The sequence below is a fragment of the Osmia bicornis genome, chromosome 8, assembly GCF_907164935.1.
Source record: "Osmia bicornis bicornis chromosome 8, iOsmBic2.1, whole genome shotgun sequence".
NCBI classification, from domain to species: domain Eukaryota; kingdom Metazoa; phylum Arthropoda; class Insecta; order Hymenoptera; family Megachilidae; genus Osmia; species Osmia bicornis.
Window position 1 is genome coordinate 840,472 of NC_060223.1, and position 72,089 is coordinate 912,560.

At 39.0% G+C, this 72,089-nt stretch overlaps 4 protein-coding genes across 4 annotated transcripts; 3 read left to right on the forward strand and 1 right to left on the reverse strand.

Moving 5' to 3' along the window:
- The first annotated feature begins 7,447 nt into the window (after positions 1–7,447).
- On the forward strand, positions 7,448–11,266 carry LOC114881895 (uncharacterized protein K02A2.6-like). Its single transcript, XM_029198778.2, has one exon. The coding sequence runs from the start codon at positions 7,448–7,450 to the stop codon at positions 11,264–11,266; it is 3,819 nt and encodes a 1,272-aa protein (XP_029054611.2).
- Positions 11,267–20,919: 9,653 nt separating this feature from the next.
- LOC123988076 lies at positions 20,920–33,713 on the forward strand. Its single transcript, XM_046286855.1, has 5 exons — positions 20,920–20,939; positions 21,000–21,075; positions 32,706–32,752; positions 33,168–33,338; positions 33,701–33,713. Exons 1-5 carry the CDS (start codon positions 20,920–20,922, stop codon positions 33,711–33,713), a joined length of 327 nt encoding a protein of 108 aa, XP_046142811.1.
- A 5,316-nt stretch (positions 33,714–39,029) lies between these two features.
- On the forward strand, positions 39,030–58,937 carry LOC114882055 (transcription factor Adf-1-like). Its single transcript, XM_046286856.1, has 3 exons — positions 39,030–39,090; positions 57,025–57,135; positions 58,186–58,937. Exons 1-3 carry the CDS (start codon positions 39,030–39,032, stop codon positions 58,935–58,937), a joined length of 924 nt encoding a protein of 307 aa, XP_046142812.1.
- A 5,417-nt stretch (positions 58,938–64,354) lies between these two features.
- On the reverse strand, positions 64,355–65,830 carry LOC123988077. Its single transcript, XM_046286857.1, has one exon. The coding sequence runs from the start codon at positions 65,828–65,830 to the stop codon at positions 64,355–64,357; it is 1,476 nt and encodes a 491-aa protein (XP_046142813.1).
- Positions 65,831–72,089: the final 6,259 nt, after the last annotated feature.

Genomic DNA, 72,089 nt, shown 5'->3' on the forward strand with positions numbered 1-72,089 from the left:
AATTTGTTGAAGTAGTGGCACGTTTCCTGTTTCGAGAGCTCTATCTAACTTTCTTAGTTTTTCATAACTGTGACATAAGGCATTAATCAACCTCTTGACACTTCGAACTTTAGGAAAGTGCGGAAACAAAATATGAACCGCAAGCAATAAAGATCCACAAGTTTTAGGATTCAAGTAACAAGCATGCGAATGTCCGCCTTGAATATTTGCGTAATACTTTGCTCTGCATGATCCAAACTGTTGAATTAAGTGTGGTATAGTTTTGATTTCCGCACATTGAAATATGGCTTGCAGCAATTGCTGATACCGATCGAGTATCGCGTAGTCATTGATTTTGCAGAATTCTGCACATTCCCAACATATTTTACGCTTCTTTTTGAATGTAGACTTAGTTAACGATAAAACGTTAGTAACTTGTCCATATTCGTTTATTACTAAACTTGTCTGTTTTAAAATGTTAGACGGAACATGGAAATCATATGCTGTGTCAGCAAAATATGCTTCCGTTGTAGAAGTATGTCTAGAAGCGCCACATAACACACTTCGTTTATCATGTGTGCTCTCACAAGGCAGTGTAGATAACTGTGACAAATGCAATTCTGCCTTTTTTCGTACAGAATTCCAAACTGTACGCATGTGACTTATATAGTTCTGTCTAATGGCCAAACACCATTTAAATATGCATTCAGATCTTATCCTTGCAGTTACAGGTGTTGCGCTTACGAAATGCTTGCTTATATTAACAATATAAGTTTCTGCTGTTTTCTGTAAAACAACACTATTGCCGCAGATGCGAAATCTTCGATACTTTTTAAGTATTTTATCCTTATGATCAATTGAACTGAACTCGTTCGTATTATAGTTGGAAAACGTATTTTCCATACCGACAACTGTGCTTCTATTTGCTATATACATATTGTTACTATTCTGGTTAATGTTATTTTTTCGCTTTTGATAATATGCCTTCAACTTAGCTTGTAATGTACTTTTATGTTCGCTACAACATTTCCGAAAGCAATGTGTACGAACGCAATGTAACATTTTTTGTCCTTTGTCATAAGTGTTGTCAGCGGGCTGTGAAAGACTTGTCATATTCTTAATAAGTACTGTTTTAAAGTTCTTGTTTATTTGTACAACAGGATTAGGTGGTAGAGAAAAATTACATCGTGTTTGAGATTGAGAAATAGTAGAAATAGTTTCATCTATCCTTATTTTATGATAAAACGTGTCGTTACTCATATTATGAAATGAATTATAGAAATTTGTATGTAGCGTACAGTAGTTACGTTTTTCAAGAATTCTCACTTTCTGATCAAGTGCGGGAAGAACGTCTTTGTCGTCTTCCTGATTGTTGCACTCAGAGATATGTAGTTTCATTGTTACCAAATGTTTGCGGCAAAGAGGCTGAATGTTTGTAACTATAATAGTATTCGGCGAGAACGGCTGAATTTTTACACCATTCTCCGTAGAAGGAAACAGCGGTGGAATGTTTGTTGTAAAATTGTCGCTATATAAGCAGACAAGGGCCGTTTCATCTTAAAACTGTCGCTACAAGCAGACATCGGCCTTTTTCTTTCAGAATTGTCGCTACAAGCAGACATTGGCCTTTTTCTGTCAGAATTGTCGCTACAAGCAGACATTGGCCTTTTTCTTTCAGAATTGTCGCTACAAGCAGACATTGGCCTTTTTCTTTCAGAATTGTCGCTACAAGCAGACATTGGCCTTTTTCTTTCAGCATTGTCGCTACAAGCAGACATTGGCCTTTTTCTTTCATAATTGTCGCTACAAGCAGACATTGGCCTTTTTCTTTCATAATTGTCGCTACAAGCAGACATTGACCTTTTTATTTCGAAATTGTCGCTAAAAGCAGACAGTGGCCGACCACTTACCAAATTGTTACTATTAACCGACATCGGTTGATTCCTGACTACCTTACCATTCGATGCAAACGGTTGTATATTCTTGTTAAAGTTATGTTTACTTGCATCAGTAATTACAATATCCGGTGAAAGTTTCGTTGTTGCATATGATGCCGATCGTGATATTGAGTGACGCCATAACTGAGTTTCCTGCGATTTATATCTTCTGGCTTGTATAAGTTGGAAAGGCAGTATTTGCACTTCATTACCCTGTACTTGGGGAAAATGTGTAATTCTCCCTGTAATAAGCATTTGTAATAAATGTGGACGCATATCTGCAAAATTATACCATACCTTATTTGGTAAAATATTAAAAAGTAATGACGTTGCAAATGATATGGCGAATACACCACAATCACTGCCATTCGGCTGTTGTTGAACTGGTGGAAATTGTACTGTTTCATTATTAATATTATAAAAGGGAAATAATTTTTGAAGAAAAATTTTGTAATCCGGATGTAATCTTCCCTTATTTAAAGAATCGAATATAAATACTGAGTCCTTATTGTAATATGAACATACCCAATGACCATCAATATTTGATGTACCACTAAATAAAATTTGGATATGCTTTAATCCTTCTGATCTAGGATTTATTCTTTCGGGACACTGTAACTTCCATGTTTCCTGTTGACGGAAATCACTATACTTCTGCACAAGATAATGAAAGATGTCCATATGCGTGTCTTCTAACCATTCACCTCGCCTGATAATATTCTGCAAACGATCTGTTAACTGTGGCATATTAGGCATTCAGTAAATGTACTCGTAATGTGTATAATCGTAAGAGCTTTCTTATATTATTTTATTCAATGTAAGTAATTGAAGGAAAAGTAAAAGAAATAATGAAAAGAATAAAAAAAGATAAGAACGAAATAATAAGTAAGAAAAGAAATAGAATAAAAGAAGTAGAAAATAATTAAAATAAATATTATGTGAAACACTTACTAAGTTATAAAAAATAGCAAAAGAAACCAATCGCTCTAGAAGTGTTCGGATAGATGTTCGCGAACGAACTGCTACCATGCACTGGATTACATATGCGCATTAGTGAAATTTACGGCAACAAGAGAGTGTCGTTCGTTGGCATAAAGAAAGGAAGTACAGTAATACTCGGATAAATGCGACCGTAAGAGAATAGATGTAATAACGAGAGGAAGCGAGATAGACGGTATAGATATACGTCGAGCAACCACGGTCGAGCTACGACACTTCAAAGGGATGCCACGAGTAAAACAAATGAGCATCCAGTAAAGAAAATTTCATTTGTAATAATTTTCATCCACCCTCAATGAAAATTGCACCAACAGATTGCTCTGAATTTTCCAATTAAAATAAGTCGAAACACGACATAAATCGGTTTAATGTTACTTTAATTGTCTAGTAATGATTGATTTCATCAATTTAAATTGATTAATAACAAAAGTAGTCCGATTTACTTCCTGTTTGGTCTTATTTTCATCAGAAAAATATCACAAATCTATTGATAAAAGTTTTAAAGCAAAAAAATTATAAATAAAAAAGTTTCATCGTTGCATTAGTATTGTTTTACAGACATATAGTCGATTGTTTTCGCTCCGTCTTCTTTTTCACTCCCCGTCCTTTTTTACGTTCGAAGCAGTCGGGAAACTTCAAATAATGTCGGAATTAGACGATATTCGTGCATCTATACGACGCAACGGCGAAAATTGTTTCTGTGTGCGATCATAGACTGTGCCCCACCAACTCTTTTCCTTTAGAAGACACAGATTTTGTTCATTTTCAATCCAAACGAGCTACTGTTCAGATGTAAGTACCAAACAAGCAATATTTCATTTTATAATATACATTAATTTCATTTTTAATGGTTGGTGGTTTGGTTGGGTGTAGTTCTGAAAACCAATTACTCCACATTTTTTTTATTTTTTAAAACACAGTATTCTTACGTTTCTGAATACACTGATTACGAATATCATAGCAAAAAATGTGCGACTATTGGGCCATCGTAAGGCGGCCGGAACTGCTTACGCGAAAATATAACAAATTCTTTCAACAATATTATTATTTCCAATACATTGGAAATAAGATAAAACGTTCGAAAGTAAGAAACAAACTGTAGAGGGAAATCACACACGTTATAAAAAATCTCCCTAGACCTAGTGAGCTACGCGAGTTAATTCTGGTCCCTCGTGAAGTGCAGTATACATGGATGAATGTACATCAGAAGTGCTACCAACTTCTGATACAATCGTTACAATTACAAATGTTTTCTGCCGTATCTATAACGTTTCGAATTTTATTTCTTACGACTTAATAATTACCAAGTTTGCCATACCGCAATGAAATCGCTATTGGGAGGATCGTATATTCTGCCATGTTTCATTTTGCGATGCCTCCGAATAGGTTGAAATGTATTTAGTAAACCAATTTAACGATGAAGTAGATTGTAGTAATAGGTGTGGAATACTGGTATAAATGAAATGGAAATTATTTTACACTTGTTAGTGCATTTCGAAGTCGGTTTTTTTTAGTTGAAAAATATTTTATTTAACAGTTTTTAGTGGTATGTTTAATATTTGTAGGATGTCGTAAGGAAATAAAAGAAAACAATGTGAATAATGTTTCTTAGTTTTATTGTTAGTTAAATATGATATAAAATTTAAAAAATGATAATATAAAAATGAAAAAAAATAAACAAAATTAGAATATACATAAAAAACTAAAATGAAATGGAACTATAAATAAGACATACAAATGAAAATAAAATATAAATATATAAATATAAAAAGTAAAACAAAAAGAAAGTATAAATAATGTATGAAAATGAAAATAAAAAAAATGAAAATAAAATAGATATGTTAAATTAAAATAAAAGACAAAGTATAAAATTAAAATAAGGTAAAAAAATATTTGTTTTGGCCGCCCCTATAGCCCCTCCCGCCCCTCCCGTCCCGCGGCCATCTTCCGCGGTAGATGCGGCGCTTCAGGCCAGCAGCCGTTCCTCTTTCTGTAACGTAAAATTGTACATGTTAATATATCTCACTCATTTTATAATCAATTTTGCTTATTACTTAAAACGCAAATGTGTTAATTATTTTCTGGATTACACGTGTACAACTCACTTCGCGGCGGCCTCACATGCGCCTCTGTTTGCAGCGCTCCTTGCTCCGGTCGCTGCGGCAGCTGTTGCTGCTGCTGCTGCGGCGTTTCTTGCTGCGGCGGTTGCTGCTGCTGCTGCAGCGGGTGTTGTTGCTGCAGCTGTTGCTGCAGCAGCTCTACTTGTTGATCGCGCTGTTGCTGCTGGGATTGCATGTGCTGCAGCTGTCGCTGCAGCTCCAGCAATGCATTCATTATTTGCTGTTCTGAAAGAAAAAGGAGATATGTAACATGCATGTTTCTTAATCATGCAGTATATTAATTTTTCACAGGAATTGTAATTATACTTACGATCATTTGTTTCTTCCGCAATGTCTTTCATATTTCTGTGAGAAAAAAAGAAGTTTCATGAATGAAAAGAAAATAATCCGTTCTCATTTCTGGATGAAGTTCCGAAAAGTAATCACCCCCTATTTCTTTAAAATACAGTCTAGTTACTTCTTTTATACTCTGATTGCGAATATCCTAGCCAATGCTATCGAAATGTGTTTACGAGCTGTGAACGGTTACATCGAAGCTTTGAATATATGATATTGAATAAATATGATAGTGAAATTTGGCGACTACTTCATTTTCATGGTAAATACCGAAATTAAATTTTGTTACGTTTTTCTCAGTGAATACAACTGCTTCTCATAAACGTAAGTAGTACTACCGGAAAATAACAAATCCTAATATCCTGAAGTAATTGAATAAACGGATCTATCTACGTTTATCTTGTCGCGTCGCCGCCACAAGAATTTGGAAATAATAATGTTGTTGAAAGAATTTGTTATATTTTCGCGTAAGCAGTTCCGGCCGCCTTACCATGGCCTAATAGTCGCACATTTTTTTCTATGATATTCGTAATCAGTGTATCCAGAAATGTAAGAATACTGTGTTTCAAAAAATAAAAAAAATGTGGGGTGATTAGTTTTCAGAACTACACCCGACTAAACCACCAACCATTAAAAATGAAATTAATGTGTATTATAAAATGAAATATTGCTTGTTTGGTACTTACGTCTGAACAGTAGCTCGATCGGATTGAAAATGAACAAAATCTGTGTCTTCTAAAAGAAGAGGGTTGGTGGGGCACAGTCTATGAATGCACACAGAAACAATTTTCGCCGTTGCGTCGTATAGATGCACGAATATCGTCTAATTCCGACATTATTTGACGTTTCCCGACTGCTTCGAACGTAAAAAAGGACAGAAAGTGAAAAAGAAGACGGAGCGAAAACAATCGACTATATGTCTGAAAAACAATACTAATGCAACGATGAAACTTTTTTATTTATAATTATTTTGCTTTAAAACTTTTATCAATAGATTTGTGATATTTTTCTGATGAAAATAAGACCAAACAGGAAGTAAATCGGACTACTTTTGTTATTAATCAATTTAAATTGATGAAATCAGTCATTACTAGACAATTAAAGTAACATTAAACCGATTTATGTTAAAAAATATTTTTACACTGTATATGTAATTTCTCAGCAATACTCCTAAAGTTATGGCAAGCAACGAAAAGAGGTTATGGTTACAAAAAGTATTTTGCATGTGTAATAATAAGATGATCTTGCGTCATGATACACGTGTAAAGTAAATAGAGGGACTGTTCATTATTTTCATACGGTATGATCAGAGTTGGATATTGTTTGAAATAATCTTGTGATAATTTGTGGTGTAAATTAACATTTATATTATTTAAAGTAAAATCAATTGTTACTGCTCTTCTGTTCCCATGAAATAAAGAAGATTACTTATAAAGATTATACTTTCTAAGTAAGTGAAGAAAATATTTTATTCAAAATAATTTGAAAAAGTGTTGTCATTTCTGTCGCAATTGTGATGATTACCCAGCATCGTTAAACACATATGTAGATGCATAAGCGACCGATGTACTACCGTTTTGAATTTTGTACGCGCCGCCTTGACGCGGCTGATGCCGCGCGCCGTCACAATACGATCTTAATGTGTTAGAGTATCGCACGCCATGATGTTAAACAAACGCGAATATCAGTAACGGCGCATGTGCGTAACGTAACCCACAGCGCTAACAGCGCCTCTAGCAGCAAAAATGTGTAATCCACGCTGACGTAGGCATAACGTAGGTGCTAATGAAACTGATCGAAATTTATCGATGTTATGGAAAGATGTTGATACATGGATGTGTGGGTGCGTGCGCAAGCAGGGGCAAGCAAGATGGCGTGAGTGGTAGTAGGTTGTAATTAGAACAGAATGAAAGCACATGTACAACATTATACAATTGATAATAAAGTTACGTTTTATAATTAAATAAACTACAACATGGTGACAGCGGTAAAACAAATGAATATTAGTAAATATAAAGTAAGACTGATAATAGGATTGAATTGATAACACAGGATTATAAAGGTATAACCTAAATGATGGCGTCTCATGGAAACAATGAGTTGGAACCATTTCGCATGGAAGGAAATGCGGCGGCAAATTGGAAAAGGTTTAAGAGGCAATTTGACAATTATATTACAGCATTTTATGATTCAGTAGCGGAAAAGCGAAAGATAGCGATTTTACTCCATGCGGGTGGTGAGGAAATTAATGAAATATATGCATCATTTGCATTGGAATCGCCAGAGTTGCAAGTTGTAATTGGACATTTTGACGAGTATTTTCTGCCACAGACAAATGTCACATATGAGAGGTTTGTGTTTCTCAATAGAAAACAACAGCAGGAAGAGTCACATGAACAGTTTATGGTGGCATTAAAGAATTTAAGCAAAACGTGTCAGTTTGGTGCGTTAAAGGAGGAACTAATTAAAGACATATTTGTTAGCGGCATTTCAGATAAGGGTCTACAGGAAAAACTGCTCCGAACAGAAATGTTGGACATCAAAAAAGCTATGGAAATTTGTCGTACCCGTGCGGTGGTAGCGGAACATGTGAAAACAATGCATATTAAAGAAGAGGCAATGGAAATGACAGTTGATACTGTTAAAAAGAGGGCACCGGGCAAGAAAATTACTTGCAGATACTGTGGATATACTCATGAATGGGGACGATGCCCAGCTTATGGTAAAGTTTGTAGTCATTGTCAAAAAAGGAATCATTTTGCGAAAGTGTGCAGCAAAAATAAAAAAGAGGTTAACTGTGTGGAAACAGCAGAAGGTGAGGATGAGATAGAAATCTTAGAAGTTGAAATAGGGTCGATTAATGATAAAGAGACAACAGACTGGTATAAAGTGATATTACATATTAATGGAAGGCCCATAGCATACAAAGTAGACTCGGGGGCAGCCTGCAATATCATGAGTCTTCAGCAATACTTGAGCTTGGGATTCACCAAAGAACAATTAGAACAGACGAAGGTGGTAGTTAAATCCTTTACCAAGGATATCGTTGAAATTATGGGCAAATGTTCGTTAAGATGTCAATTCAAAGACGTTAAGAGCAACTTCAATTTCTTTATAACGAAAGAACACTATGAGAATATCCTAGGGTTAGAGGCATCGGAGCGGTTAGGATTAATTAAAAGAGTGGATATCTTAGAAAAAAATAACTTTGTACCAAAGAAGTATAATGACCTGTTTGATGGATCAGTGGGCCTGGTACAACAGTGTTGCAAGATAAGATTGGATAAGAGCATTAAGCCGGTGGTTGCTCCGGCTCGTAGGATACCGTATACCCTGTTCTCGTCGGTAAAAGAGGAACTAGATCGAATGGAAGCGAAGGGTATAATTAAAAGGATAACAGAGCCTACGGAATGGGTCAGTCAGATGGTTGTGGTAATGAAAAAAGACAAAACACTTAGAATATGCTTAGATCCGAGGCCATTGAATAGGGCTATTAAGCGGGAACATTATATGTTTCCAAAGTTCGAGGAAATTGTAGCAAGGCTAAAAAATGCAAAAGTTTTTTGTAAATTGGATGCGCAGTCGGGATTTTGGATGGTTCCATTAGACGAAGGAAGCTCGAAATTGTGTACATTTCAGACTCACTGGGGCAGATACTCGTTTAACAGACTTCCGTTTGGGTTGAAGAGCGCACCTGAAATCTGTCACAGAATTATTGCGCAAACAGTGGAAGGTATTCGAAACGTAGCATCCTATCAGGATGATTTGCTAATATGGGCTGAATCAGAGGAAGAGCTAAAAGAAATCTTGATGGAAGTATTGCAAACTGCTAGACGGAAAGGAATTTTTAATCCAGGAAAATGTATATTTAATGCTAGTAAGGTGGAGTTTTTGGGTCACAATATCAGTCCAACGAGAATATCAGTAGCGAATGAAAAAATAAAAGCGGTGGAAGGGCTGAAGAAACCTACTGATAAGAAATCGCTCCAGCGAATACTGGGTTTGTTTAATTACGTGGCGAAATTTATTCCAAACTACAGTGAGCTCACAGCATCACTGAGGGAGCTCCTAAAGGATGATGTTATATTTATATGGCTCCCAATTCATGATGAGGTATTCAATAAACTTAAAAAAATAATAACCAGTGAACCAGTACTGGGACTCTATGACGAGGAAAAAGAAATTGAAATAAGTGTGGATGCGAGCTCTACGGCGGTGGGGGCTGTATTATTACAAGAAAGAAAACCGGTAGCCTATGCATCTAGGGCTTTAACGGAAGTACAGACAAGATATTCACAAATTGAGAAAGAATTATTAGCGGTTTGTTTTGGTATGGAAAAATTTGAACTATATATCTTTGGAAAGAAGCAGGTGCAAGTTGAAACGGATCATAAACCGTTACTAGGCCTGATAAAAAAGCCCCTTCACGTTGTACCGACAAGACTACAAAGAATGCTGTTGAGATTACAACCATATTGTTTTAATTTAAGCTATACACCAGGAAAACAGATGCAGATAGCTGATACCCTCTCTAGGGATGTTATACATGAGGAGCATAATAATGAGATGAATGACTTAGAAGAGGAAAGAGAATTACAGATTGCTTTATTGATCAATGAGTTACCAATGAATAAGGAAGACTGGAAGTTATTTTATGAGGAGTCGAGAAAGGATAGGACGATACAATACTTAAAGACTTATATAAAAGAGGGATGGCCAAAATATTACAAGGATATAGTGGAGGAATGTAAACCCTTTGCGGAATTTAAAGATGAAATGAATGAAAGCAGAAATGTGGTTTTTCGAGGAAACAGGGTGTTGGTACCGCGAAGTTTAAAAGGAAGAATGTTGAAGATATTACATACGGGGCACCCAGGTATAAGCAGAATGATTAGCAAGGCTGACTTGGGCATGTTTTGGATTGGCATCAATCAGGATATAAGAAGGTTTGTACAATCCTGTGAAACCTGTCTGAAGTACAGGCCCAGCAATGTCAGGTCAGAATTGAAGAGTAAGGAGATTCCGTTACTACCGTGGATGGAGGTGGCGTGTGATCTTTTTGAACTCAGAAGCAAGAATTATTTGGTACTGGTTGATGCACTGAGCAATTTTATTGAGGTGATTACATTATCAAGTTTAACCAGTGAAGCGGTTATAGCTGCTATTAAGTCAGTTTTTGCAAGGTATGGAATTCCACAGATTCTCTACACTGATGGAGCATTATATTTTGACTCCGAAAAGTTTAAGAAATTTACTAGAGAATGGACCTTCAAACATGTTAAGTCGAGTCCGCATTATCCACGATCAAATGGTCTAGCGGAGAACGCAGTCAAGTCAACAAAGATGCTGTTTAAGAAGGCATTGGATGCAGGAGAAGATATCTTTCTGGCATTGCTAAATTTTAGGAATACACCAAGAGGTAAGGTGCACTCACCAGCGTCTAATCTGATGTCACGAAATCTCAGAACAAATATCCCGTGCACATTTGAGTACCTGAAACCAAGGATAACATGTGTCCAAGACAGACAGATCCTCATTCAGTTGAGAGAGCAATCAAAGGTGTACTATGATCGACAGGCAAGAAAAAGGCATGAGCTAACAGCAGGGAGAGAAGTGATGTTCAAGAAGCTACCGCAGGCAGAATGGATCCCAGGGACGATTGTTGAGAAAGCGGGTACACCGCGCTCATATATAGTCAAGGAAGAGAATGGAAAGAAATTTGTCAGAAATGAGTTTCATTTGATGCCGAGAGGAGTAAGAGAAGAAGGACAACAGGATAAAATGGAAGAAATAAAGGAGGAGGCCAGTCAAATAGAAATGTCGGGACAAAAAGAAATAGTACAAAGGCCAAAGAGGGAGATACGCTTGCCAGTTCGGTATCGAGAGGACAATTAAGTTGTAGAACGAGGCTCAGTGAAATTATGGTTAAAATTCAAGTTTAAGTTAGAGTAAGTCTAGGGTTAGGTTCAATTCAAAAGTTTTAAACGTAGATTAGGTTAAGTTCAAATGTTGAATTTCAAAGTATAAGTTTATTCTCAGATTATTTTGTGTTATAAAAAGGGGAGGTGTTATGGAAAGATGTTGATACATGGATGTGTGGGTGCGTGCGCAAGCAGGGGCAAGCAAGATGGCGTGAGTGGTAGTAAGTTGTAATTAGAACAGAATGAAAGCACATGTACAACATTATACAATTGATAATAAAGTTACGTTTTATAATTAAATAAACTACAACAATCGATAAAAAAATAATTAATATCTCATAAATAAATGCACCAATTGAGGTGTTATTAGGCTCAAAAGAAAGAGAAAGACGAGCCGACACAGATTGTGTTATTAGAATGAAGTTCAATTGCGTACTTTTCCTGTAATACCAAATTATTTTTTGCACAACGCTCAAAACGCTCTGCTTCGGGATAATATACTCGGTAGAGTCTTGCTGTCGCCGGCGGACCAGCCTTCGGCCTAAACTACTTGGCGTGGAGACTCTACCGAGTCTCCTGATATACTGACCCCTTCAAACAGATCAATGTACATATAATAACAGTATCGTCATTACTATATCTACATTAGATATGTAATATAGATTTAATAACAATATCATTATTACTATATCTACATTAGATATGTAATATAGATTTAATAACAATGTCATTATTACTATATCTACATTAGATATAGTGTAATATACTGATCCCTCCCCACAGATCAATGTACATTTGATAACAACATCGTTGATACTATATCTATATTGGATATAATGTAATATACTAATCGCTCCCCACAGATCAATGTACATATAATAACAGTATCGTTATTACTATATCTACATTAGATATATTAACAATGATATTGTTAGTAAATGTATATTACATATCTTCATTAGATATAATGAAATATACTGATCCCATCTCACAGATCAATGCACAGATTGTAACATTATCGTCAACACTAATACTACATTGGATATGTAATAATCACTTAATAACCATATCATTATTACTATGTCTACATTGGATCTAATGTAATATAATGATCCCTTCCCACAGATCAATGTACATTTTATAATTGTAATTTAATATACTGATTTAATCTCACAGATCAATGTAGATTTAATAACAATATCATTATTCTTATATCTACATTGGATCTAATGTAATATACTGATTCCTCCCCACAGATCAATGTACATATAACAACAGTATCGTTATTACTATATCTACATTAGATACGTAATATACAATTGATAACAATATCATTATTACTATATCTACATCAGATGTAATTTAATATACTGATTTAATCCCACAGACCAATATACATTTAATAACAATATCATTATTACTATATCTACATTGGATCTAATGTAATATACTGATTCCTTGCCACAGATCAATGTACATTTGATGACAAGATCATTATTACTATATCTGTAAATGCCACTTCCAGCGCAGCTGTGCAGAAGAAGAACAAGAAGAAGAAATATTTTGGAATATGTGCGTGACGCCCCTTTCCTTCAGGTATATCTGCAAATATCTCGGGAAGGGTGCGAGCTATGGCAAAATGTTTGGTGACCTTTTTTGTAGGAAATTAATTTTGCTACTATTTATGTTGTATGCCATTTTTTGATCAGATGCCTAGTTTTCGAGATATATCGAGATATTTCAAAGCTCCGACGCCGTACAAACATTATAAAGATGAAGAAACACCGTGGCCCCTTTCTTTGAGGTAACTCTGCACTATTCGAAGCTGTGAATGCCACTTCCAGCGCAGCTGTGCAGAAGAAGAACAAGAAGAAGAAGAAATATCTCGGAATATGTGCGTGACGCCCCTTTCCTTCATGTAAATCTGTAAATGTCTCGGAAACGGTGCGAGCTATTGGAAAATGTTGAGAGATCTCTTTTGTAGGAAATTAAATTTCCTACTACTAACGGTCTATGACATTTTTTGATCAGATGCGTAGTTTTCGAGATATATCGAGATATTTAAATGTTCCGAAGCCGCACCAACATTATAAAGGCAAATATCTCGGAAACGGTGCGAGCTATGGCAAAATGTTGAGAGACCTTTTTTGTAGAAAATTAAATTTCCTACTATTTATGTTCTATGACATTTTTTGGTCAGATCGGTAGTTTTCGAGATATATCCAGATATTTCAAAGTTCCGACGCCGTACTAACATTATAAAGATGTCATAAAGATGAGACGTAATGTAATATACATTTAATAACAATATAATTTTTACTATATCGACATCAGATAGGTTACATACATTTAATATCAATGTCATTATTACTATATCTACAAGAGGTATAATGTAATATACATTTAATAAGAATACCATTATTGGCATATCTGCAAGAGACATGTAATATTCATTCAATAACAATGTCATTATTACTATATCTACATGAGATATAATGTAATATACATTTAATAAGAATATCATTATTGGCATATCTACATTAGCTTCGTAATATGTATTTAATAACAATGTCATTAATACTGTTACGGCCACGGGTCCGGAGCGGCTCGGACGCACGCTACCGTGAGAACGGAAGAGGTATGTAGAAAGATTAGATGAATCGATTTGAATTTACGTCTCGTTTCGGGAGGGTCTGCCGAATCATCAAAGGGACCTGGTAGACGAATACACGTCCCTACAGGGTTTGTGATTCGGTAAGGGCAAGGAAAGTCGAAATGAAAGTATATCAAGTAGCGGATTGTTAAATTCTATTCAAAATCCCCATACACCTCCGAGGCTTGCTCACACCAGTGGTATTTCGGAGCAGGTATTATGTTATTCTGTATATTAGTATATTCGTTGATATGAAGGTTCAGGATATCGTCCGGAATCTCGTGGTGATTGTTCACCTTGATAGCGTCGTCGGTATTGAGCTCGGGGAGGGGAGACGGTTCCTGTGAAGCGGGACCTGGATCTCCGACTTCGTCTCCCGATTCGGTCGTTAGGTCGATAAGTTCCGGTGACGGAGGGCCCTGACGGATGGTCGGGGCCTCAGACAACGGCGAGGGTTGGCGGATGAGCTTGGAGGCGGAGCGTTCAACTCTTTTATCAGTTCGCGAACGCGACGTTTATAGGCGTCTCGAGCTCGGTGTTTAACTCCTCCGCGACGTTTCCTTTTATTGGGGCGCTTAGTGCGCTTAAACTACAAAGACCGCAACGTGTAATAGAATAAATCGTAAGTAAAATGAACTAGTCATAAATCATCTAGTTACTTACTCGATTCTTACTCATCGCACAATATAGCGCAGTAGTGGTGTTGTACAGACGACGGTGCGACTCCTACGTGCGCTACCAGCTCCAGGGTGGAAAGCCGGCGCGACTCCTGTGAGCGCTGCCAGACAGGTGCTAGAGGCCGGTGCGACTCCGGCGAGCGCAGCCAGGTTAGACTGTAAAAGCCGACGCGACTCTTTTGAGCGCTGCCAGGCGGATGGAAGAGTATAGAAATCGAATAAGAATCAAGTAGTGGATATGATAAAATAATAATTGAAGTACGTCGGGCCTTATTGTAGAGCACCGCAAGTAATCGGAATCGATTTAGAGGAGGGTAGTAGTCGCGAATAATTTAGGGTGTGCGAGATTCCGTACGTAGGATTGGAGGTGGAGATGTATGGTCGGAATAAAATCCACAGAGTACAATAATGGATAGTTAATATAATATAACGACTTACATATAGTTATAAGATGGTGAGACTCGTGAAGAACTGCGGTAGATCACGCTTTAGGGTTAAAGACTCGTAGAGAACTACTGTAGATTACTTTTTAGGCTTGATGTGCACAAGATGAACGGCTCTGGTAAAACTACTGAGAGTGGGCCCTGGGCCCTCTATTTGTATTAAAAGGGATGCTGAGGTAAGTAACTGATGGGCTTATCGGCCGTCAGCGTTCTCAGAGCTGGTCATCTTCTGATGCTAACTCATCAGCTATAGATACTGCACACGAGTTTATTAGTGGCAGACGTTACTTGAGGAGCATGGGAGCGGATGTTGATTATGAATAAGAAAATTCTAGATGCTCTTCTCAGGGTTCTCTATCTACAGTGGTTCCCTTTACAAAGGTGAGTATAATGCGGCAGAGCTACCCAATATCAGTAAGTGTATATGTATATATATATATAATGTTATATCAAAGGTGAGTATACGTGTATATACGTGTAAAGCGTGGTTAATAATAGAGAAATGTAAGTATAATATAACGATTAATATATGGGTGAGTGGAAAAAAAAGGTTTGTACTCGGGGGGGGGGTTATTAGTATGCAACACCTCCCTCCCCGGGAGAAATAAATTTTGGGCACTATGTCCAAAATTTATTTCCCATATGAGAAGAAAATGTAGTTCTAGTTGCTTTAAAGTCGCACACTCACTCCGAACAATATATTTTCAATTTCTGTAGATTGATTGGTGTTGATGAGGGACCAGCGTCTTCTGGATCGGGCTCACTGGGCTCACTATGTTTTGTTGCTGTTGCTGTTGTGGTTGCTGCCGCCGTTGGATCCCGTGATGGACTGCGACCCAGGTGGATAAGGAGATGCGTGATGGATGAGAATATTGCACCTAGTATATGGAGACTACAGCCATGTACCGAGTGTAACGTGTATCCGTTTAGCAAGGTGTCTATTAATGCTTTAAGAAATTTGAAGATAATGAAAAGTGCGAGAATTGCAGCGCTTATTGATCCAAATTCAGTGAATCCATTCCATATCTTGCCAATTGCAGATTTTGCTACCCTTTCTATAGAATGCTCGTCGAGCAGGTCGACGAATGAGATGGAGCTTGATGATATACCCGAGTTGGTGACTCCTCGTGCGATTTCATGGATGACGGCAGGTTTTTCAGCAGGAAACATAATGTGATCACGTAGACGTTGTAGTTCTGATTGCGAATAAATGCCGCTAGTAGCTAGCGACGTTGGCGTTAAATAATTCCAATTTAATTGAGAAATTGGTTTTGTTTTCTGCGGAGCTGCGGTGATCAGTGGGGATGGTGTTAATTTAACCCACTGTTCTTCTACCTTGTAGATCGTTGGTAGCAATGGGTTGCATTGACGTTTGGTGCCAAATCTCTTCAGAATTCTTGTTTTTGGTGCCAGGAAGTAGGTTTCATTGTTGTGTATCGCTGGTAGTTCATTGTAGCATTCCTCAGTCTTCCTTACTTTGACGTTTGCGGGGATGCATTGGAGGATGTGGATGACTTCGCCGGCGTTAACAGCTATGTAGCCGGGTTTCTTTGTAACTATGTACGCGAATTCTTCCGGGACAAGAGTGACTAACGAAAGCGCATTTCTTAAAATTTGGTTCTCGGCTTCACATTTTTGTAGAACGATGCTGCGGTACAATGACGTGAGCTGGTTCCTTATGTGTTTTTCAACGTAGATAAATTTTGAATTTATGTACGTAAAGATGTCTAGATTGTCAACAGGTGTTGGTTTCCGCCTGATTATGGGGTTGCCTTTACTGGTTTCGATGATGAATAGCCTTGGATGTTCGGTGGTTATGATTGAATAACCGCACATGCGGTGTTCGCCAGTTTTGGCTAAAGCGAAAGTTATCTCGCTAGTGGTGAGGCTATAAATGATGGGGTGTCGTTCCATTGATTCTTCTTCTGCTTTGTTAGCTAATCCCTCGTAAAGGACGTCATAGGACCTCAGCTCGCACGTATCGGAAGGTAGGGGTTGCCAAAACGTATATCCAGAGTCGTAATCGATGCATGATGCTGCGGCCAAATCGCAAACTGTTCCAGATGGTAGAATAATTTTCCCAGTGTTAATTTTGATTCGTGCTGCTTGATTGCGTAGTCTAATTTCGACGGTTGCTTGTACGAAGACATTAGTCCGTGTCCCGTAAGGGTCAGAGTAGGTGGTTCCTGCACAGGTTCCATCGGAACCTACCGACCCCGCGAGGTTGATAGTACGATGCGTAGTGGAATTTGGGGAGATTCCTGCAATAAGCGAACCTCCTAGTGAGAGCGTACCTTCTGCGTGTAGGCGTTAACACGACGCTCTGCTGATTTCCTGCATATATTCTGCTAAGCCATTCTGAACGGCTGATAAATGCGAGTGCATGCCGCAGTAGTAAACAATCCTTTTTATGTTGACTTGGCATTGAGTGACGTCAGCGTGGTCGTACTCGGATAGCTGGAGTAACTGTATGTACACGTTGGTGGTCTTGATCTCGGGGCCCGGAGAACGGCATTCTTCCAGGTCTAGCAGTGTCACGGTCGTATGATTCATTGTTGGTCCTCCACAGTCGAATCCGATGAGGCTTTCCGTGGGTTGCAGTGTCATCGGCACGATGAAGACAAAGATGAGGCAAGAATACATCCTGTGGGTAATGATCTTATTTCGCCTTTTTACATTTATTCTGGTGAATGATTTTATCTTTATTCTTAATCCTAATTTTTATGTTACGCGGAGGTAAAACTTCCAAAATCTGATGTGGGCCATGGTATTGATTGTCTAACTTGCTAGTTAGTTCTTTTAGTACGTAAACCCATTCGCCTGGGTGGAATTCTTGAACATTTAGTCTAGCGTCATAACATCTTTTGGATCTAACCTTAGCCTGTATCAGATTTTGGCGTGCTTTATCTTGAATTTCACTTAATGTTTCGAATAAATTGTTTAAATATTCAAAATAAGTGATCCCTATTCGATTGTCAAGTTGCGGTTCCGAACTCGGAATTCTAGCGGTTCTGCCAAATACTAATTCGTGTGGGGTATAATGGGTTCCCTCATGAACGCTCGTATTATAAGAAAACATAGCAAGGTCAAGCCAAGTATCCCATTCTCTGCCCTTATTGGTCTGTACCTTCAAATATTCGGTTAAAACATGATGAGATCTTTCAAGGGAGCCATTAGATTGTGGTCTATACGTGGTAGTCTTACACTGCTTGATATTGAATCGCTTTGCAAGATAGTTTATCACGGAAGAAATCAGGTTGGGTCCCTGATCGGTTAGTATGACCTTCGGGGCTCCAAATGCACAAATTAATCGTTTCAAAATTTGGTCAACAATAGTAATTGAATATGTGTTTTTAAGGGGTACAGCAATGGAGTACTGGGTAAGCAGGTCTTGTATTGTTAGTATGTACATATTCCCTACCTTATCAAAGGCGCGCCCCGGTGTATCTGTGATAACCATCGGTTGCCTTGTTTTTACACGCGTCAATTTCTTTAGTTGGCAAATTTTGCAAGACTGAACGTATTGTTGAACTTGATTTTTCATACCGGGCCAAGTATATTTTTGGCGAATTCTTTCCAGCGTTTTTGTAATTCCTTTGTGTCCGTTAATTACAGAATCATGAGTTTCAGCTATAATTTTCTGTCTTTGGTCAGTTGGAGGAACTCGAATACTGCCCAAGCAATACGTAACTATAATACGATAATCTTTCAACAATTCTCTTAATCTCTTATCTACGAGATACCAGGAAACATCTCCAAGGGAATGAGATTCTCTAATCGAAAAGCTTTTGAGATCGAGTTCGTCCAACACGGACTTAATAATACGTAACCCGGTGAGTGCTTGAGTTGTTGTTATCGGTGCTGTCGGTCTTTCCTGTATTGGGACCGATATAATATAATGATTGCCGTTAGGTTTTACGTTGGGTGTATCCGGAAGAATGTCAGTGGGATCAGGAAGTAACCCCGCTGCTTGTAGTTCTTTAGCGCCTTCGCACGCCGGTGTGCCCTGATGAGTCAAAAATACGACAAGGTTATCCTTTTGAAGGATTAGTGGTTCCTTCGTACGAGTAAGTTTTAAAACTTCGAGCTCTGATGCAGAATCGAACAATGATTCATCTGATTCGGGTTCAGTCGCGGTATCAGTGGACTCGGATGAATCTCGATCCTCTTCCTCGTCTTCTATGTTATCGCGAGGTGGCTGGTCTTCGGGTTGGTAGTCATTTGAAGTTGATGGGCCTGGCTGTGTTTCCATGGATATATCAGGTTCTGTAGTTTGTCTTAGTTCCTTCTCGGGTGGTTCGAGAGACGTTGGTGATTCTGGGCGTTTCCTTTTGTTAAGATTTCGATGGGATTCTGGAGATGGAGTCAAAGGTCTTGGTTCTTTCTCGGGTGGTTCGAGAGACGTTGGTGATTCTGAGCGTTTCCTTTTGTTAAGATTTCGATGGGATTCTGGAGATGGAGTCAAAGGTCTTGGTTCACAGTTTGATGGGTGTAGCACGTCGTCGTCTGATGGAGATACGTCGATGGGTAGTATCCGTGGTTCTGGGGGATTGCGGGATAAAGCGTCCGCATTGAGATTGGTGATTCCTTGCCGATAACAAACCTCATATTCGTATTCGGATAACTTTAGTTTCCATTTCCAGAGCCTAGATGTCGGGTCCTTGATGTTATTTAGCCATACTAGGGGCTTATGATCTGTGACTACCTTAAACCTCCTTCCATATAAATAGGGTCTGAAATGGTTGATGCTGTACACTACTGCCAAACACTCCTTTTCAATAGTCGAATACTTTTGTTCGTGTGGGTTGAGAACTCTCGACGTGTACGCGATGGGAAGGTCTTTTCCTATATCTCCCTGGCTCAGAATACCACCTATTGCGTAGCCAGATGCATCGGTTGTTAAAATAAAAGGTCTAGTGAAGTCGGGAAACTGTAGGATGGGTGCCTTACATAGTGTGTCGCGTAGGGTATCGAAGGCCTTTTGCTGGTTTTCTGTCCATTTAAATGGTTTGTCCTTCTTTAATAGATCTGTTAATGATTTTGCAATTTTGGAGTAGTTTTTTATAAATCTTCTATAGTATCCGGTGAGACCTAGGAACTGTTTAGTTTGTTTTGGATTCTTGGGTAGCGGGAATTGTCGTACCGCTTCCAGCTTTTTAGGGTCGGGTTTTACACCATCTTCACCGAGAATGTGTCCTAAATATGCGACCTCCTTTCTTAAAAATTCGCATTTATTGGGTTGGAGTTTGACGTTTCCTTCTTTTAATCGTTCCATAGGTCTCGTAAATTTAATTTGGTGTTCCTGGAGTGAAGAGGCATAGACGACGAAGTCGTCCATGTATATAAACAGTTCCCAGCCCTGAAGACCGGTAAGTAAGTTATTCATATATCTTTGGAAAGTCGCTGGGGCGTTTTTCAGTCCAAAGGGCATACGCGTAAACTCGTAGTGACCATACGGCGTTGAAAATGCGGTTTTTGGGGCGTCTCGCTCGTCCATAGGTATTTGGTGAAAACCAGAGGCTAAATCCAAAACGCTGAAATACTTTGCTCCACCAACTTGATCGAGAATTTCGGTGATGTTTGGTAGTGGGTAGGCGTCTCCCACAGTTTTTTCGTTCAATGCCCCAAAATCAATTACAACCCTCCACCTTTTCTTCCCAGTGGAATCGGGTTTTTTGGGCACAATCCAAATGGGTGAATTATATGGTGATGTTGATGGTTTTACTATGCCATCACGTATTAACTCCTGGACTTGACGGTTTATTTCTTCTTTGTGGATTATTGGAAACCGATATTGCTTAGAGTTAATCGATATGTCGTCAGTTGTTCCGATGCGGTGTTTAACACCTTTCGTATGAGAGAGTGGATCGCCTGGTAAGTGAAAACATTCTGGGTAGTTCCTTATTAAGTTAATAACGTGGTCCCTTTCTTCAGGGTTCAAATGTTCCAGACGCAGTTGTTCCAGGATCAGGTCGATTCTCGTAGTTCCGTCTGCTTCTTGTCGGGTGTTGTAAGTGTTAACATGAGACGTTGGCTGGTTTATAGTGATGTATGGAATCGACTCAACGACCGGTACCTCGACAGTTTCGTCCTTGGTAGTTCTGTTGTAGCACAGTACATGTGTACAACCTTGGTTATTTGTAACAGCACAGCGCCCGAAAAAGACACCTTTTTTAAAAATGTACAGTTGGATGTACCCCGTTTTCTCATTCGGGTGTAGCACATATATATTTATTGGAGTTACGGACCTTCGTTACAATGTAATAACATTGTGAGTGTAAAAAGGGATGGTCCACTCGTTCCATCTGATTGTTTTATTTGAATAATCAACCTTCGCTGCATGGTAATGAAGAAAATCAGCTCCTAAGATCCCATCATGGGGAATGCTAAAATCGTCTTGTACGACGTGGAATGGGACTGAGTACCCGAGTATGCGAAGAATGACTCGTCCCAGAGTCGGGGCTAACCCTTGATATCTACATCGCAAACGTAGTATACATTTAATAGCAATGTGATTATTACTATATCTACATAAGATATAATGCAATATACATTTAATACGAATATCATTATTGCACTAATCCCTGCCCACAGATCAATGTACATATAATTACAGTATCGTTATTACTATATCTACATTATATATGTAATATACATTTAATAACAATATCATTATTACTACATCTACATCAGATGTAATTTAATATACTGATTTAATCCCACAGAACAATGTACATATAATAACAATATCATTATTACTATATCTACATTGGATATGATGTAATATACTGATTCCTACCCAAAGATCAATGCACAGATAGTAACAGAATCGTCATTACTATATCTACATTAGATATGGAATAAACATTTAATAACAATATCATTGTTACCATATCTGCACTAGATATAATGTAATATACTGATTTATACCCACAGACCAATCTTCATTTAAAGACAATATCATTAATACTACATCTAAACTAGATATAATGTAATATACTGGTTTCTTCCCACAGATCAATGTACATTTAATAGCAACATCGTTGATACCATATCTGCATTGGATGTAATGTAATATACTAATCCCTTCACACAGATCCATGAACAGATAATGACAGTATCGTTATTACTATATCTGCATTACATATAATTGTAATATACCGATTTATACCTACAGAACAATGTTCATTTGATAACAATATCATTATTACTATATCTTCATTAGATATAGTGTAATATACTGATCCCTTCTCACAGATCAATGTACATATAATAAAAGTATCGTTATTACTATATCTACAGTAGATGTGTAATAAACATTTAATAACAATATCACTATTACTATATCTACATTGGATCTTATGTAATATATTGATTTCTTCCCACAGATCAATGTACATTTGATAACAATATCATTAGTACTTTATCTACATTAGATACAATGTAATATACTGGTCCCTTGCCACAGATCAATGTACATTTAAAAGCAACATCGTTGACACCATATCTACATTGAATACAATGTAATATACTAATCCCTCCCACAGGTCAATGTACATTTGATAACAACATCGTTGATACTATATCTACAATGTAATATGTACAATGGATGTACAACGGATAATATCTACAATGGATATAATGTAATACATTAATGCCTTCCCCCAGATCGATTTACATATAATAACAGTATCGCTATTACTATATCTACATTAGATATATTGTAATATACTGGTTTGTTCCCAGAGAGCTATTTTCATTTAATAACAATATCGTTATTACTATATCTACATTGGATATAATGTAATATACTAATCCCTTCCCTCCGATCAATGTTCACTTAATAACAATATCATTATTACTATATCTATATCAGATGTAATTTGGAATACTGATTTTATCCCACAGACCAATGTACATTTAATAACAATATCATTATTACTATACTTACATCAGATGTAATTTAATATACTTATTTAATTCCACAGACCAATGTACATTTAATAACAACATCACTATTACTATATCTACATTGGCTCTAATGTAATATACCGATCCCTTCCCACAGATCAATGTACATTTGATAACAATATCATTATTACTATATCTACATTAGATATCATGTAATATACACTATATCTAATGTAGCTATAGTAATGACGATAATGTTACAATCTATGCACTGATCTGTGGGAAGGGATCAGTGTATTACATTATATCTAATATAGATACAGTAATGACGATAATATTACAATTTATGCATTGAGCTGTGGGAAGGCATCAGTATATTGCATTATATCTAATGTAGATATAGTAATAATGATATTGTTATAAAATGCACATTGGTCTATGGGAAGGGATCAGTATATTACATTATATCTAATGTAGATATAGTAATAATGATATTGTTATTAAATGAACATTGATCTGAGGGATGGGATTAGTATATTACATTTTATCCAATGTACATTTAATATCAACGATGTTGGTTTTAATTGTACACTGATCTGTGGGAAGGGATCAGTATACTACATTATATCTAATGTAGATATAGTAATAACGATATTGCTCTTATATGTACATTGATCTGTGGGCAGGGACCAGTACATTACATTGTATCTAATGTGGATATAGTAATAATGGTATTGTTATTAAATGTACATTTGGTACATGTAGATACAGTAATAATGACATTGTTATAAATGTATATTACATGTCTCTTGCAGATATGCCAATAATGGGATTCTTGTTAAATGTATATTACATTATACCTCTTGTAGATATAGTAATAATGACATTGTTATTAAATGTATGTAACCTATCTGATGTCGATATAGCAACAATTATATTGTTATTAAATGTATATTACATTACATCTCATTTAGATATAGCAATAATGACATTGCTATTAAATGTATATTACATATCTAATGTACATATGCCAATAATGATATTCTTATTAGATGTATATTACATTATATCTCATGTAGATATAGTAATAATGACATTGTTATTAAATGTATATTACATATCTAATGTAGATATGCCAATAATGATATTCTTATTGCATATATGTTACATTATATCTCATGTAGATAAATGTACAATCATATAGTTGTTAAATGAATATTACATTACATCTCATGTAGATATAGTAATAATGACATTGTTATTAAATGTATATAGCATATCTAATGTAGATATGCCAATAATGATACTCTTATTAAATGTATATTACATTATATCTCATGTAGATAAATGTACAATCATATTGTTGTTAAATGAATATTACATTATATGTCGTGTAGATATAGTAACAATGACATTGTTATTAAATGTAGATTACATATCTAATGTAGATATGGCAATATGTCATCTTCTTTTCTTCACACATAGAATATACATTGTGCAATTTTGAACGAATACATCTCTGTTCACGATGCACTTCTAAACGATCATACAAGCAATGTGTATGATCATCAAAGGGAATAGTTTTCCTAATTACGTTACTTTTGACACCCTTCACTTTTTTCGTGTCCCGCTTGCCCTCTACGTGCAAAGCATACATTTTCGACCGAAGTCCGACAAACTCAGTCATTATACACCCATTATTTTCATCCTTCATTAATCCCGGTACTTTTTTATTTACTCGTGGCATACTGTAAACATTGTCCTCGGTATAGTCGCTCGTGTCAAACCGATGTATATCGTGTTTCATTACAACGTATATGTCATCACATTCCAGTTCGTATATAAGACTGTCTGTGTCTGTGTATAATATTTTACAAAGATGTTTAAATTTCGGCCAAACATAATCATGATGGAATTCGTACAAACATGTTTTTGACATATCCAGAATACACATACCAACATAAATGGGTTTTGTAAATTTAATTTCCAACTTTCACATCTCTATTGCGACCAAATGTTCCGAAAATATTGATCTGCTATGAAAATTTGGTATTGATATCAGGGCCTCGGCCCCGTATCTACCTTCCCATTTTGTAACTAATTTAACGTCTACATGATTTCTAACGTTCTCCATAGTTTTACCAAAGACTGCATTATTCATTAATTTAAATAAATTCTTTTCAAAATCATTTTTAGCTACAGTTCTAAGTTGCGTGTTTAAGTTAATGTATTCGCGAAACCATGGAGATTGTTTAAATTCTAAAACGCAATGAATTACAGAAACTTTTAAACCATGATTTAAGCATTGTTGAAGATTGCGGTAATGGATGATGTAGCGTTGCTTATCCTGAACTGTAGCGAGTAGTTTTTCATGTTTGCCTTTAGAAGGCTTCTCGCATATTGGGCAAAAAGGTAATTCTGCATGCTTATCATATAATTCTAGCGGGTATTTCAAATCAACTTCCAAAATATATCCAATGTCCGAATTTTCAGATATCGCATGAATGTTAAAAGTTTTAATTTTATTATCGTCTAACCACTTAAACTCGCCGTAAGGTAGATACTGCGACATTGCCCATCCATACAAATTATTAACGTCGAAATAAATTAAATATCGCGATGGTTCTTCGGAATTGTACGAATCCATGTATGTATTATTGGCCTTTGCGTATCGATTAGAACATTGACTTAAACCACCACGTGTGCCGCGCTCTATGAAAAGTAGCATATCGATATCTGTCAATAATTCTAATTCGATACGCGTGTGCTTCAGCATTGTATCCCACATAAAACCGGGTAAAGTATAGTAATATGCAGGATCCAATTTGTAATTTCTCAATCAGCTGCTTCGAAAATTTTCAAAAATGTCGGCCAATAATAAAACGTCTGTTTTTAAATATAAATCGCTATATTCGCCAAGTGTTTTTATATTAAAACTGCGCCTGACTTTTATCGCATGGTCATAATCCTGCGGTGAAACGGCGCAGTCGCTTAGTTGATTATAAAATTTGTCACATGTCGGTAATGTTGTCTCATTCAGTTTCATATAATCGGTAACATAATCGTATGGAAAGATGCCTTTTCGTGTAAGCAAATCGAATTTTATTTCATCCAAAAAATTAAATTGCGATCGTAAAATCGTCATATCGTCTTTCTCTAGATACGAACTCAATTTATCTAAACTTGAACTTAAAGATTTGAATGAATCTATAAATCGAAGCGAAATTTTGTAACGTTTCACAATCGTTGAAAATGAAATATATTTTTCTTTTGTAATTGGCAATACTGATGTTGAACTTTCGATAATCGTTACTAATTCTTTTATTACAAAATGTGCATCGTATCCCGATAAGTTATGAAACACTATCAGTATAAAACGTTTATTTTTATAATTTAAATTACATCCCTGATGAGCAGGTACTCGGTACCGACCAGTGAAATGGCAATGATCTCGAACTTTTGTGTCGTCGATGTCGAACGGTTTTTCGCAAATATAACAATGCGTTACATTCATATAATTTTCTCTTTCATCACCCGTCAAATTTGTCATGGGCACAATCTTATTAAATAATGGCGCAATTTTTCTCACAAGGTTCTCAAGTTCATTCACGAACCATGCAGCACAGTCAGGACCCCGATACGTGCGATATTCGCACACCGATGCGTTGTACGAACAGTGAAAATAATATCCCACACTGTATGCTTCATGCTGCTGGTATGCATTGCAGTGTTCTTGATTGATGCTGCCGTTAACCTTCTTAAGCAAGCATTCGAAATCGGCGTAAACGATGAATGGATGATGTTCTCGGTGACAAAAATTATCAAACTTTATTAAATTATCCCCATTTGACGGTAGAATGATTGCACAGTCGTTCATCTTCGCGCAATCCTCACAACGCTCATCTTCGGTATTGATGTTTATTACCCGTTGCGCCAATAATTCGGCAATGCGTTCGAGTTCTCGCAGTAACGTGGTCTCCATTTCTCTTTTTCACAAACGCGTTAAGTATTCATGCACTTCTGATTATCAAACTACATATAACACACTCTTTTTCACAAACGCGTTAAGTATTCATGCACTTTTGATTATCCAACTACATATGACACACATCGCCGATTTTCTCCCATTTTTATCAAAGTCTCGATCTCATACATAGAGAAAAAGGTTCAATCTGTGCTAATGATGATAGCACCCACACATACATGAATTGCAGTGTCAGATTTACTGCGTCAACATGAAAACTGCAAAAATAGTTGAAGGTTATGGGGATGTCATTGATGACGGTGTTTAATTACAGTTCAATATTGCAGCGTCAGATTTGCAGCGTCAACAAAAACCTCATTTTCAAGACATAGAAAAAATTCGGGTGGGGTGCTATTCATGGTCATGGGGTGGGGGGGCTCATAGGTGCCAAATTTCAGTTCAAGGTCATGGGGGTGAGATGGGGTGTTATGGGCGATGCCAAAAATAGATTTTGTCTCAAGGTCATGGGGTGGGGATCTCGTAGGTGTCAAGGTCATGGAGTATTATAGGTGACGACAAAAATAGTTCAAGGTCAAAAGGGTGCTATGCCGGTTCTAATTCACTTGCGTCAGCATTTTTTTTGCTGACTCAGCATAAATTTGACACCCTCACCAGAAATATGATACCCCCCATCCCCACCCCCGATGGAGTCAAATTTCAGTTCAAGACGGGGGTGTGGGGGTGGGGGGTATCATATTTCTGCTGAGGGTGTAAAATTTATGCTGAGTCAACAAGAAAAATTCTGACGCAAGTGAATGAGAACCAGCATAGCCCCACTACTTACATTTAATAACAATATCATTATTACTATATCTACATTGGATCTAATGTAATATACTGATTCCTTCCCACTGATCAATCTACATTTAACAACAATATCATTATTACTATATCTACATTAGATGTAATATAATATACTGATCCCTTCCCACAGATCAATGTACTTTGATAACAACATCGTTGATACTATATCTACATTGGATATAATGTAATATACTAATCCCGTCCCACAGATCAATGTACATAAAATAACAGTATAGTTATTACTATATCTACATTAGAGATGTCATATACATTTAATAACAATATCATTATTACTATATCTACATCAGATGTAATTTAATATACTGATTTAATCCCACAGACCAATGTACATTAAATCACCATATCATTATTAATATATCTATATCAGATGTAATTTAATATACTGATTTAATCCCACAGACCAATGTACATATAATAACAGTATCGTTATTACTGTATCTACATTAGATATGTAATATAGATTTAATAACAATATCATTATTACAATATCTACATTAGATATAATGAAATATACAGATCCCTTCCCACAGATCAATGTACATTTGATAACAACATCGTTGATACTATATCTACATTGGATGTAATGTAATATACTAATCCCTCCCCACAAATCAATGTACACATAATAACAGTATAGTTATCACTATATCTATATTAGATATAATGTAATATACTGATTTGTTCCCACAGATCGATGTTCATTTAATAATAATATCATTATTACTATATCTACATTAGATATAATGTAATATACTGATCCCTTCCCACAGATTAATGTACACATAATAACAGTATAGTTATCACTATATCTATATTAGATATAATGTAATATACTGATTTGTTCCCACAGATCGATGTTCATTTAATAATAATATCATTATTACTATATCTACATTAGATATAATGTAATATACTGATCCCTTCCCACAGATTAATGTACATATAATAACAGTATCGTTATTACTATATCTGCATTAGATATGTAATATACATTTAATAACAATATCATTATTAATATATCTAGATCAGGTGTAATTTAATATACTGATTTAATCCCACAGACCAATGTACATTTAATAATAATATCATTATTACTATATCTACATCAGCTGTAATTTAATATACTGATTTAATCCGACAGACCAATGTACATTTAATAACAATATCATTATAACTATATCTACATTCTATCTAATGTAATATACTGATTCCTACCCACAGATCAATGCACATTTGATAACAATATCATTATTACTATATCTACTGTAACGTGGTGACTCCTGTGCCCCCCCCGTTACAATCGCTGCGCTTCTCCCACCTCACATCCCACCTAAAAATGACCCTTAACCCTTCTCACACCTTACCCCTTTCCCCCGCGCGCCGGTGTCGGGCCGATGGAGGCGACGGAAAGAAGGCACCAAGGGCCACCCGCAAAAAGGAGCTCCGTGGCCGGCGACAGACCTGCAACCGTTCCAGAGAGGAAACGCAACATGGGTCTTCGGAAAAGGAGACGAAGCGGCCCAGCAGCTGATACAAATTTCCACCCGGATCCATCTGTCGCCGAGCCCGAAGACCTCAGTCCACCCGCCACAGCCGGAGATCCGCCAGCCCCATCGAACCCGAACACCGGCCGATCGACGATCGATAACCAATCTATTCCGTTGCCAGAAAAGGCCCCCGTCCTATTCCCCATCCCCTCCCCAAAAATCATCCCGCGACGGTCCCGTCGTCGCTGCCGCGACGACGAGCCGTCATTGAGCCCTGGGCTATCTCAGCAAGCGATTAGTAGAGATTTATAGAGATTTTGTAAAGAGCGATTAGAGAAGCGGAGTGCGATTGTGTGTGGAGTTGACGTAAGTCCCTTCCGATATTAACTTGTAAAGAGTGAGTGCAAGGCAACGGCGACCTTTCGATTGCGAACTTGCGTGTCCGCGTATCGCGCCGGTTTTCCTCCGTTACATTTTACGAAACCCCTTTTTGTCCAACCCCTAATATTCCCCTCTAAAAGGATCCTCACGCGTAACGTATACGAACTTCCAGCGAACCGTCCAGACCTGAGATCTCCCCTCCCACGCTTATCCTCCTCGCGTACTCCCCCGCGATATTGTAAGGATGAAAGTGCCCGAGTCCCACCCCTTGTAGCAACCCCTATTGAAACCCTTTTCCGAATTTCCGATTGCCACCGCGAGTGGCTGGCGCCCAACAATTGTGAAGGAATATTGTATAGAGTGAACTCCCAAAAGGGTCACACTACATTAGATATAATGTAATATACTGATCCCTTCCCACAGATCAATGCACAGATTGTAACATTATCGTCATTACTATATCTACATTAGATATTGTAATAAACACTTAATAACAATATCATTATTACTTTATGTAAATTAGATCTACTGTAATATACTGATTCCTTTCCACGGATCAATGTACATAAAATAACAATATCCTTTATACTATATCTACATTAGATATAATGTAATATACTGATCCGTCCCCACAGATCAATGCACATTTGATAACAATATCAATATTACTATACCTACATCAGATATAATGTAATATACTGATCCCTTCCCACAGATCAATGTACATATAATAACAGTATCGTTATTACTATATCTACATTAGATATGTAATATACATTTAATACCAATATCATTATTAATATATCTACATCAGATGTAATTTAATATACTGATTTAATCCCACAGAACAATGTGCATTTAATAACAATATGATTATTACTATATCTAAATTGGATCTAATGTAATATACCGATTTAATCCCACAGATCAATGTACATTGGTAACAATTTCATTATTACTATATCTACATTAGATATAGGGTAATATACTGATCCCTTCCCACAGCTCAATGTACATTTGATAACAACATCGTTGATACTATATCTATATTGGATATAATGTAATATACTGATCCCTTCCCACAGATCAATGTACATTTGATAACAACATCGTTGATACTATATCTGTTACGCGGCATGGCAGCTTTCACAGTTTATTGCAGTAACTTAGAAAACACGATCGGTCATATTTAACATGACTCTTAAAAACTACCCTAAGCTGGCCGGAGTGGTAGTTCATCACGTATTAAAGAAATTACCACCCTGGGCTTAGAAGGTTCCAAAACCATGAATTCGGAACATTTATTTCCACTGCCTAAACAAAAGGCCTAAACCTTCTTCTCTTCCGGGTCTTAGACGGACCCTGTGTGATGCACGTGTCTACGCAGTCCAGTTGTCGGTCCCAGGCACCAACGGTCACCTTGACCATAAAAGCATTCATTCATTTATTGCCTGGGGTACAACCGATCTTTCCAAACCAAAGGGCTCCCATGTGCATCGCGGCTGTTGGGCTCGGCTGGTTCGCTGCGGTTCCTATCTGACCGTTCTTAAGACCCAGGAGAGGGAAAATAGAAACTAGAGACAAACCAACAAAACGCTGAACACTTCTTGTCGGTCTTCCGACCAAGTCACTTCGTTCGTATTCTAGAGCCTCCGTTGAGACTCCGATCAATTTGCTTCATAAGCACATATACGTTAAGTCAAACATACGAACAACTGTTAATACTTGAGTCAGAGTAACTCGTCAAACCATCAAATCTTGTGCAACCATTAAATACATATAACCATCATAATCTTTACATAATTAATTACAACCCTAATGAGCTCTGTCTCCTTAACCGGTCGCAGAGTAGTACGCGATCCGTGGCGTCGGTCAAACCGTAGCGAGAATTTACAACTCTCGTTGACGCGAATCACCTTGCAATCCGCTAGTCTCGTCGCGGACGCGTACTCGAGAAACAATATCTATATTGGATATAATGTAATATACTGATCCCTTGCCACAGATCAATGTACATTTAATAACAGTATCGTTATTACTGTATCTACATTAGATATGTAATATACATTTAATAACAATATCATTACTACTATATCTACATCAGATGTAATTTAATATACTGATTTAATCCCACAAAATATTACAATAGATCTAATGTAGATATAGTAATAATGATATTGTTATTAAATGTTTACTACATGTCTAATGTAGATATAGTAATGACGATAATGTTACAATCTGTGCATTGATCTGTGGGAAGGGATTAGTATATTACATTATATCCAATGTAGATATAGTATCAACGATGTTATTATTAAATGTACATTGATCTGTGGGAAGGGATCAGTGTATTACATTGTATGTAATGTGGATATAGTAATAATGATATTGTTATCAAATGTACATTGATCTCTGGGAAGGAATCAGTATATTACAGTAGATCCAACGTAGATATAGTAATAATGATATCGTTATTAAATGTATATTACATATCTAATGCAGATATAGTTATAGCGATACTGTTATTATATGTACATTGATCTTTTTTATTTTTTTGTTTTTCATGTTTGGCGAGGGGGTGGCAAATGCTTTATGCACACCGAGCGGGGAGGTGCAAGCCCGGTAGTGTGGGACTCCTGATACCCACTAAAAACCGCATCCCTCGTACTTACCCTATGTCTGTCTACCGGAGACCAGGCAGGCCGGAACCGCCTGTGGGCATTACTTCGGCCACCTGTTAGTCCCCCCTTATTCATTTACCTCGTATTCGTAATCACCAATTGTAATTTTAATTAATTATGATGTATGTTTCCCCACTTTCGGTACTCATTCGTCATCACCGCGCAGAACACCGTAGGTTCCTTGGGAATTTGACAACTCTAAGGCCCTACCAATTTAGAGTCCCTAGTTCCCCTTTATTTCCTATTCATCGCATCCTCTAGAGAATACTTTTCCCAGGTTTGGTTACCGTTATGAGCCACAATGCACGTTGCCCATCTCTATTACCCGTAGTCTATAGTCGACACCAGGTGCCATTACCGCTCATCGCTGTTTGACACGTATGTTTCTATTTCGCTTCACTTCCTTAACTATTAAATAATATAATATAAATATATTTATAGCATCTCCTTTAAGTTAAATATAACCAGTTCATATAGCGGGTTGTAGGTTTTAGTGTGTTTACTGGCGTGCTGTTGTAGTTGGTGCTCAATATTTGCATTCTATACACTACCCCTGCATGTCTGTGTGCATGTGTCAATGTAAATTAACATTATATCTTCTATTTACTAAGCAACCGCATTTGTGCACCGATAATATTACAAAGGCACTGCCTCATATCCCTTCAACCTATTTCTATCATTGTGTGTTTTGCCCACCACCGTGCTACACTTCCTTTTTCTTTCCTACCTTTGATTCCCTCTTGTCATTTACCGCTGTGTACCATTATCTCACTATATTTTTGCTCGTTTATAGGTTATTCACCCTCGTGCACCTGCGAAATCACGTAGCCAACAGGCCACCGGCATCCAGATTAATAAATACCCACACTTTGTCCGGGTTACCATGTGTTATGTCGTCGATATTTGATATCACGACTTACTTTCTGAGTATCGTGCTCATTCCACTACCCAGGCAACCAAGCAAGTATATCTTTAAGTACCAATTGTATAGGCCATTTGTAATTAGCTAAACATTGAATAGATAAATACTATAGTATCGTCACTACCCTTGGCCTCGTGGTCCGTTCCATAGATAAAATAAATATATAGCTACGTATAATAACTAAATAAGTAAATCTTATCCGGTTGGCGAAGCCTAGTGTAATATCCATAATTCTATTTAGTATATTAGAAATCTGATAACAGCCTCCACTAACCCGTATTAGATGGAGCCAGTCCAGTATCCTGATCAGCGGAGGAACTGATTCAAACTTTGTTTCCCTCTCTTATATAATTCTACATCTAATTAGCATTTCTTTTTGGGTATTCGTCCTACTTATTCCCAAGGGGCAACTCCTAGACCGTCGCGCACTACCAATCAGTAAGGCGAAGATGGAACATCATACATTGTTTTTAGACTACCCTTCCGTATCGTGGGTATCCTACAGGTTTATTCAGGTATGGGCCCTCCACTTAGATTTCTTTATATACACAACGCATATATATACAGTTTACAAATCATTACACCTTATTCTTACTTTTTTTGCTCACATGGAAATTTCCCATTTCCTTTATTTCTGCGGGTACACTTCCCATTGAGAATTCAGACTGATTCTTTCTTGCCAATTTTACTGGATTATTAGTGATTGATGTGGGACCCAAACTACAAATATATTTAATGTTTCAGGTACGCATTTAATCATTTAGGCATTATTTTCCTTATTCTTTTTTCTTTCTTCTAACCAGTATAGCCTTTCCCATTTTTCTTTTGGTTTCAGACAGTTTCCAAGGAAATTTCTCACAAAACCATTCATATTTTTGTTTTTCAATAGCTTAGTAAAGTTTTGCACATTCCAATTTTCAGGGTGTATATTATTTACTAGCTCTTGTCTTTCTAATTCCCATCTAGGGCAATTGAAGAGTGTATGCTCCGGATCATCGTTCGGGTCATCACAGAACCAACACTTCGGCGACCTCTCTTTTCTTAATTTATTTAGGTAAGCACCTTTCCCTGTTAGTGCCTGCATTGTATGGAAGTTTAGAGTTGGCATTCCGTTCTCGGTCCACTCTTCTATGTTTGGAATTAATCTGTAGGTCCACCTTCCTTTAGTTAGCATATTCCACTCCTCCTGCCATTTTTCCTTAGTCTTGTCTCGTTCTTCCTTCTTTATTTTATTAATAGCCTCGGTTTTCTCCTTTATCCTATTCATTTCTCCTTCAATTTCTTTACGTATTCTAGTAAAAACTTTGGCCCTTTCTTTAGCTGTGTAGTCCCATGAGAGATACCCCGTAATTACACACAATACTTCCGTGCAAACGGTCCTGTATGCCAGACAGGTCCTGTTTAAAGGCATCCTCTGGACATCCCTCAGCCGCTTAATATTTATTTTATATTGTAGTGCTCGCGCCCATATCGGTGCGCCGTACAAAATCACCGATTCGACCACTCTGTAGTAGAGGTTTCTAACCATTATCCCCGCTCCTTTATTTTTGTTTGTCATCAGGATGCTGAGGTATACTGCGTATCTGGTTGCTTTCTCAGTGGCCTGCGTAATGTGATACTTGAAAATCTGGTTATTTTTAAAAAATACCCCCAGGTATTTTGCTTGCTTGCAGATCGGAATCATCTGTCCCTCTATTTTGACAGGTATGCCTAATGGGCGTTTCCTGCCAGTGAGTAGTATACTCTCAGACTTATGGGGGGCTAGGTCTAACCCTTCGCTCTTGTACCAAACCATCAGGTCTTTGATGGTTTCATTGGCCGTCCGTTCCATCCTGTTCAGGTTCCAGTCAATAATCATTATCCCGACATCGTCTGCAAAAGCCACCAGGTATACATCCTTTCTTAGTCTAATTTTGAGCACCCCATCATATACTAAATTCCACATAAAGGGGCCGATAATCGACCCCTGGGGGACCCCTCCAAAAACCAGAACTTCCTCCTTTCCATTACTTGCATTTACTACCAGCCAGCGATCACTTAAATATGCTTTGGTTAGTTTAATTATCTTTTTGGGGAATTTCCTTTTCTTCATTTGTTTAATTACGCTGTCCCACCTTAGCGAGTTAAAGACATTTTTAACATCCAGTAAAATTAGCAAGCAGTGTTTGCCATTTTCCTTCGCTGCATCCCACAGTCCCATGACTCTCTCCATAGCATGGATAGTATCCATACCTTTCCTAAACCCAAACTGGTTTTCCGAAAGGTTTTCTTTCTCATTAGCCTCCAGTAACTTGTCTTTAATTACATGTTCGAAAATCTTCGCCATATTGGAAGCAATGCATAACGGTCTGAAATCAGAGGGTTTGACTTTATATGTTCCGTTTCCTTCTTTCTTACCAGGTTTGCCCTTGGGTAGTAGAACCAGCCTCGTCCTTTTCCACTCCTTTGGCCAGTAACCTATGTCTAGGCAACTATTTAAAAATTTGGTCCAGAATTTGACTGCTCCTAATCCAGCGGCTCTGGCTACCACAGCCGGGATTCCGTCCGGTCCAGGTGCTTTTTTAATCCTAATTCTACCGCATGCCGTTTTAATGTCACCTTCCGTTATACGGATGTCAACATTATCATCCATATCAGTATCCTGCCCCCTATCCTCACCTACATCCTCTCTATTAATTTCTTCCCCATCTAGTACTACTGGTGGTTTCATAATGAACAAACCTTCTATAATTACTTTTGTTTGGGCCAAATCCAGTTTCACAGGTGGGGTGGATCCCTTTAGTTGTTTCATTATGACTTTATATGGTCGCCGCCATGTGTCCTGTTCCACTGTTCCGATCATTTCTTCCCATGCTTCCTTTTTTGCTAACCTGATCAATTTCTTAAGTTCATGTTTGGCTATTTTGTAGTTCATTTCGTTTCTATCAAGATCTTTGTACATTTTTTTCGTACTTCTAGTAACTATCCTTCTTTGTTTATTTACATGTTTTCTTGCGTTAGCTATAATATATCTGCATTCCACCAGTATACCGGGATCCTACCAGGCATACTATTGGTAGTCTTACTACTTCTAGTCCCTATCTCCTGGATTACCGGCATAGTTTGTTCTATCTCTTGATTCGTATACCAATTCCTATGTTCATCGTTACCCTCGTCTCCAAATCTGTCTATAAATGCTTCCATAAATACTTTAGCATCTATTTTCCATTTAGTGTTATCTATGCTAATCTCTCCTTATTTTTTAGGTTTCCCTATTACTACTGCGTGCCACAGGTAGAGATGATCGGAACCCGTAAACTCAGGTAATATACATATAGCTTGTCTTAATTTTTTCTTTTAATATATTATCCACCATCATAATATCAACCTTAGACCCGTTTCCTTTTATACAGGTATTGCCACCTTCAGTGAAGACCGGGTTCAAGTCATTTGTCAACATAAACTCGGCCAGTGCGTACCCCCTCTGATTCCAAATATTGCTACCCCAGACCGGCGATTTTCCATTAAAGTCCCCTGCTATCACTATACCTTTCCATTTACTTAGACCTATAATTCTCCTTAATTCATCAAAACTATCATCTGCTTCGCTACTATCAATGTTGGGTGAAATACACATACTCGCAATCAGCATATCGTTGTATTCTATTGCAATTATGCCATTCCCCCTACTTACTATATTAATCTTTTTCCCTTTGCTAAACCCATTGCTTGTTAATTCACACCGCCGCGTCACCCCTGTCATCCTCGTACCAATATCCCTTACTCCTGCGTCTGTTCTGCTCGGTGATGAGTACTAAATCCGGTTTTCTATTTTCTACTATAGCTTCTAGTAAATCGTGTGCTACCTTGCATCTATTAAGGTTTATTTGGAGCAGATTTAGTATGAATTTTATTTCTTATTAATTCCCCCGCTTATCGCCTCCTTATATTGCAGGCATCTTATTGAACCCGCCACGTGAATGATACTAATACCAGTATACCCTTTGTCCATGCACAGCCTACACTTCGACCTATCCGCCTGACATTGGGCCATCGTGTGACCTTCTTCTCCGCATCTCCTACATATAATCGTATCACCTTTAACATTTGTACATTTTAACGCTATATGCCCAAAGTTATGACACTTAAAGCATCTGATTGCACTGGGTAGCTGCCTTATTCTGCACACTACCCATCCTATCTTTACTTTGCTCCCCTCTATTTTATTTATAATATCGCCAGGACCTTCTATTATTGCCACTTGCGTCCCCATGTATCCCTTCCTGAGGGTTTTGCAGATTATATCCTCTACTTTCACTCCACCTGCCTGGGCTACACTCTGTATTATTTCTTCCCTTTCCACTGCCGGGTCGATATCTAGTATCTCCAAACTTACTTTTGGTGTCAATTTCCTAACTTCTACGTCATCGCCCATTATTCCTTTCGCCTTCGCATGAAAATCTGTACTGTCCGTCTTGTTATCAAATTCTACTAGAATATCCCCTGCCCTTGTCTGTCTTAATCTTTTAACTCCTTTTACGACGCGACCCATTTTGTCCTTTTTGTCGCCTCCGCAAACGTTAGTGTACTATTCACTTTAATCGAAACTGCCTCATTTCTTTTGACCAAATTTGGTTCTGTCCTCTTTAGCTCACTCTTAACTGACTCTTCTGTGTTTATGTTTTCCGCTACTGGGTGTGTATTTTTCCCTTTTTCCTCCTTCTTTTTCCTTTTTGTTTTTACTATTTCCCATTCTGACTCTGAGGATATCACCTCACTATTGTTCCTAATAACTTGCACACTCCTGATGGTTGGCAGAATTCTGTTTTCCCTTGTATTCGTTCTCGTTTTTTTGTTCATGTTTTCATTTTCGGGTGGGGTTGTTACTTTCCTCTTAGTATTGATGCCCCCATTTTCTATCCCATTGTCCCCTTCTCTGTTTTTGTTATCATTCCCTTCTTTAATTTGATCGTATAATTGGTATCGGAAGATTTTCTCTAATCTATCCCTTTCCTGACTCTCGATTTTTTCCTTTTTATATATTTCCTTTGCTTTCATAACCATCTCTTTAGCTTTTGCCAGTTCCAGCCCTATCTTGATGCTTTTGTCTTTGATGGCCACATTAGCATTTTTCACCCTCCGTAGGTATCCGATAACCATTTCGTTATCATTTTCCAGCATCCCAAGTACCTGGTGCAGTGCCGTCATAGCGAGACCTAGTCCTCCTGACTCACTGTCATAATTTACTTTTTCCTTTTCCTTGGTTTCCCCTCTCTCATATTTCCTTGTCTCTGGAACTGCAAATTCTTCCTCATCTCCAGTGAGGTCAATGTCTGCCAGAAATACTTCCTGTGCTACTTTATCAGGACTTCTCGGGATCGTTCTGGCTGGACTAAAAGCCATTTTAAATTCACTTTGTAGATTCTCCTTTACGGCAGATCTCTTATCTTCCCTGGCTCGGTCGTCATTATAGCTGCCATCGATCCCATCGGTCATCTTTTCTTTCTTGCAGTTTGGTTTCTTTATTCGTTTCCCTATTCATGCCTATTTCCGTTGTCTTCAATTCCCTTCCGGCTGTTTTATTATTTTTTTTGGTGTTGTTTATTTTATCCATAGTATTTCCCACGAGTAAGGTCGGAATTCCGTGTCCGTCCCCGCAAAGCCGCCTTACAGGGATAAGCCTTCTTACTCGGGGAGGACGGCCGGTACCCCCGAGGGACCGTTTGCGGCTACACAATTTCAGTCCCTGTAACCATGAGTCTCTCGGCACGGTTCCTCACACCTTCAACTAGGACTATATTTGAGTCCGGACCCGGTTCTATATTAGGATTTGCCGCGCTATGACTCTCATTTTTCCCTCGTTTCCTTCATTCGCTCTTAGGTACCCTCACTTTATTCTTGCGTTTTCTTTAATGGGTCAAATACTCCGGTCGGCGTACTCCCTACGCTGTTTCATGTGTTTCATCCGCGTAGTAGAACCTTACCTCTTATCTCTTTATATTTATATTTGAATTTGTTTCTAATCTCTACATATCTTTTTCTTGTTCGTTTCTAATCTGGTTTACCCCCCCCCCCCCCCCTCTATTTCATCCGGACACACGTGCGTAGTTTCGCTCATGTGCACTGCCAAGGTGTGACTTAGTATTACTGCGCAACTACTACGCATTTCCCATACCCTGGGTTGAGCTATTTACTGTGTCCTATTTTCATTCTTATTCCACTCTTTTGTTATTACTAATTTTTCTCTGTCTATTTTATTATATATCTTTCCAACTTAGAATTGTAATTCGCATCTTGTTTACTATCTTTGTATTTTACGTGTTCAGTGCAATGTGTTCTCTCTTTAGTCATGTGGAAATCAGTGATGTTTCATTATGTAGAATTTAATAAGTGTTTTATATCGGTGTTTTTTAGTTTACTATTCTTTTTTAACTTACTTTCTCACCTACACCATGAAAATTGCTCCATTAGCTTCCTATGTTGTTTTACGTCCGCTTTTTATTTTATTTTCTATGTCTTTCTTTTCTAATTACGTATTAATATATTATTTCCTGTATTATGTCTACCCCCAAATCCTTTATATTCCCTAATTTAGAATCATCGTTCCTATTTCTCTAATATATATCTCTATTCTTCTTGTCAAGTTCTATCGCCTTTCCTTATTTAATAGTATTAGCTCCTCTTGTGGATATTCTAGCTTCTCTTTCCTCGCTCCTTTTGCTATCCTATTTATTCTATCTTCTAGTATCTTTCCATTTTTATGGATATCATTGTCTTTTATATTTGCTCGTATACTCCTTTCACCAGCTTTTCCTCTACCCTTACCAATGTTGTTAATCCCTATTTCCCTTTCAATGTTTAGCTTGAATTACATAAACTTTCTTATTCTAATTTAAACTTAGATTAACGTGTTTCTGTAGGTTTTTAGTTTCCTACCTAAAGCCTGTTTTTCTTTTGTTTAGTCCTGTCTTCACTTTTATACGTATCATTCCCCCTATTTCCTATGCTGTATCCTATTTCTCCTTTATGTTTTATTCTTTAAGTACATTAATAAGTAATTATTATGTGAGTGCCTACTGGCATCACACGTAGATTGATTTCAATTTAGTTATTTTAGTCTAATACCTTTTCTATTTATCTAATGGTGACTAAAACTACTCCATGCCAGTTTCCTACTATTTAAATAGATTAATACCTACCTTCCGTCGCCTTTATTCCCTTATCCACTTCTTTTTGTTTGGTACTTTATACGGTGGGAAGGTTACACTTGTCACTTTCTTATTTCGTTAGTTTTAGTAATTTATTGACTTAAGTTACATACATTATTGATATATACTATTTTTTAATACCCATTTCAGTCATTTTTCTGGAGTTTATACCATTTTTGAACTTTCAATTTTTATTCCGTTTGCATGTACATTGTCGCTCCTTATTTCAATAAAATTATTAATTTAAGGACTTAAATTATCTAAAATCAATATGTACGCCAGTAAATAAAGTGATTTCCTAGTCAGTTGTACACTTTTTACACCCCTTTTCCATTCTTTCGGATTTTTCTTTATTTACCTACGCGGAGTGCGTGCGCGGTACGTCTGTACTCATCCGTGGCCGAGACCGGACTCATATGTACATTGATCTGTGGAAAGCGATCAGTATATTACATTATATCCAATGTAGATATAGTAATAATGATATTGATATTAAATGTACATTGGTCTGTGGAAAGGGATTAGTATATCACATTATATCTAATGTTATCAACGGTACATTGATCTGTGGGAAGGAATCAGTATATTACATTAGATCCAATGTAGATATAGTAATAATGATATTGTTATTAAGTGTACATTGGTCTGTGGGATTAAATCAGTATATTAAATTACATCTGATGTAGATATAGTAATAATGATATTGTTATTAAATGTATATTACATATCTAATATAGATATAGTAATAACGATACTATTATTCTATGTACATTGATCTGTGGGAAGGGATTAGTATATTACATTATATCCAATGTAGATATAGTATCAACGATGTTGTTTTCAAATGTACATTGATCTGTGGGAAGGGATCAGTATATTACATTATATCTAATGTAGATATAGTAATAATGATATTGTTGTTAAGTCTATATTACATATCTAATGTAGATATAGTAATAACGATACTGTTATTACATGTACATTGATCTGTGGGAAGGGATTAGTATATAACATTATATCCAATGTAGATATAGTATCAACGATGTTGTTATTGTATGTATATTGATCTGTGGGAAAGGATCAGTATATTACATTATATCTAATGTATATATAGTAATAATGATATTGTTATTTAATCTATATTACATATCTAATGTAGATATAGTAATAACGATACTGTTATTATATGTACATTAATCTGTGGGAAAGGATCAGTATATTACATTATATCTAATGAAGAAATAGTAATAATGATATTGTTATTAAATCTATATTACATATCTAATGCAGATATAGTAATGACGATACTGTTATTATATGTACATTGATCTGTGGGAAGAGATTACTATATTACATTATATCCAATGTAGACATAGTATCAACGATGTTGTTGTCAAATGTACATTGATCTGTGGGAAGGGATCAGTATATTACATTATATCTAATGTAGATATAGTAATAGTCAATATTGTTATCAAATGTACATTGATCTGTGGGAAGGTATCATTATATTACATTATATCTAATGTAGATATAGTAATAATGATATTGTTATTAAATGAACATTGGTCTGTGGGAACAAATCAGTATATTTCATTATATCTAATGTAGATATTGTAATAACGATACTGTTATTATATGTACGTTGATCTGTGGGAAAGGATTAGTATATTACATTATATCCAATGTACATATAGTATCAACGATTTTGCTGTCAAAGGTATGTTGATCTGTGGGAAGGGATCAGTATGTTACATTATATCCAATGTAGACATAGTATCAACGATGTTGTTGTCAAATGTACGTTGATCTGTGGGAAGTAATCAGTATATTACATTATATCTAATGTACGTATAGTAATAATGATAATGTTATTAAATGAACATCGGTCTGTGGGAACAAATCAGTATATTACATTATATCCAATGTAGATATAGTAGTAATGATATTGTTATCAAATGTAATCAGATGTAATTTAATATAGTGGTTTAATCCCACCGACCAATGTACATTTAATAACAATGTCATTATCACTTTATCTCCATTAGATATAATGTAATATACTGATCCCTTCCCACAGATCAATGTACATTTGATTACAACATCGTTGATACTATATCTACTTTGGATATGATGTAATATACTGATCCCTTCCCACAGATCAATGTACATGTAATAACAGTATCGCTATTACTATATGTGCACTAGATATGTAATATACATTTAATAACAATATCATTAGTACTATATCTACATCAGATGTAATTTAATATACTGACTTAATCCCAAAGACCAATGTACATTTAGTAACAGTATCGTTATTACTCTATCTACATTAGATATGTAATATACAGTAAATAACAATATCATTATTACTATATCTACATTAGATCTATTGTAATATACTGATCCCTTCCCACAGATCAATGTACATTTAATAATAACATCGTTAATACTATATCTGCATTGGATATAATGTAATATACTGATCCCCTCCCACAGATCAATATACATATAACGACAGTATCTTTATTACTACATCTACATTAGAACTGTAGTATATATTTAATAACAATATCTTTATTGTTATATGTACACTCAGTCCCATCGAAGTTGTCGCAGTGAAGTTGGCGCGCTAACGCCGCCGCGGCGTGAATGCGTTAGCGCGCCAACTTCACTGCGACAACTTCGATGGGACTGAGTGTACATTAGATCTATTGTAATATACTGATCCCTTCCCACAGATCAATGTACAAATAATAACAGTATCGTTATTACTACAGCTACATTAGATATAATGTTATATACTGATTTATTCCAATGGACCATTGTTCATTTAATAACAATATCATTATTACTATGTCTACATCAGATGTAATTTAATATACTGATTTAACCCCACAGACCAATGTACATTTAATAACAATATCATTATCACTATATCTACATTGGATCTAATGTAATATACTGATTCCTTCCCACAGATCAATGTACATTTGATAACCGTATCATTATTACTATATCTACATTAGATATAATGTAATATACTGATCCCTTCCCACAATTCAATGTACACGGTGTAAAAAAATTAAATGCCACGACCTATATGGGGTGATTCTACACCTCTGGATCGGTGGAGACCTGTCAAACAAAGCGACCGCAAAATTGACCTTGACCCCTAATTTCAAGGTCAAATTTTTTTATTGGCTTATCGTATAGTTTCTCTATTTCTCTATGTTTCATAAAACTTTGTATGGCCCGGTGTATTCTTTTTGTAATTTACTTCTTCTCGGTGGATTTAATAGCATCATTTCTTCTCCTGTTTCGTAATTAATTGGACGTATCTTTCTATCATAGTAGTATTTTTGTCTAAATTTTGATTGTTATAAATTTGTTCTTGCTGTTTGTCTAATTTTATGTAAATTTTGTAGTAATTTATCCACGTAGTCCGGATATGTGTCTCATGTGTCAGTTGGTGTAAATTTTGATGGTAGTCTTGCTTTTCTTCCGTATACCAGTTCATGAGGTGTGAATTTTGTTCCCTGATGAACACTTGTGTTGTATGAGAACATTGCCTGTTGTAGCCATTCGTCCCAATGTTCTTATTTGGATATATAGTGTTTCAAATACTCAATTAGAACGTGATGGCTTCTTTCCAGGGAACCGTTTGACTGAGGATGGAAGAATGATGTACGGTACGTTTTGATGTGGAAGATTTTGGCTAGTTTCTTGATTAACGAGGATGTAAAGCATGTTCCCTGGTCAGTGAGGATAGCTTTAGGACTACCGAACTGGCATATGAATGAGTTGGTGAATGCTCTTACGACGTCCTCTGATGTGGTTGACACAAGTGGAACTGCGACGGAGTACTTGATTAAGTTGTCCTGTATGGTGAGGATGTAACTGTATCCTTTTTGCGTCATTGGTAAGGGTCCAAGAATGTCTAGGGACACCTTATCGAATGCGTCTGATGGAGTGTCTGTGATGACCATTGGCTCCTTGTTCTTCATCCTTACTAGCTTGGTTCGCTGGCAGCTGATGCAGGATTTAACATAATCTGTAATTTCTCTCTTCATATTTCTCCAATAATACTTGTTCCTGATCCTGAGCTAAGTTTTTCTAATGCCTTTATGTCCTGCGACTGTGCTTTCATGATTTTCTTTAATTATATTTATCCTTTCATCCTTAGGTGGAATTTGGATTGTTCCTTTGCAAATGATGATATTGATATTTGAGTCTGCAAAGACTATCTGGAGAATTGCTTTCAATCCCTGCTTATCTGGCATGCTGTACTCCTGGATTCCTTTTTGTAGTAACATTTGATGAAGAGCTTCAACTTTCTGTGGTAAATATTCTTTATGATCTACTAATATTCCAAAAATTAATTTATTTTGAGTTTTATATTCTGTAATGCTATTTTGTGATTTAGAAATTTTTATCTTTTCATTTTCCATAAATTGTCTTGATTGCAAATCTTCTGTTTGTCCTTCCTTGTTAAGAAATATTACTGCTGTGCCTTTTTTCATCCATCGTTATTACTATGTCTACATTAGATATGTAATATAGATTTAATAACAATATCATTATTACAATATCTACATTAGATATAATGTAATATACTGATCCCTTCCCACAGATCAATGTACATATAATAACAGTATCGTTATTACTATATCTACATTAGATATGAGTAGTTGTTCTATGCGGATTCTAAATCACTGGCGTCAGCATTTTTTGTAATTTGACACCACACCGTCAGCAGAAATATGATACCCCCCCAACCCGACAACATCCACCCCTCTCCCCACCCTTTGACCTTGAACTGAAATTTGACACCACCGTCAGCAGAAATATGATCCCCCCTCTCCCTCCCCCACCCCATAACCACCCCCTCAACAGAAATAACCACCCTATGACAACCCGCGGATACTCCAACCCCACCCCTCTCCCCGCCCCCATGACCTTGAACTGAAATTGACACCACTGTCAGCAGAAATATGATACGTCCTCGACAACCCCCCACCCCACCTTCCATCCACCCCATGACATTGAACTAAAATTTGAAGCCACCGTCCGCAGAAATATGATACGTCCTGACCTTGAACTGAAATTTGACACCCCAACCCCATGACAACCCCCCACCCCATAACCTTGAACTGAAATTTGACACCGTCAGCAGAAATATAACACCCTGCCCCCACCCTCCATGACCTTGAACCGTTTGTTCTTATCGGAAGGTCACTTTACTACGTCTTGAAAATGATTTTTTCTACGTCTTAGAAATGAGTTTTTTTGTTGACGCAGCAACTCTGACACTGCAATTCGTGACTATAGAAGGTATGGGGTTTGCTAAAGTTTCAAGCATACGCAAAACCAAATTGACCATCACCGCAAGCGCATCGTTCGCGAGATTGTATTGTGAAAAGTGAAATATGTATTCTCAAAGTTTCAAAGAGTTTTTTTGCCAAAGGAAGCGCCCCGCAAGTTCTACTCAAGAAGAAGAGGCACGCAAAAAAATGACAAAACATCAGGATGACGTGAAGTAAGTGTTCGAAACACATTCATTTAACGCTGCCGGTATTTATTTGTTCCAATAACATACTTAAACGGTATTTATTTGTTTTAGAATCGCACCACAATTATCATGTCGAATTTTGGGCCGAAATATCCATTGACGGATTCCTGTACAAAGCATTTGGAAATCGGCCATAAATATACTTGGCGACAATTTCTATCCGCAACTCATATTATCAGACAGCCGGAAAACAACCGCCTGGAGCTGAGCATAGTCACGTGGTCGCTGATTGTAGCCGAAGCGGACAACATATGCAGCTCCTTGTAAAAGTGTTGAATTTGGAGTGCATATGCCGTAAAAGTAATTAAATTGCTTAGCAATGATATATGTATGTGCATGATGAAAAAAACATTTGAGAAAATGGATAATTTTAAATCATTGTATAATTGAAATGCATAATGCATTATATGATAAACGTATTCGGTGGAACAAAAATTTTAAGAGTTTGTTGCATTAGTTCGGGGATACGGAGATGTAAAAGTGCTTGCAGAGGTTGGTGCGGCATATCAAAAGAAACTGATATTTATGATCCAAATTCAATTATCGATTGCGAATTAGTAGCTTTAGGTATTCAGGCCATAATAACAGCTACATCAGCAGCATCTTAACAGAGAAAAAAGGATTATGTTACAAATTATGTTAGAAATTATACTTTAATAAATCATAATGTATTGCATCATTTGCAACTTCTCTCTCTACCTATATTAACCCAAACATCCCAGGAAAAATTTCACTTCCTATACGATAGTCGTACGATGTGCATATGCACATTTGATCTTCGAATTAGCACAAAAAGAATTCGCACCAGATTGGAAAATACTTTTGTCTGCGCGCGTTGTTGGAATATTGCTAGCCAAAGAGTTAGCCAAAGAAGAAAGTAATGGCACCGCGGAAAAGTAAGAAGAAGAAGAAGACGAAGTCGCGCAAACTTCCAGTTGTAAAACGTGGGGGATTTCTTCCAGCACTTGTACCTATTTTTGCAGGCCTTTCAGCTTTGGGCACGGTGGCTGGCGATGCAGCAGGTATCGCCAAGGCAGTCAACGATGCATCTGCAGCACGGAAAACATTAGAGGAAGTGAAACGGCACAATCGTGTTATGGAAGGACATGGACTTTATCTTGCACCATATAAACGGGGAAAAGGAATTAAAGAAAAAAAAAAGAAGCGCTTCGGCAAATTGTAACGCTTCCAAAGGGCGCAATGACTAATGTACAGTTATATAACTTTGCACGAAAGTTGAACTTTCCATATTTTCGAGGTGTTTTCTCCTCGCGAAGGACAAAAACGCGCAATTTCTGCAATCGTTGGGTTTTGTGATTAAGAAACGAAAATGATGGACCCATTGAACATTGCCAGTTTACCGATTTCTGACGATCGAATTACAAAGATCGAATTACATAGTTACAGCCCCTACGCCAACACAACGTTCGGAAACAATGATGAAATACGAATTCCCATTCAACAACAAGATTTGTACACGTTTCCTAGTGAGAGTTACCTTTACGTCGAAGGAAAACTCATTCTCAACGATGAGAATGTTGCAGGAACTTCAGTTGGACTAGAAACGAATTGCGCAGCATTTATGTTTGATGAAATTCGATATGAATTAAACGGCGTGGAGATCGATCGTTGTAAAAACGTTGGAATAACAACTATGATAAAAAATGGAGTATCGTTGACAACGACAAAATCAAAAATGCTTGAAAACGCTGGTTGGATAGACATACCCAATGCAGGAGGCTACTTTGACTTTTGTGTTCCTCTAAATATGTTGCTCGGTTTCTGCGAAGATTACAAACGAATAGTGATTAATGCGCATCATGAATTGATTCTGATTCGATCGCGAGACGACAAAAATGCTCTTTATGGAACAGATAGTGCAAAATACACGCTGCAATTATACAAAGTACAGTGGAGGATGCCACATGTCACGCTCGAAGAAAAACACAAACTTTTATTGTTGCGTATCCTTGAAAACGGTCAAACGATAATTATGAGTTACCGTTCCTGGACTTATACGAGTATGCAATGTTACAAGCAACCACTAAACATACATGGAGCATTAAAGCAGCTACGCAATTAGAAAAACCGCGATATGTAATATGTGCATTACAAACGGATAAAAAAAATAAGCTCAATAGACATATCACCAAATTTGATGACTGCAAACTCACCAATTTTCGATTGTACTTAAATTCGGAATCATATGCGTATGACAATTTGAATCTTGACTTTAATAAAAATAGATACTCTGTCCTTTACGACATGTATGCAAAATTCAGAAAGTCTTTTTCGGCTACGGCCCATTCGTTGTCATTGATTGCTCGCATCAGAACGAATCGATAAAAAGCGCTACAATCGATGTAAGAATCGATTTTGAGTGTAGTGAAAACGTTCCTGAAAATACTAGCGCTTACTGTTTGATCATTCACGATCGTATCGTGCAGTACAATCCACTGACCAATGTAGTGCGCAAACTCTCTTAAGTGAAAGAGGGTTTATATGATCATTCCGCAGCAAAAGCGGTCATTTTTCGCCACAAATTCAACTAATCAAAATGAATGTACCAACATTCGTGGATATTTAAGGCTTCAAAAGCGATACGAACGAGTTTTTCGTAAAGGAACTTGCTATCTTCCAGAATGGGTATCGTGTACAATGTTTCATCTTTGCGCCACCATTTGCTAAGAAAAAATTATCGAAAGCAGAATTAAGACAAATAAAATGGTTGATGCAAAATCATCACGGTTTTGAGTGGGACGGTGGTACCGTGCCGTATTCATGCCTTCAAGAGTGTGCCACTTCGTGTTTGAAAGATAGTATTCATGGATCTGTATTCGTCATGGGCATTGAGAAAGAAAAATGGCTGAAGAAACTTTATCCTTCAGTCAGTCCAATCAATATAGAGGTTTTGAACAAAGATGACGATCTACCGAATTTGCCAACCAAGAGCCGGCATATTCAGGATGGATGGATGGATAAACATATGGCATGCATCGCGCACAATGGGGCATGTGCTATGAGAAACGTATCGATATTAAAGAATGGTGGTTAAAAAAAAGGAAGGAGGAAGATGAAGAGCTGTGCATGGAACATTATAACCGGCCGGGGGATGACACGCACATAGATGGACCTCCACCGAAAAAGAAAAATTGTTACATTTGTCTTAAAACACGAAACATTTAATATCATTTATTAATTTTGTTCATTACTGTAAAATAATAAAATCTATTTAGTAAAAATATACTTTATGCGTCTTAATGTTGTTTTACCTACAACGATTGTATGTGTAACGTTTGTGTTTCATATTCCAATGTAGGAGATACAAAAGGAATGTTCTTCTATTTCAAAGACATGAGGGAGTAGGGCGAAATCCATGTTTACATGCAGACACGTGTCGATGTGCAATCTGGTACAGATAGAGGGAGCATCGTCGAGACAGACTTTTGGTCACGTTTTGCTTGGATGCCTCTTTGACGGCTTACTGACACGGTTAACATGAGGGGGTAGGGTGAAATGTTTACAGGTAGACACGTGTCGAGTGCAATCTGATACAGATTGAGCGAGCATTGTCGAGACAGACTTTCGGTCACGTTGGTGCTTGGATGCGTATTTAATGGCTCGGTCACGAATTACATTCCGCGTGTCCACCACCACCGCCCGCCGCCGCCGCCGCCGCCGCTGTCGCCGCGTTGCCGCCGCCGCGCCGCGGAGAAAAGGGTTAATCGCGATTAAAGCGCGTTATCGCCGCGGAGAAAAAGGGTTAATCGCGGTTAAAGCTCGTTTACGGCCGCGGTTAAAGCGCGTTCACGATGCGGACAAGCAGGTTTTCCGCAACCTATAAAGAGGCTGAATCATTAAATATATGGTTAGTATATAGACGATATGCGTTTCGCAAAGCAGCCCCTGTCTATCCTTATTGTCGATTTAGACGAGAGGACAACACGCATGGACGATCGTCGGCGACGACACGGACCCCTCTTGCCGAATACGATACGTGGTATAATTTGCAGTCCATCGAACTGTGGTAAAACGAACGTCGTAATCAGTCTGATCGAGATCAGAGTAAGATTCAATAACGTGTATGTATACTCAAAATCATTGCAACAACCAAAGTACAAATATCTCGAACGAATTTTGACAAATGTTCCTGAAATCAGATACTTTTCATTTTCAAATAACGCCGAAGTCGTGCCACCGAACGAGGCGCTGCCCGATTCGGTGTTTATATTCGATGACGTTGCGTGCGACAAGCAAGACGTGATAAGAGAATATTTCGCTATGGATAGGCACTCGCGCGTGGACTGTTTTTATCTCTGTCAGACTTACGCGAGAATACCGAAACACCTAATTCGCGACAATACCAACCTTTTGATCGTGTTCAAACAAGATGGCACGAATCTACACCACATTTATAATGATCATGTAAATACAGACATGTCGTACGAAAATTTTTGTAAATTGTGCGCACAGTGTTGGGAACAGAAATATGGTTTTGTAATAATCGACAAGGACAGCTCGATGGAACATGGTCGCTACAGAAAAGGATTTAACGAATTTGTCGTTTTCTGAAACATTTAGTCCATCGATAGAACGCTTAGCGAGTAGATGTCTTCTCTTTGCAATGGATAATAGTAATATTAAAGCATCGTGTAAAGTTGCGAATGCTATAGCTAAAATAAGCGATGCTATACGCAAAAAACGCAGAGCTCTCAAATCGGAGGGCATCGAAAGAGAGAGTCATCGAAAAACGATTGAGACCCATGGTTGAGCCGTTGGAACGAATTATCGAGAATATGTCAGCGGTATCGCCACATTCAGACACGATCGATATAAAATCCGAGTCGGCATTCCCAACTTTGAATATTAAAGAACCGCAAAAATTGACGTCAACTCCTTTTCTTAACCCTCAAAGTACACAAACTGTAAGAGCACGCATTTATTCCGAACGTGGTACATCTTCGAGTGAACCGACGGTGAATGTGACGAAAGATCGTCCCGATTTTCATCGTGAAGAATCGATACATGCCGTTGAAACGTACGGCGACAGCGACGAGAATCTTAATGTTTCTATGCAGCGAATTTTGGACAAGCCTAGCGAAAACATACGTAGCCATTTCACGGAAAATTTGGGGCCGTTGGCAGCTAAATACATTCAATTACTCTTTACCGATCGTGAGAAGAAGATAGATGACGTGTATGGAGTATACGTACAACGCAACAAATTAATGCTTGGAAGTTCAGTTTTCGACGTAAACAAAAACGACGATGTGATTATTAATGAGAATGCCTGATGACACCTTATTTAGCGATGCTGATTTACACAAATACGCGGAAATATTAAAGTCGTCGAACGCTCATAGACGCAGCCATATCTCGGCAGGGCTTATGAAAAGTAACAAGGGCTACAAGTATAAATATATCATTGCAAAATTGCTTAAGAGCGAGCGGCGTGGAGGTAATCTGATACCGTTCGATATGGCGGTTAACGATAACGCGGTGGACTATGTGTACTGGAATGACCCAAACGAGCTCGTCGATAGATTTCGTCTTCTCGTATCCTCGAAATCCGCAGGACATACGGGGCATGACAACGAGATCGTTTCTATAATCGAAGAACTTCGAGAAGCTGGGGTGATTATAAATTGACACGTTCGTAAAGCATGATGCTAGTTTACAAATATGAAGAAGGTGAAGGGCAATCATATCACGGACGAGAAGATACAGCGTGTCAACGAGTTGCACGCGCCAGCGAGACGTAAGTTTAGACATAGACGAGTCATTGTACGGGGTTACGGTGATCTCTGGCAAGCGGATCTCGTAGAGATGCGACAGTATGCGCAAATCAACAATGGCCAGAATTACATACTCGCCGTCATCGATGTCTTATCTAAATACGCTTGGGCCGTAGCAGTGAAAGCGATCCCAGCAAATTGTATATAATGTATTATGTATTACATTTATTGCATTAAAAAGTATTCAAAATTATCAATATAATTTATTCTTAGACCAACCTCCCTTCATTTATAAAATAACATTCCCCTGTAATAAAAGTAAACATAAAATAAAGCCGAAAAATTATTTATTCATATAATCTGTATAATTACAAACATTTTTAAATATAGATTACAAAATATTGTTCGCTCCAATCCATGAATTGTGCGTAGAATCAAACCCCGACCATTTGACGAAAGCTTTATTTCCCCTTCGTTGTAGAACCCTTCGTTGTTCTCCACTAAGTATGCATCGTGATTTTTACTTTTTGTAGTTCATATTCATAGAACCCTCCAACCAACGGTTGTTTCGCATATCTTGCAAGAGATACGTTACAGGATTTGTTCGTTGAATTTTAATAATTGTGAAAATTTCAGTTTTCCAATTCGGTGTATAACCCTTTGCGAATAAGGTTTTGTATTTACTAACTCGCACGTGTTCACCGACCTTGTACTTGGCCGGAGCTGCAATCTTTATGTTAGACTATACGGACGATAAAAGTTTGTCCGCGTGTTCCGGTGTTACGACGACGGGCCGCATTCTAATCGTACGATGCCTTCTATTGTTATAATCTGAGACCCAATCCGGCTATAACAGTTAAAATAAAATATGCATTAATACGCAAATCTAATAAATCTAATAAATTAAAACAGACAAGCAACTTACATCATCGTGGCGGGCGAGTTTGTGCAGGAATTCGTGGCGGCGATACGGAAGTCATCACACGGTGTGATGCCAAGAAGAGGACCACAGATGTTGTGAACATCTTTCAGGATATATAATAAGGGCGAGCGGAAGGAGCAGGATCACCAATCCGGCTATAACAGATAAAATAAAATATGCATTAATACGCAAATCTAATAAATCTAATAAATCAAAACAGACAAGCAACTTACATCATCGTGGCGGGCGAATTCGTGCAGGAATTCGTGGCGGCGAGCGAAAGGCAGAAAAACACTACCACCAATCCGGCTATAATAGATAAAATAAAATATATATTAATACACAAATCTAATAAATCTAATAAATCTAATAAATCAAAACAGACAAGCAACTTACATCAATTTCATATCCGAATAGATATCGCAGGTCGAAGACGTCGATGTTTTGACAGTGCCTTCGCACTCCTTCGACCCACAGCTCATCCAGATTTTTCCTGTTTGCCGCCCGCTCCCGACGAACTCTTGCAACGTCCGCCACGTAGACGATTCCTAATTGGCGCATTGCACCCGCTTTAAAAAACAATTAATTAAAAACAAATAAAATTAACACGCTAAGAGTAATTACTAAAAAGTACTTACGCTCCGTTTTCAAAAATGCGGCCAACGCCTCCAGTTGCAATGTCGTTATTGTGCGCTCCATTGTAAATAACTAAAACACGTCGGTGATGCGTTTATAAAGCACTGAGAAACATCCCCCTCCAAACTCGAAGACACTCGGCACTTCCAGTATCATGCTGCAAATTCTGAAATTAATCTGTCGAACGACTCGCAAGAATTTGCAAGGTTTGTGTGAACTCCGAGTCAGACGTCTCTCTCATGAAATTGCAAAGTTCGCAAGAACTCGAAAGCCTATAGGCTTAAAAAGATACTTGGAAATTAATAATATTTTACTCGTGGAGCAAAGAATAAATTGTGTATTTATTTTATAATGTCCCCAAGGCAATGTTCTTGTGGATTGTGGAATTATGAATCGTTTATCATCGTAAGGACTAAGCACCTACTTTTCTTCACATATAGAATATACATTGTGCAATTTTGAACGAATACATTTCTGTTCACGATGCACTTCTAAACGATGATACAAGCAACGTATATAATCATCGAAGGAAATAGTTTTTCTAATTACGTTACTTTTGACACCCTTTACTTTTTTCGTGTCCCGCTTGCCCTCTACGCGCAAAGCATACATTTTCGACCGAAGTCCGACAAACTCAGTCATTATACACCCATTATTTTCATCCTTCATTAATCCCGGTACTTTTTGATTTACTCGTGGCATACTGTAAACATTGTCCTCGGTATAGTCCCTCGTGTCAAACCGATGTATATCGCGTTTCATTACATCGTATATGTCATCACATACCAGTTCGTATATAAGACTATCTGTGTCTGTGTATAATATTTTACAAAGATGTTTAAATTTCGGCCAAACATAATCATGATGGAATTCGTACAAACATGTTTTTGATATATCCAGAATACACATACCAACATAAATGGGTTTTGTAAATTTAATTTCCAACTTTCGCATCTCTATTGCGACCAAATGTTCCGAAAATATTGATCTCCTATGAAAATTTGGTTTTGATATCAGGGCCTCGGCCCCGTATCTACCTTCCCATTTTGTAACTAATTTAACGTCTACATGATTTCTAACGTTCTCCATAGTTTTACCAAAGACTGCATTATTCATTAATTTAAATAAATTCTTTTCAAAATCATTTTTAGCTACAGTTCTAAGTTGCGTGTTTAAATTAATGTATTCGCGAAGCCATGGAGATTGTTTAAATTCTAAAACGCGATGAATTACAGAAACTTTTAAACCATGATTTAAGCATTGTTGAAGATTGCGGTAATGGATGATGTAACGTTGCTTATCCTAAACTGTAGCGAGTAGTTTCTCATGTTTGCCATTAGGAGGCTTCTCGCGTATTGGACAAAAAGGTAAATCTGCATGCTTATCGTGTAATTCTAGTGGGTATTTCAAATCGACTTCCAAAATATATCCAATGTTTGAATTTTCGGATATCGCATGAATGTTAAAAGTTTTAATTTCATTATCGTCTAACCACTTAAACTCGCCGTAAGGCAGATACTGCGACATTGCCCATCCATACAAATTATTAACATCGAAATAAACTAAATATCGCGATGGTTCTTCGGAATTGTACGAATCCACACTTTGAAATGTAATTGGTATCCTATTTAACGATTAAGTAGATATTATTAATAGCTATGGAATATTGGTATAAATGAAATAGAAATTATTTTATACTTTTTAGTGCATTTCGAAGTCGGATGTTTTTTTTGTTAAAAATTATTTTATTTCACACTTTTTAGTGGAACCAGTAGTATTTGTAGGATAGTGTAACGTGATTTTAGATTTCTGTTGCTTAGCTAATAACCATAAACCGAAAAAAAAATTGACCGAATTTAAGTTGTTAATAAACAACAAATTTCGTAAATTTTTGCAAGTGAGATCATCGCGGATAAACCTCCTACTAAATGTGAAAGGTTCCATCGCTATCGGTACATTCCCTGAAGCATAAACGCCGGAAGATATAAATGAAGTATTACGTATTTTGCGATAAAAGTCGTTAGGAATGAAAAAATACAACAATTTTTTTGCAGGACCAATTAGAATATATACTCTACAAGATGCAAAATTTTCGATCCGACTGGTCCATCCGTCTCGCGGTAATCGGTGAAAAATGTAAATCAAGCATTACGTTCTTGCAAAAAAATCGTTAGCAATGAAAAAATGCAAAATGCCTTTCTGACGGGACCAAGTGCGAAATATACTTTAGAAGATCCAAAAGGTTTCGTTCCGATTAGTTCATCCGTTTCGGAATAACCGGCGAACAGACATTTAGAAAAAAATGTCGTTAGGAATGAAAAAATGCAAAATATTTTTTTACGGGACCAATCGGGAGACTTACTCTACCAGACGCAAAAGGTTTCGTTCCGATTGGTCCATCCGTCTCGGAGTAATCGGCGAACATACATTTAGAAGCAAAAATCATTAGGAATGAAAAAACGCAAAATATTTGTTTTACAGGACCAATGGGGAGTTATACTCTATAAGACGCAAAAAGTTTTGTTCCGATTGGTCTATCCGTCTCGCAGCAATCGGCGACCGTACGCCGCGCGTACATGAAATAGTACGTTTTTTTTGCAATAAAAAGCGTTCGGAGTGAAAAAATGTAAAATGTTTTTATAACGGGACCAATCGGGAGGCATACTCTACCAAATGCAAGAGGTTTCGTTCCGATTGGTCCATCCGTCTCGGCGTAATCGGTGAACATACAAAAAAAAAAAAAAAAAAAAAAAAAATATACACATCGAATTGAGTATCCTCCTCCTTTTCGAAGTCGGATAAAAATAGATCGTAATGGCATGATACAAACCTGTCACAAATATAAGTTTTACTCTTATGTGCACTCAGCTGGTTTGAAACAAGCCGGGAAAGATTTTTAATCCATGCAAAGTGACGCACATTACGGTTGGGCGTTTCAAGTATCAGCAGGTTAACGTGACGAAATCTTTTGTTGGTGGTGAGTTGGAGCGGAGCACACCTTTTCACATTCAAGTCCCAGAAATAAACGTTTATCGAAACATCGTTTTGGCGCTCAAATTTTGGTATTTGATTAAGAGTTATTGGAAATGCGATGCCCTCCAAATTTAAAACGGTGTCATAGTTGGGATACGATGATGGTCGATTTGTATTCACATGGACGGGATATAATGCTGCAACTATCGATCTGACAAAACACGTATCATCGTCAACTATCACATTTACTACCGCTCTTTTGTCCTTAAAGGATGATTCACGCTACACCGTGCCGGGTCCGAGCCGTATCTCGGACGGGACACTGTCAAAGATCTTCATATACGTTTTATATGAATCTGTTCATGTTACACCGAGTCGAGCCCGAGCTCCGGCCGTATGTCGGCCGTGTCCCGGCATCGAAACGTCCGTGTATATTGTTTCGCCGTCGCCGCTCCGTTCCCGGTTCGGTTCGGTAGAGGCACGGTGTAACATGAACGTACTTGCGAACGGGTTTGTTGCGGCGTAACGATGGAAACTCGTGAAAAAAAACGATCTTGCCCTCTTTTCGCTGTGTCGGGCGTCCCGTAACGGCCACGTTTTTTTTGGAGAAGACAATTATCTCTTTTATCTAAGACAGATCAGTTTAATTGCATATTTAAAACATATTTCACGTTAAACATGGACGATGAAAAATGAATAGAATGTGTACGGAAGTATCCCGTCCTGTATGACATGACGCATGTGAAATATTTGGATTCCAAATCCAAATACTCCATATGGAAGAGTATATCTAAAGAAATGAATTTAGCTGGTGAGTAACAATTTTTTATTCCGAATTTACAAGGAGCATATACTAATCATTAATATTATATACGAATTATATTTTAACTTAGAAATTAGTTTCAATACGTCCAGCTGGTGATGCAAAGTAATTTTTAAAAGTTTCCCTAATAGAAAATGCATCATTAGCAGGCCTTCCTGGTTGACCGAACAATGGATCAAATATATTTGGTTGTGAATTTTCTGCATTAAAGCTATGACTATGGACCAGATATGTGTTGTCATTTCGTTCACGTAAGAAATTGTGTAGTACACAGGTTGATAGAATGACATAGTCAACATTTTCTGGCGCCATTTTAATTCTTCTACAAAAAATTCTAAATCTTTGTGTTAGAATACCAAACGCGTTTTCCACCAATCGCCGAGCCAATGAGAGTCTGTGATTGAAATAATTCTTATCAGTATCTGCGATTGATTGGCGCCCTGGATATGGTCGCATTAAATAATTTTTTAGCGGAAACGCTTCATCACCAACTATAACATACGGTGCAAACGTTGTTGAGTTGGGTAAATATTTTCCTGCAGGTATATTTAGATTACCGTTTTCCAAGCGTTCCCTTAGAGCAGAACGCGCAAAGATACCGCCGTCACTGTTTCGGCCATAAGAACCAATATCAACTATAATAAATTTGTAACGCGCATCGACTAACGCTAATAACACTATGGAAAAAGTGTTTTTGTAATTGTAATATACTGAACCACTATTAGCAGGGGCTTCGATAGTACAGTGTTTTCCATCCAGGGCGCCTATACAATTTGGAAAGTTCCACAATGTTTCGAAATCTTGCGCTATATTTTTCCATAATTCCTCTGTTGGTACTGGCATTACTTCTTTCATAAGTGTGCCGACAATAGATCGGCACGTGTTTTTTACAATTTCACTTACAGTTAAATGACCTAATCGGAAACTATATGAAATAGTTTTAAAAGAATCTCCAGTCGCCAAAAATCTGAAACATTATAAAATTTAACTAGATACTTACATATCTTACTGTCAACTACTTACATTTATTTGTTACAGAGGACATCTGTAAAAAACGGTGGTCCAATATAAGGGACCAATTTAAAAAACACAGGAATAAGCGCAAAGCAAAAAGTGGCCAAAGTGCTCTTCATATAAAAAAATATAAACATGAAGACACTCTGCAGTTTTTGTTGCCGCATGAAGAGGAGCGAAATACAATATCAAATATTGAATCTACTGAGAACTCAGAGCAGACTCAGGTCGAAATAGAAATAGATGAACCAGATCATCAACTGCCAGTACAAGATAATGTTGACACTGTACCATCGAATTTATCATCGCAAAATCCCTCGTCTGCAGGACAATTTGTTCGGTCGCAAAAACGCTACCGTCGCACGATGCCGAAATCAGCAAAACCGACTGAGTCCGCGTCCAATACACTAATGACATCCATTATGGAGAATAATGTAAAGCAACAAAAGGATATTCATCCCATTGATGCATTTTTCAGTGGCTTGGCACCCACAATAAAAAGATTTTCTCCCTACCATCAGCATGTTGCTAAAGGCAAAATATTTGCAATTGTGCAAGAGTTGGAGTGGGAACAATTATCTACAGAGCCGTGTTCTTTTGTATCTGGAATACGAGGCGAATCATCACCTAATGATAGTTCAACGCCAACGTCATCACCTAATGATAATCCAACTCCAAAATATGTACCAACAACACCAACGCCTCCAATGCCAGCGACAACCATATCTACTATGGATACGACCTTTATTTCACAATATACTCTAAATAATGATTAACTACCATTTAATGTAATTCAATTTTTTCATGACATATTAATAAAATATCTATTCTGAAATTAATTAAGTCCTTATAAATTATTTTCCTGAGACACACTGCTAATCGTTCAATAGGTGAAATAGGCTTCTGAAATCTGGTGTTCTGCTTAGTAAGGTCAACTGTTAGTTTTCCAAGTAATATATTGAAACACTCTTTAGACATTCGAAAATAACCATAAAATTTAGATTCATCGTCTATTAATTCTTTATAGAGTGTTGCAAATTCTCCTTCCAATTCTCGCTTTCGCCAAGCTGGATGCACGCCCCACCTTCTTTTTTTCTTTTCAAAAGACCTTTCAAAAGATTCTTCATCCAGAGCAATTGCAATAGCTGCTAATTCAACTTCCGAAAACTGCATAGTTAACAACGTAAGCAGATGCTTCAAGACGCGTATCTGAGCCGGTAATGGCGTAGCATGCATAGTATGACCGGACGATGCCCGGCGACAACGGCTCGGCTCCGGCACGGTCCGGCACGGTCCGTCTCGGGCACGGTGTATCGTCGGTATAGCATGCATAGTATGCCGGGACGATGCCCGGCGACAACGGCTCGGCTCCGGCACGGCCTGTCTCGGGCACGGTGTAGCGTGAATCATCCTTAATTGTTTTTGGTATGTCGGTGTAACCACCAGCATGCATCGGATTGCATTTATTGATATTTAACATCAAATGCAGAATTTTCGATATTGCCCAACCACTGTCCCGTTCCTGAAATTCTTCCATCAGTGTTAAAGTTGAGTTCACAACGTATTTGTCATACCAATCGTTCAAGTTTGATGTAGAAAATAATTGTTTATTTCTTACACTGAAACTTTTCACATCAGTTTTATTATTAGCGGTAAACTCCCCATACAACACCGTATTCTTTTTTATGCGTCAATGATTTTGGAAAACTTCCGCTAGACGATGGAATACTATTTTTCTAGCATCTTCCAAAATGTTTCGTGGTTCAATATCCTCGGTGTTGATTATAATTCCAGTAGTTATCCGATTATGGAAAGCTGATTCTACATTCTCCCAGATAAGAGATGATGATGCATGTGATTCAGCATCTGTTCTCCTTTGACCTTCGCCTATTTTTACAGATCCGTGTAACTCTGCTCTTAACGATTTAAATCTCGCTATCCTGGCTGTTAAACTATTTTTCAAACCAGTTGATAAGTCCTTTTCGAGTTGCAATCGCTCTATCATTAAATCAATGCATTGATTGCATTGCACCAGACATGCGTTTCGGTCGTCGTTACTACTTATGGCTCCAATACGTTGTGTCAAAAGTTGTTCTATACAAGCAAGTTCGTTTAGTAATATTGCCTTTTGACCACTAGGATGATCATTGTTACGATACAATATCCTACGCAAGGTGTCGATTCTTTCTTTGTATGCTTCTATATCTCGCCATCCTTTGACTGATAAATCGTCTCCCATTTGTAATCGTTCGTCTATCAATTCGATGCACTGGTCACATTGCATCAAGCAATCACAACGCTCATCTTCAGTATTGATGTTTATCGCCCGCTGCGCCAATAATTCGGTGATGCGTTCGAGTTCTTGCAGTAACGTGGCCTCCATTTCTCTTTTCCACAAACGCGTTAAATAGCCTTGCAGTTTTAATTGTCAAACTACAATGTGAGGCTGTCGTTGACGAAAGTGTTTAATTGCTGTTCACTCTGCAGCGTCAACAAAAAACCGCATTTCCAAGACGTAGAAAAATTCGTTCAAGGTCATGAGCAAAACCTCTACCTTCTATAGTCGCGAATTGCAGCGCCAGATTTGCTGCACCAACAAAAAATCTCATTTCCAAGACGTAGAAAAGTGGGTGGGGCCTTGTTTCGTCTTCCGATAAGACAAAAATAGTTCAAGGTCATGGGTGTGGGGTATCATATTTTTGCTGATGGTGTCAAATTTCAGTTCAAGGTCAGAGGGGGGGGGGGATATTTCTGCTGAGGGGGTGGCTATGGGGTGGGGATTGTCATAGGGTGGGTATTTCTGCTGAGGGGGTGGTTATAGGGCGGGGGTTGTCATAGGGTGGGTATTTCCGCTGAGGTGGTGGTTATAGGGCGGGGGTTGTCATAGGGTGGGTATTTCTGCTGAAGGGGTGGTTATAGGGCGGGGGTTGTCACGGGGTGGTTATTTCTGCTGAGGGGGTGGTAATGGGGTGGGGGAGGGAGAGTGGGGGATCATACTTCTGCTGACGGTGGTGTCAAATTTCAGTTCAAGGTCATAGGGTGGGGAGAGGGGTGGATGTTGTCGGGTTGGGGGGGTATCATATTTCTGCTGACGGAGTGGTGTCAAATTACAAAAAATGCTGACGCCAGTGATTTAGAATTCGCATAGAACAACTACTGATATGTAATGTACATTTAATAACAATATCATTATTACTATATCTACATGTTAAAAAATATAAAATGGTGTTACTCCTCTCGCGATTCTGGGGTAAGTGCCATGCCGTTCCTCATGGTCCTCCTACCAGAAGATGCAAGATCTTCCCCACTCCGTGGCCAGATCCTTCTAGAAAATCCTTATCTTTTTACACGTGCCATGCAGCACCATGACTTCGGGTCATCGGCCACACGCGCGTTCCTTCGAGAATCGGCGATCGAACTCTCTATCGCCGTTCCATAAACAAAACGTCTGCGACTCTTAGAATTCGTCGCACCTCAAGTATCAACTACCGCCGGCCTAGGTCCGATGACAGACGTATGGTTCGGGGTATCGATAGCCTAAAGAATCTTGAGAAATCCTTGAAAAGCAGGTCAAAGCCCCAAATGCAATGACCCTGCCTCGTGTCAACCCTTGAATACGTACTGACGCTAACATACATTATATAAAATGTAATATACTGATCCCTTCCCACAGATGAATGTACATATAATAACAGTATCGTTATTACTATATCTACATTAGATATGTAATATACATTTAATAACAATATATATTTTTTTTGTCTTTCCTTTTATTGTAATATAATAATTACAGTATCTCTTGTTCATTATTTATAATGTTATTATAAAATATTATTATGTGAATTAAAAAGAAACAACACAACTCATTAATAAATCGCATCGCTAACACGGCTCGTTCGTGCTTTCGTCGTCGCTTTGCGTTTCTCCATCGCCGGCCCATTCACCCCTCCACAAACGCAATCTATCTTTCGGCGCTACTTGAGGTCTGCCAGTTTTACCTATAATTTCATATCGATCGTTATCTAAGATTTTCGAAATTACATAAGGACCAAGATATTTCCGGTCTAACTTAGCCCGACGTGTAACCGCCGGTTTTAAAAATACAGTGTCGCTTTCTTTAAAATCAACATTAGTTCTTCGCCTCTTGTTAAATGACTCGTTTTGTTTTTTAGCGTTATCTAATAAACGTTCATAAGCTACCTTTCTATCATGAGAAATATTTATTTCATCGTTAGTCTCCGGTAGATCAAGTTCAATCCGCGTTGCGTTTCCTGCACTTCGTTCCACGCCAAACAACAAGCGGGTAGGTGAGAATCCAGTCGAAGCTTGTACCGTAGTATTTAGTGATTCTTGAATTTTTAGTAATTTGCTCGGCCATTCTGTAGTTTTCAAAGTTTCAACGGTTAATAAGTTAGTTACGGTCGACACGTACCGTTCGGCTTGACCGTTAGCTCGCGGGGCACCTGTAGCGATAAAATGTACTTGAACATTTTGTTTTCTTAAAAATTGTTGCAAAGGTTTATATGTAAAGTTCGTGCCTCTATCTAAAACAACTAATCGTGGTCTGCCAAATAATGACAAGCGTTCCTGAAATATTTGTAACGTTTCTTCGCCCGTCAAGGATGTTAGGGGAACGAGTTGGACATATTTAGTGAAGGCGTCAACTATTAGTAAGACATATTGATAACCATTTTTCGTTTTAGTAAATGGGCCGACACAGTCACAGTGGATGGTGTCAAACGGTATAGGTTTTTTTTCGATTGAATGCAGCAAACCTTGTTTAGGACCCGTATGGCGTTTCGCGACAGTGCAGGTGAGACAATGGTCGATATATTTTTTAATGAACGCTCTTATTCTTGGGAACCAGTATTTTCGAGAAATACGGTCAAAGACTTTGTCCGGTCCTACATGACAATTTTCATCATGATATAAGCGTAGTAGACCGATACGACTTCCTTTCGGTACATAAAAACGTGTAGATTCTTTTCCACCGTCATTTCGCACCTTGCGGCATAGTAAATTATCTATTATTGTAAAATCACTACTGATCGTATCGTTGGCGTGGAGCTTTTCTATCATTAATTTAGTTTCGTTATCATTTCTCTGCGCGACCTCCAACCACGATCCCTCACAAACGACGTTCACACGACAGGTTTTATCTTTACAGGGATTTCGACTTAAATAATCCGCATACTCAATACATTTTCCTTTACGGTATTCGATTGTGAAATCGAAATCCTGCAAATAAACCCACCACCTAGCTATTCGAGGCAATAAATCGCGTTTGGTGTTCGTAGCTTTCAGGGCATTACAATCCGTTACTAACATGAACTTTATACCCAAAAGATATACGCGGAAATATTTTAAAGCGTTTACCACCGCTAGCGTCTCGAGCTCGTATGAATGGTATCGTGATTCTTCTGGTGTAGTTCGTCGGCTAAAATACGCGACTACTCGTTGTTCACTACCATTCTTCTGAAATAAAATCGCTCCATACCCTATCGAACTCGCGTCTGTATGTAACTCGGTTTCTTTATTCGGATCAAATACTACAAGCAATGGTTCGGAGGTGAGTTTGTCGATTACATATTTTCGTGCTTCTTCTTGTTCAACGCCCCAAACCCATGGTTCGTTGCTTTTTGTGAGTTTGGTAATACAGGCTGTCCGAACAGCAAATTCCGGTACGAATTTACGAAAATATCCCGCAAGCCCTATAAATTGTCTTACTTGACGGACGTTAGAAGGTACTGGAGATTCTACGAGTGCTCTGATCTTCTCCTTTCCCGGTTTGATCCCCTCGCTCGACACTACTCTACCCAGATATTTGATTTCGGTTTGGAGAAATTTGCATTTTTTTATATTTAACGAAAATCCAGCACCGTGTAATGCGCATAATACTTGCTCTAATTTTTCTAATCCTTCCTCTTTTGTTACTGATGGAATTAAAACGTCGTCAATATAAACTAAAGCTACCTTATTTCTAAGGGTTCCCAGCGCGGTATTGATAGCACGTTGGAAAACGGCCGGTGCATTTGCCAGGCCAAAAGGCATGCCAAGGTACTCGTAATGACCATCCGGCGTAACAAAGGCGGTTTTAGAAATAGAATCCGCGGCCACGGGAATTTGATGGAACCCGGAAGCCATATCAAGTACTGTATAATATTTACTTTTTCCTAACCGATCTAACTGATCGTCAATTAGGGGTAAGTTCGCCAGTTGTTACCTTTTGCCTGCTCACGCCGTCGCTTACAATCATGTCTTCGAACTGCTTCATCAATCCAGCCAGTCGTTGTTCCACCGGTCCTGAAGGATCCGAAAAGATATAGGCGAAGGGTTGTATCGCCTCAGTTGATCCTCGCAGTACTTTTGGTGGACATCGGAGCAGCTGGGAAGTTCCGTCTTCTTTGGTAACTATTTGAAGACCCCCTTGGGCCAAGACGTTCCTACCGATGATAACATCATACGGGATGTCTGAATCGGATACAACGAGCAGGTCCATCTCCAGGGTTACGTTTTCGGTTTGCACCACAGTGGTAGTAATTCCAATAGCAGCTAACTCAACGTCTCCAATGCCTTTCACTGTCACCACCGTTAGTTCAATTTTACAATTGGCACGTTTCGCAATGTCCTCTTTCACGAGAGAACACGTTGCACCGGAGTCAATTAAACACTTTTGCACAACTAGGTCCCGCAGGATAATCGGCGTAAGATGATGTGGTAAAGAATAACACGCATTGACCTCCGGTCTTCTTTTCTCGGACTTGGAAGCTCCTTTATTCGAATGGTCGGTGGTGGTTTGGTTCGTGTTGTATCGCTGAGCTCGCTGTTTTATCCAACAGTTTGATTCATCATGTCCCCGTTTAGCACAATAACTGCAGGTACTTGGTCGCCCGGACGGAGGTTGAGGATTTGCCATTGTGATTCTACGTCGCTTAGGGCAATCGTTCTGGATGTGATTGCTGCCATTGCACACGAAGCACCGTTTTCCCGGACGAGAGGGAACAGGTAAGGATCGCGAAGGATTTCGGCGGTGGTCTTCTTCCTTTTTTTCCTTGCGTTGCTTGACGTACGGAGCCATTCCCGCTATCAATTCAGCAGTATTTGCGTACCGAGCATTCGTCAACGATTGACGAGTAGTGGCATCTGTCACGTCCGCAATAATGAGGCGCACTAATTCAACCACTTTAAATGAAATCTTTGTTTGTTGCAAATACTTGAGTTTCGTGCGAGCATACTCGGCATAGCTAGTTGCATCATCACTTGTATACAACACTGCTCGACGGAGTAGCTGACCAATACGATCGTCAGCCGCGTATACGGAACATAAATCCTCCCGAAATGTTGTCCAGTTTCTTGGGTTACCCTTCCACGTTCGATACCACTCTTTAGCGGAACCGGCAAGCGAGTGTGTTGCACAGCACAGGCGTTGTGATGTAGTGAGATCTTTAGTAATGTTTTCCACTGTATCACACCATGAATCCGCACTTTCACCAAGTTCATCACCACTAAACGATGGAATTGCTTCCACCAGATAATGCACGGACCGATTACCTATGGTTAGTTCACTCGCGACACGCTCCTCTTCCAGTTTTTTTATACGTTCTAACAAATATTCAACACTCGCATTTTCTCCGACACGATCGTCCACTATGGTCGATTTTCCGGTCATCTTGGTTTCTGACTAAGATTTCACGTGAGCGTTAAGTTATATGAAGTACGAAAACTTCCTACGTATCCCACTTCTGATGTTAAAAAATATAAAATGGTGTTACTCCTCTCGCGATTCTGGGGTAAGTGCCATGCCGTTCCTCATGGTCCTCCTACCAGAAGATGCAAGATCTTCCCCACTCCGTGGCCAGATCCTTCTAGAAAATCCTTATCTTTTTACACGTGCCATGCAGCACCATGACTTCGGGTCATCGGCCACACGCGCGTTCCTTCGAGAATCGGCGATCGAACTCTCTATCGCCGTTCCATAAACAAAACGTCTGCGACTCTTAGAATTCGTCGCACCTCAAGTATCAACTACCGCCGGCCTAGGTCCGATGACAGACGTATGGTTCGGGGTATCGATAGCCTAAAGAATCTTGAGAAATCCTTGAAAAGCAGGTCAAAGCCCCAAATGCAATGACCCTGCCTCGTGTCAACCCTTGAATACGTACTGACGCTAACATACATTATATAAAATGTAATATACTGATCCCTTCCCACAGATGAATGTACATATAATAACAGTATCGTTATTACTATATCTACATCAGATGTAATTTAATATACTGATTTAATCTCACAGACCAATGTACATTTAATAACAATATCATTATTACTACATATACATTAGATATAATGTAATATACTGATCCCTTCCAACAGATCAAAGAGCATATAGTAACAGTATCGTTATTACTATATCTACATTAGATATGAAATATACATTTAATAACAATATCATTATTACTATATCTACATTGGATCTGATGTAATATACTGATTCCTTCCCCCGGATCAATGTACATTTGATAACAATATCATTATTACTATATCTACATTAGATATAATGTAATATGCTGATCCCTTCCCACAGATCAATGTACATATAATAACAGTATTGTTATTACTATATCTTCATTTGATATGTAATATACATTTAATAACAGATATCATTATTAATATATCTACAACAGATGTAAAATAATATACTGAATTAATCCCACAGACCAATGTACATTTAATAACAATATCATCATTACTACATCTTCATTAGATATAATGTAATATGCTGACCCCTTCCCACAGATCAATGTACATGTAATAACAGTATCGTTATTACTATATCTACATTAGATATGTAATAAAGATTTAATAGCAATATCATTATTACTATATCCACATTATATATAATGTAATATACATTTAAGAAAAATGTCATTACTACTATATCTACATCGCATACGTAGTATACATTTCATAACAATATCGTTGTTACTACATCTACATCGCATACGTAGTATACATTTAATAGCAATGTCAGTATTACTATATCTACATGAGATATAACGCAATATACATTTGATAACTATATAATTGTTACTATATCTACATCAGATATGTAATATACATTTTATAACAATGTCATTGTTACTATATCCACATGAGATATAATGCAATATACGTTCAAGAACAATGTCGATATTATTACACCTACATGAGATACACTGTAATATACATTTAATAACAATTTCATTATTACTATACCTAAATCGGATACGTAGTATACATTTAATAACGATATAATTGTTACTATATCTACATCAGATACGTAATATACATTTAATAACAATGTCATTATTATATATCTACATGAGATATAATGTAATATACATTTAATAGCTATATAATTGTTACTATATCTAGATCAGATACATAGCACCCATTTAATAAGCATCTCATTATTGGCATATCGACATTAGGTGTGTAATATACATTTAATAACAATATCGTTATTACTATTTCTACATGAGATATAATGTAAGATACATTAAATAACCATGTGATTATTACTTTATGTACATCAGATACGTAATATTCATTTATTAACATCGTCATTATTACTATGTCCATATGAGATATAATGCAATATACATTCCACAGCAATGTCATCATTACTATATCTACAAGAGATATAATGTAATATTCATTAAATAACAATGTCATTGCTACTATATCTACATTAGATCCGTGCGGGGTTTCCAGTCCCCCATCGGACGCGTCCCCGGGTGGCGGATAGAGGAATGCTCGGCAGATATGCAGGGTAGTCGGGAAATAAAATACCGACCGCGCACCAAAACTCGATCTTGAAACCCAGAACGCGTCTGTTCCCGTATCGGGCGGCGTTCTGGTTGGCGTCTGATCCCCATGTTAGGGGCGGCCGTTTTCCTTGATGGGTCAGGAGGCGTAGCGGGTACGTTGACACTGCCCGAAAGGGATGTGTGGATGATTTGCGCAACGCGCCTCTCCTGGCGGCTCCCGGCGTCAACGCGCCGCTCCCATGAGCATACCAGGGTGCCGATGAAAAGTGATGGTGCGCGGTACAGGACGGGTGTAACATTCCCGCCCCTATGCCACAAGCGGTCGCGGTCATGGTGGTAGCTGCGACCGTGATTACCCCCCCACACCCGGAGGCAACCGCGTTCGGAGACGGCCTGGTATTCTGGAGTATCAACGACGAATTAATGGGGAATTCTAATTCTAATAATACAACTCGTGTATAAGGGAGGCAATTGCGTTCTCGCCCAAAGAAAGATCTCAATGAGATGTTGACGGTCGGGGAGCAAGCGAGGAGTTTCGATGACGATACCCTTGCGAGCGAGGCGGCAGCATTTACGCCACTGAGGGCATCCCTGTCCAGGCGCAGGAGAGTGCGACGGACATGGTGCAGGCCTAACAGCCTGATCTGCAGCCTACTCCTCCCTCGGCAGGGGCACAGCCACTAGGGGCCTTACTGTAACAACTCCGCAGTCTAGTCGCGGAGATGACCGCAGCCACCGCCAAGCACCGCAATGTTGCTGTGGCGATCAAAAGCGGTCTGCCACGGCTGGTTGAGATTGCGGACGCCATCGAAGCGGCCCTGTCTGCACAGGCGACCCTAGAAGCGGGCTGCCGTAAACGGACGCGGGAGGAGACGACTAGCCGCGCGTCCCAGCCATCCCCAGCCGAGAAGAGGCTGAAGGATGGCGCGGAGGGGTGGAACGTGGTGGCTCGGAGGAAGCCGAAACCCACTGCTCCTCCAACGACGACCGCCTCTGCCGCGACAAAACAGTCGGCCTCTGCCTCCTCTGAGGCAGGGAAACGTAACAAGAAGACGAGGCGGAAGCGGCGCGCAGCTGCACTGGCGGTAATGCAGGCTGAGGGCACCAGCTACGCCGATGTAGTTGGCGAAACTGCGCGCCACGGTAAAACCGGAGGAGGCCGCGGTAGAAATTAAGGCCATCCGGCAGACTAGGAGCAGCGAGGTGCTCCTCGAGCTCGGAGGGGCGGCAAAGCCCGAGCAGAAGGCCTCGTTCAGCGAGGCTTTGAAGGGTGCCCCGGGCAAGGCGGGATCCGTCCGGCGGATGGAGCCCAAGGAAACAATCGAGCTGAGGGGCCTCGACTGCCTCACCACAGCTGGTGAGGTGGAAAAGGCCCTCAGGGCGGAACTGGGCGACTCCGCCGTAGTCATGCGGGTCCACGTAACGAAGGAGAACGCTCGGAGCCAAAGGTCGCGATAGTCGAGCTCGAGGAGCGGGCGGCGGCCAGACTCCTGGGCTGCGGTCGTCTAAGGGTCGGAATGGTCACGTCCCGACCCAGAAAGAGGACCACGGTTATAAGGTGCTTCAGCTGCCTGGGTTACGGGCACCTGGCACGTGGCTGTAGGGGCCCCGATCGGCAGAATAACTGCTACCGATGCGGGGATAAGGGGCATGCGGCCAATGGCTGTCAGAAGACCCCGATGTGTGCGGTCTGCGCTGACCACGGTCTCAAAGGCGCAGACCTGCAGCACGTTTTAGGGTCCGGCGTCTGCAAGGCATACCGCGACGCTTTAGCCGAAGCCAAGAAACGCAATGGCTAAGGTGCTCCAGGGCAACCTTAACCGGAGCCGAGTCGCGGACGCCCTTCTCGAGCAGCTGTGGCGAGAACCGTACTCAGTGAACCGTACCGCGCTCGAGAAGAACCAACGTGGTTCGCCGACACGTTGGGAACCGCTGCGATCTGGATCCCGGATCTTTCCAAATTCCGGGTACAGACTCACGGGGCAGGCGCCGGATTTGTCTGGGTAAAGGGAGGGGGGGTGACGCTGGTAAGCGTGTACCTCTCCCCTAACGACCGCATCGCGGATTTCCGCGAGAAGATTAAAGCCCTCGAAGACACCATCCTGGGAATGGAGGGCGGATGTGTTGTCGGAGGGGACTTTAACGCGAAGGCGGTCGAGTGTGGAATGCCTAGACCGGACACCAGCGGAAGGCTGGTCGTCGAACTGGCGGCCCGCCAGAACCTGGAGATCCTCAACCGAGGGTCGTCCACGACCTTCCGGAGGTTTGGTTGTCAGGAGACCATCATCGACATCACGATGGCTTCTGAGGATGTCGCCCCCGTGTCGATGACTGGAGAGTCATGGAGGACTACACCGGGAGTGACCACCAGTATGTGGTTTTCCGGATAGCTGGGAAAAGAAGTTGGAGCAAGGTTCCACCCCCTGTGCGAGGGTGGAACCTCCAAACGCTCAAGAAGGAGGTCTTCGAAGAGGCCCTCCAAGACGGGATGCAGAACATTTCGCAGCTCGACGGAGGGCCGTGGACCCGGCTATCGCTGGAGCGGTTCGTCGACGCAACCATGGACGTCATCCATAAGGCGTGCGATGCGTCAATGAGCCGCGGAAAGCCACGCAGTGCCAGACAGCCTGCCTACTGGTTGTCGAACGATATCGCCGACCACCGGAGGGACTGTCATCATCTGCGGAGAGCAGCCCAGTGCGCGAAGCGCACCACCGATGGAGAGGCTCTGAGGGAATCCTACAGGGCCATGCGCCGCGAGCTCCGCCACGACATTCGTGTGAACCAGCGGCGCTGCTGGGAGAACCTCCGCGAGTAGGTCAACCGTGATCCGTGGGGTCTAGGGTACCGTATTGTGCGTCGCAAGATTGGTGCCCAAAACGGCCCCGCGGTGTTATCCGCAGATGAGGCATGGGCGATCGTGGACGCCCTCTTTCCGGACCACCCGGCACGAGCGCGACAGCCAACGGGGCTGCAGGTGGAGGAGTTCCCCCCCCCCCCCCCCCCCCCCTTCACCATGCAGGAGATGCAGGATGTAGCCCGGACCTTCCGCAACAGGAAAGCCCCGGGCCGAGACGGCATTCCAGCAGAGATCGCGAAGCTGGCTGTTCAGCTTCAACCACGACCGATGCTGGAAATGCTAAACACATGTCTGGGGTCCGGCCTTTGGCCGACCCGATGGAAAGTGCACCGCCTTGCGGTGATCAATAAGGGGAAGAGGCAGCTTGCCGGTCCGTCCGCATACCACCCTATATGTATGCTGGACACGGCCGGTAAGCTGCTGGAGAAAATGATTAGGCCCCGCTTCCTAGAAGCTTTCCGGGAGGCGGGCGATCTATCGGTTCGGCAATACGGCTTTAGACGCGGAAGGTCCACAGTCGACGCCGTACGGGTGGTTCTGGATGCCGCCGATAAGGCATCTCCTCGGTATTATGGAGAATTACTTCTCCGACCGTGTCATGGTCTACGACACGGTCGAGGGGAGACGGAGGAGAAAAGTCTCTGCAGGAGTGGCCCAGGGGTCCATATTAGGACCGGACCTCTGGAACGCGTTCTACGACGCCATCCTGCGGATCGAGTTCCCCAGCGAGGCGTTCCTGGTGGGCTACGCGGACGACATAGCCGTAGTTATTGTCGCCCGCGACACGGAGTGCGCACAGTTTGGTCTTAATCAGGTCATGAGGCGGATCGAGAGGTGGATGAATGACGCGGGTCTTCGGTTAGCTACGGAGAAGACCGAGCTCGTCGTCCTGTCAAGGCGAAGGATCCCCACAGAAATACCTTTCAAGGTGGGGATCCACACCATCATCGCTAAGGCCGCCGTTAAGTACCTGGGGGTCCTGCTTGACAGCAAGCGGACCTTCTGGGCACAGATACGGCAGGCGGCCGACAGGGCGGCAGCAACCGCGTCAACCCTCGCCCGCCTCATGGCGAACATCGGTGGCCCAAGGCCGGCGAAGCGGAGGCTGGTCATGACCTCCGTAGAGTCCGTACTGCTGTACGGCGCGGAGATTTGGGCTGGAGCCCTCCGCTTCGAAAAGTACCGCCGCAGACTAGCGGCGGTTCAAAGGAGGTGCGCACTCCGGATAGCCTGTTCCTACAGAACTGTCGCGGAGCCAG

Coding starts and splice junctions, on each gene's coding strand:
- LOC123988077 (XM_046286857.1), bottom strand. CDS start 65,830: ATGACCGGAAAATCGACCATAGTGGACGATCGTGTCGGAGAAAATGCG.
- LOC114881895 (XM_029198778.2), top strand. CDS start 7,448: ATGGCGTCTCATGGAAACAATGAGTTGGAACCATTTCGCATGGAAGGA.
- LOC123988076 (XM_046286855.1), top strand. CDS start 20,920: ATGAGAGAGTGGATCGCCTG. Junction 21,076..32,705: donor TCTGCTTCTTGTCGGGTGTT/GTAAGTGTTAAC, acceptor TATTACCCGTAG/TCTATAGTCGACACCAGGTG. Junction 32,753..33,167: donor CGCTCATCGCTGTTTGACAC/GTATGTTTCTAT, acceptor GCTCGTTTATAG/GTTATTCACCCTCGTGCACC.
- LOC114882055 (XM_046286856.1), top strand. CDS start 39,030: ATGAGTCTCTCGGCACGGTTCCTCACACCTTCAACTAGGACTATATTT. Junction 39,091..57,024: donor TATATTTGAGTCCGGACCCG/GTTCTATATTAG, acceptor AAAAATGAATAG/AATGTGTACGGAAGTATCCC. Junction 57,136..58,185: donor TAAAGAAATGAATTTAGCTG/GTGAGTAACAAT, acceptor TATTTGTTACAG/AGGACATCTGTAAAAAACGG.